Raw genomic sequence first — 72,089 nt, forward strand, 5'->3', positions numbered from 1 at the left:
TTTTAGGGTAATTATTTCATTTGAGAAGGTATCATGGGTTTTTTTATTAATCCTTCAATTGTCTGCCTACCAAAGGGCAATTATGAGCCTTGGCATCACGACATCCTGACAAATCTCAAGTGGCTAGATTTTTTGCCTTATTTTTTATGGACTCATACTTGGACCAATGGCTCAAGGAGGTAAATCAATATGGAATAATATCATAGACCATGTTGTACGAGTGATTTGTTCTAGTGTTGATTATGACACTATGTGTGCTATATTAGACCTTGAGGGTCCTCACACACTATGAAATCAACTTTGGGAGATCCATAGAGACTCTCATATCTCTCCATTCCTAGAGGATCCTACAACAAATTGTCTTCTTCCCCTTACACGTGCAGATTTCATACCCTTTGATAATGATACTTTAGAGGAGCTTGAGTATATCAAAGGTCTTGCATGCTTGGATGGATTAGACACCTATCTTCATGTTCCTACTCCTAATAGTGAGATATCTCATCTTCATATTGTGTTGCTCCATATTAGCTTGGCATTGGCTCATGTACATCCCTCATTGATTCAATGCAGCGGGACATTGTTCCTCCAAACACAACTACTTGGGGATTCTATCTTACATGCATATCATCCTTGTTTGTGGAGTCTCATATTATAGATTTGGATGATTGTTTTGAGGAAATTCATCTCCTCTTTGCCAATAGACACATCAGTGTTGTTAGCTTATGTTCATTGCCCATCGATCTTGTTCTTCATTAGTTTTTGTAGAGGCCTGATTTGTCACCTCCTACATTGATCGGGCATGCACCTGATTGGTTTGTGGCATCGTCATCTTTCATGGACATAGCATCATATGATTAGTTTCCAGAGGCACGCCATATTTTGATTTGGATTCCTACATAGTATAATTTATGGGAGTGGCTTCTCCCATCTCTAGTGGATGTGTTTCCTCCTAAGGGGGAAAATGTTATTTGCAAGTAGTGGATTGTGTTATGTCTTCAAGAATTCACCATTGGCACATGAGCCACTTCCTCATTGTGTGGATTCCTATCCTCATTTTCTCCCTCTTATGATTCTCTTATGGGGGGTATTCATTAAACAATTGCAACAAACATAGTTCTTGGGGGGTCACATTAAGTCCTCCTTTCCTTCTTTCTCTAGTATAGTTATTATATTTTCTCTCTTTTGGAGAGGATTTTTCTCCCTCTCAGTTTTTCTCCTTTTCTTTGATTGTGAGAGTTGCATTGCTTGGCATTGGTTTGTACTGTTGGCATTTGGCATAACTGATGTAGAATGAGATGATGCAGGTGATGCAGTTGAAGATGGATGACTGAACCGGTAGAGGATAGAAGATTGATATTTTGTGATTAAATGACTTGATCAGTTATTTATGTTGTCATTGATGGCAACTGATGTCAAATGATGTTTACTGATGTTCTTGATGTTTTATTTTGTCATCTAAGTGATTTGGTTTACCGGAAGACAAGGTTTACTAGCAAAGAATAGAAGATTGTGAATTAGGACTTTAACTGGTAAAGTAAAGATGTTGTGGTTGAATTGAACGATCAACGATGATTGGTGTTTTGTGGTTTGGAATGTGAGCTTGTATCATCAAACGAAGTATATGACTGGAACCAAAAATTGTGATGACTACCAGAAGTCTTGTTTCTAATTTCTGATGAAGTTTTGGTAAGGTTTTAGTAGGGTTTAAGGACCGGTGAAGAAATCTTCAAACCGGTAATGATTTTTGATATGGCGGTGATCAGTGACGAGTCTACATGAAGGTGGTAACACAACACAACCCGCATGAAATGTTTAATTGTTGTTTTGGTGCGATTCAAGGAAGAATTTTTGGGGAAAAAATGAAACTCTTAGTGGAGTGTTTTGAGGTTTTGACTTTGATACAGATCGGGTTTGTGTGATGGGTTTCGATCAGCCAACGATTGATATTGCATTGTAATTTGATGTTATGATCTATATATTGATATGAGATGATCTCTTATGATTTGTATTGTAATTTCATGATGTAATTAGGGTTTAGTGGTCAGCCTAGTTGAGATGGCTATTTAGGATGGCACAGTTGATGTTTATTGTGTCGGTGGTCTTAAGAGAATGTGTTGATCCATCCAAGAGTAGTGTGAGATATTCCTAAGAGTTGCAAAGTGTTGAGCATAAGTGGATTCGATCTAGCAAGCTAAGAAGTGCAAGTAACAGATCACATTTTCATTGTTGTTCTCTAAGAGTTGCACAAGGTTAAATCCCTTAACTGGGTAGGTCCTAATAGGCCTTAATAATTTAAGTCCCCTAATAGGGAAACTCTCAAAAAGAGTGGTAAATCCTCTCACGAGATTGATCCTAACAGATCATCAAGCTCCTAACTGGGTCACTAGGCAAATCCCTTAACCGGGTGACTCTTAACATGATGTATTGTAAGCTCCTAACTGGGTTAAGCTCCCAATAGGGCGTACTTCAAAAGAGTACAAATATTTGTGGGTACCAACTCCCACCATGGCTTTTCCCTATTTGGGTTTCCACGTCAAAAATTATGGTGTTCATGTATGGAATGATTTTCATGTGATGTTCATGTTTATGTTACATTTCATGCACTATTTCTTAGTACATCATGATGTTTTATCAAAGGTTTATCAAAGGTTACCGGTACTGATAAAAGTTGGTAGAGAAAGTGTTTGATCTGATAGATGGGGATAATGAGTTCGTAAATGATCAATTTATATGACTACTTAAGTGGTGAAAGAATTGATAGATGTGATAAATGATTTGATTAATGTGTTAGCAAATTTGATAAAGAGGTTGTTAGATCTAATAAAAGAAGTTGAGATATTTGATGTACATGAGTATTAACTAGATCCTCATAGGATTAACATGTACATGAGTACCTAATCAAGCCCAATTGTTAGGAATCATTCATGCTTACATTTTGCATTCATCTTTATCTAATTATTAATTAATTACGTCCTTTAATTATTTTAATCACTTAAGCTAAACTTAGGTTCTTTTTAGCTTTTACTTTATTAGGCTAATATTAGCTTCACTTTTTGTTTAGTTTTAGTTGAGCTTTATTTAGCTCATGCTTTTTCTTTAGTTCTCCTAAGTTTAGTTTAGGACATCCTCGTGCTCTCTATACGAGCACATCATTATGCATTATAATTTCAATTTATAATATTTTTTGAGGAATATGTCATACTTTTCTTTCTACTTTCATTTGTGGAAGGTGTTCTAGTTTTCTATTAACTATAAAAATAATAACAACATGCACACTCGACTTCAAGATTGATATGCATTAAAATTGATAAATATATTGATACCACTTATATGGTCAATTTACATTCCTTCCACATAGAAGACCATAGAATAAAAAAATTATAGAAGATGACTCAAATATCTTGAATTATACATGTTACAACTTGATACGATGATATCATAATAAGTGAAGATATGAAACCTTCTTCCATCTTATGCATGATCCAATTCCACTCAAATAGATCTCATAGTCCCCCATAGTGGTACCATGCCACTCAATCATGTGGTACCCATAGGTCCACCCTACCATGCTAGGAGATAATCACATGGGCAACAAACACACTCACAACAAACAAGAGAATAAGGATTACACACACCAAAAAATTTTACATACAAATGGGCACGAGAAAACAAAGAACTAGGGTCTCATCTACTCACATACATGGATAGAGACAATCTCACATCAAATACAACTTCTATTAGAAACAAGGATGAGGATCCTAGAAGAAGTTAAGGAGTCTCATCACACTAGCCTATAATACTATCTAAGAGTAGTTTGACATGATACCTAATAGCTCAAAGAGAATAGTATAATCTTTTAAATCATATTTATCCTGTATAAGTGCTCTGGGTATGTTGTAGCATTCCATCCCAGTTCACTTTACTGCCTCATTAATTTATTTGATTATCATTTGATTATAATTATCTACCCATTGTATCCCCCATAGATCACTTTGGATTCTAGAAGATGTTGAGAGCCACTCCTTTTGGACCCTATACCTAAATCCTATATTCTCATGCTTCAAATAGTCATTTAGACATTACACAGAAAAGCAAATAACAAAACACCAATTCCTCATTTGATGAATGCTTAAAATTTAAATTTTTAATAATAAAAATTTTCAACAAACTAAATAACTTTTTTAACTCACGCACAACATTTCATGGGTAATAAATTTCCAAATTTCTTAGTTTCTTGAAGTTTTACCATAACTATGGAATTAAAATAAATATTTCTAGAATTTCAAACAACATAGTTAACCCAATACTAATGCAAAAAATTCATTCATCAATTGCAACCATATGCTATCAATAGTGTGGGTTTGGCACACATGAGATGAGAAAGCATGAAAAAAAAGATAGAGGCATGAAGTAAAATCTATTTAGAGCTGTAAAGCGGAAAATCAAACCCTAGTTGCTCTCCCCTCTTCCAACTCCAAGGAGAGAGAAGGGAGGTTACTAGGATTGACGGTTTTCACTTAGGGGAGACTTTACATTCAAAAGAGGGGTTGAAACCCACAAGATCCAATCCCACACAATGCAAGATCGGATTCTAAATGAGTTTCAAGGGTTAAGACAACAAGGCTACCCTCTTTTGTAAAGAATGTAGATAGAAGAATTAAGCTAGGAATGCATGAAAAGTGAGAAAGATTCGCTTATAAACAGAGATAGCGATATAGGATGAAGCTGCGGACCTGGAATTAGCAGTAAAATGTCGAGACGGCGCTGTCCTGCAAATTTGAGCAAAAGTTGACGGGACGATGGCGCCCAGCGTGCACACGGTCCTCTGAAAAATTAGCGAAACGAAGGGGGATCGGTTCGTCTCTGCACAAGGATTCCAGATCTTCAATTTCAGCCGCGTACCTACAACCTACACACAGAAAAGCGAAGACGATTGGGGGGTTAGGGATTAGGGGTTTGCCCTTAGGTCAAACCCCGGTTTTGGAATTAACCAAGAAATGAGAAATGCTGTAAATGTAAATGTTTGTAATGTAAAACAAGTACTAGTACCTTGTTGTCAGAATGTTTGTATTCTTACATGCGAAGGTGTAGATGTTGTTGTATGTTGTATGTTGTATGTGATCTCCTCTTCAATGGTTGAATCCTTGTCTTGAATGCAACACTTAGCCTTGAATGGAGACTTAGAATGATCAATTGCTTGAAGGAATGCTTGAATGCTTGAATGCTTGAATGTTTGAATGTTTGAGTATCGCTTCCACCTTTTTTTTCCGTCTTACCAAAATGGGAGAGGAAATGTAGTTTATATACTTGTCAATTAGGGTTGATAGACTGATTTTTCCGACCTTAGGCCGACCAGGAAACAATATTTCCCGAATTGCAAACAAAAAGACCCGAAGCCCCAAAAGAGACCAGGCCCAAAATAGGGCCAAGGACCAGGGCGCTGGGCGCTCTGGTCCCACCTCTCGGGACAGTAGGGTGCAAGGAGGGATCAAGCAGGGTGCTGGAAAAATGCAGTTTTTGATGTCATGGACAAGTTTCGGGGTCTCCATTCAGGTTGCGTGTTGCGTCGCCATCATGAAGACCCAAATGCAGTCGAAATTGCAAGTGTCACAATTTTAGGACGCTACAAGAGCTCACGACATATCATTTTCCTTCAAATAACTCCAAAATATAGAGAAATCCAAATGAATGTTAGTCACACTATCATCCTTTGTAATCCAAATTCTCCCAACCCCATTGCACAACAACACAATAATTTTTCATAAATAAAACCTTTTTTAACTAAGCACACCGTAAACATAAGATTACTAGAATATAAAATCAATGAATCTACTAGAACAAGAATGCCTTATGTCTTATGTTTACAGTGCAGTTTTTATTTCCTTTCTCATTTCTATTATATAGATTTATTTGCTTCAATATTTATATTGTTGTTATCTGCTTAGTAGTTGAATTTCAAAATATTTATTTGCATATTTTTAATTTTAACACACCAATAACACAACAATCTAATTATAATTCCCCCTTACCACTATCCTTTATAAGTGTTCTAGATATGTTGTAGCATTTCATCCTAATTCATCTTATTACCTCATCAATTTCTTTAATTATCATTCGATTATAATTCTCTACCCACTGTATCCCCATATATCACTTTAGATTCTAGAAGATGTTTAGAGCCACTCCTTTTGGACCCTATACCTTAATCCTATATTCAAGTGATTCAAATAGTCATTTAGGCATTACACAAAAAAACATATAACAAAACACATAACAAAAAAAAACATATAACAAAACACCAATTTCTCATTTGATGAATGCTTAAATACAAAAATTTTAATAAATGAATTTTTTCAACAAACTTTTTTTAACTCACACATGCACCATTTCATGGATAATAAATTTCCAAATTTCTTAGTTTCTTTAAGTTTTACCATAACCATAGAATTAAAATAAATATTTCTAGAATTTCAAACAACATAGCTAACCCAATACTAATGCAAAAAATTCATTCATCAACTCCAAACATATGCTACTAATAGTGTGGGCTTGACACACATGAGATGAGAAAGCATGAAATAAAAGATAAAGGCATGAAGTACAATTTGTTTAGAGCTTACGACATACGAATTTCTTTCAAATAACTCCAAAATATAGAGCAATCCAAATGAATATCAGTCATACTATTATCCTTTGTAATCCAAATTCTTCCAACCCCATTGCACAACAACTCAATAATTTTTCATTAACAAAAACTCTTTTTACTAAGCGCAATGTAAACATAAGATTACTATATAAAATCAATGAATCTACTAGAACAAGAATATCTTGTGTTTATAGTGCGCTTTTTATTTACTTTCTCATTTATATTATGCAAATTTATTTGCTTCAATATTTATATTGTTGTTTCTATTATATAGTTGAATTTCAAAACATTTATTTACATTTTTTAATTTAAACACACCAATAATAATACAATGTAGTTATAATAAAAAGAATTTTTTAAATAAAATATCTTATTGTAATCATATGATTTCCACAATCTATAACGTTATTGTGTTTAGTTTCTAGTGTTGACTGTGTGTGTTTACTTCCTCAAGCTAAACACAATAAACACACACAATTAACACTAGAAGCCAAGCACAATAAAAATATTTCATTGTTATTAATATTCCATAATTGTATTATGATATAACTTTTTCCACATACTATGTATAATCTTATTTACGTATATACAGTAAAGCATGTACTACTTTTTATGTTGTATATATTTTATATATGCATATTGACCTTATTTTTACTTGTATTTGTCTTAGATATTATATGTTTAGATAGTATCATTGATATTTTTGTATTTTCACATTCTTATGTTTATGATATGATACTTATTTTCTTCACTCTTATGCATTATATATTTTTATTTGCTTTGAAATTTGGTGGTTTCATAATGTTTGGTCTAATTGAATTTCAAAACTTACCTTTGCATTATTTAAAATTCTAATGTTTGCAATATTATTGGTTCCTACATCCATGTTGAGTTGTCTTTTTATTTTTTATTTGTCATTTGTTTTAATTTAGGATTTATCTAGGTTTCTAGTGGCCTTTTTTCACCCTTCTATTTTATTTTCCTTGTTATTTAATTTTTGAACATCCTTGTGGTTGGTTTGCATTTAAATCTTTCTTTTTTGGATAGTTTCTCTTCTCTCTCTTCTAAGTTCTAGAATCCTTCCCTTGCCCATATTTAACTTCTCCTATCTACAATTATTCTCACATTCTCTCTCTCTAGATATCTCATCCTGATGATGGATCATGAAGGATGATCTGAAACGTTGATGATGAAAAAGATTACACAATTTAATCCAAAATTTTAGCAATAGACATTATGGACTGTGGAAACTACATGACACTAATGAAAAGATGGTGATGAATTAGATGGTAGTGAATTAAGCCATTAATAATGATAAATTAGTTATTTTCCTACACTCAACCATGAAAATACAATGGATGAGATTGAATACATTATTGGAACAATTTGCATTCAAAAAAGAAGTGCTCCGCAAAGTAATTTATCTCATTGTTTGTTCTTATTCAATTCTCCCTATGATTTTTGAGATTTTTGTATTGCGTTGGTTTATTTTTTACTCATAAAAATATTTGATATTGCAAATAAGTGTTCATGTTTAATTTGTGCATATATAAGGGCATGCAAAATCAGTTTAGTGTTTACGACACCACAAAATCTACTGTAGTAGATGATGTGTTGTGAATAGTGGATGGATTAGATGGTTGACGAACATAGAAGAGGGGGACATACTAATAGGTGCATGTGGTTAAAGATGAAGTTAAGGTTAGTAGGACAATATAGGAAATGAAAGGAGGGTAAGGATGTGAGGAGACAAGTAGAATTTGTAGGCTTAAATGATATATTGGGAGTTGGAAATAGTAAACAATAAATGTGAAATAAGAAAGAATAAAATTTAAAGTTTGTTGACTATGTATTTTGATCGCTCAAGACAGGTATTAATATTTGCCCCTTAAAATGATATGATTTGTGTTTGACTTTACACATCAACATTATGCATGTATGAAGGATGGTGCATGTGTGAGACTATGAAAAATGAGAAGAGAACCACTTGCAAGTAATGTTGATAGGCAATGGCTAGTTTATCCATTAAAATAATCAATCAAATGATTCACCTCTTTAGTGTAAAAGAAAGATTGTCTTTGTGTTCTAGCTAATACTACTAATCTATGTAAACCGTAAAACTCATTTACAAATTACTTTTGTTAAGGACTATTGTCTATATCATATTAAAAAAATATATACTTAATTACAATTACACATGGCTATCTATGTACCCTGAAGTGTGGTTGCTAGTTTATAAGCCCTTTAACATTTTCAATATTTTTTAAAGCATGGAGTGCACACAGTTCATCTCGTGTAGTAGTTATTTGAGTCTCTAGGGAATTCTATTTTTATATGGTTTCAAATATTTGTTACTATAAACTATTAAATTCCTCATGTGTAATGGTCTAGGAAGTTAATTGCCCTTTTTATCAGTGCGTTGAAAATTCATGACATATTTTTTGGGGCTGCATTTTTGTCAAGAAACAATGGATTGCAATTTTTAGAGACTTTCCTTGGTATTTTTTATTATGATTTGAATTAGAAAGAAGATATTTTTACTCTATGAGTGTAGAATAATGTGATTGTTGATTATGTACATTTTAATACATATATAAAAAACTAGATGTCTAGTTGTTCTTTTTAGCTCAATTTTCATTAAAAATATATTATTCTAAAACTCTACCGTAACATCTTTTTGCAAATTGCTTTTGTTTCGCAGCTTCAAAATTTGTCAAAGAGGAATATAAAGACTATAATTCAACTTCAACAAGTTAAAAGCAAATATTACAACTTTAAAACAATAATATTTTATGTCAATCTCAAAAATTGTTTCCATTCATAAAACAAACCTTTATAACTTATTACTTTCAACCTATTCAATAAAACTAACTTCAACAAATTAAAAATAAATATTATAACTTGAAAACAACAATATTTTATGTCAATCTCAAAAATCGTTTCAATTCATAAAATAAACTTTTATAACTCATTTCTTTCAACCTATTATAACTGTTGATTTAACATTTGTGTTGCCTTGTAAATATTCTCTTCTTGGTGACCAGTCGGTGGCAGTTCATTCGTTGTAAACTACATTTTTAAATATTAAAATAAAAAAATGTCCAGACTCCCGATATCCATCCATTTCTAGACAGAGACTCGACCAATAATTATACACCATAAATTATCACGTGGTGTAACTGAACTGCTCTGGTCTGGTCTGCTTGAGTAAACGACCATTCTCCTCATCAGGCCGCTCCAATACAGAAGGTTGGGAGAGCATTGAATTGGATTTAATGCCCAAAATCTATCTATTGCTTAATGTCCATGATACCCACCTCCTTCTTTGTCATGGGGATCGCCTCCTTCTTCTTCAAGGTCATACACATACTGCTCTTAACAAATCTGTCAATGGCTGTTCCTGCCAGTGTTAACAGAGCCGCTGCCCTTGAAATAAACAAGGCAGGCCCTTACATAGGCCTAATCATGGCCGATCAAACGGAGGAACAGACGCTTCTTGCTGCAGGGGTTTTCCTGCCCTGTGCTATAAATCCATGGCTCGATTTCTCCGGTTGCTCTGCTACACTACATTCTCTTAAGTTTTGCATTTACAATTTGTCAAAGACACAGATAATAAAATTTAAAGCCTTTCCGATTCCCAGGTCGGAGGTTCAACATTGGAAGCATCAATGGCCAGAAAATTATATACGTCAGATGTGGTCAGCGCAGGGTAATTAATTGATCTTCACTTGCTCCATTGACACCAAAGATTTGTGTGGGTATTGTGTAGTTTTTCTCAGTTGGGCTGAAGAAAACGTGGGTTGTTTTCCTGTTTCTTTTTGCTTTGGATTTGGTGCAGTTGAATGCAGGTGTGACCACTCAAATGCTGATAGACCTGTTCGACATAGCTGGTGTTGTGCACTATGGAACAGCAGGCAATGCAAATAATTCTCTTTCTATTGGAGATGTCAGCGTTCCCAAGTATATTGCCTACACAGGCTCGTGGAAGTGGACGGTATGAAATCATGTATTCATAACTTAGCCCAATTGTTTTTACCCTGTTAACAATGAATGCTCTAAAATTTGGGTACCTAATTCATAATTTAACCTAAATGTTTCTTGCTCAATTGTGAAACATAATAGATTGTGAAAAACTGATATCTATCAGTTAACCCAATTATTTTTACTCTGTAATGAATGCACTCTAAAATTTGAGTACCTAATAAACTACAATTGATGATTGAACAGAGAATGCCCATATACAGACAGCTGTTTATATCTAAATCTGGGCATAATTCCTATATAGATTATAAAAAGTTGGTTTATATATACCAGATAATATATTCCTTCCCTTTCTAGTTGCCTAACACATGGCTTGTCTTTCTAGAGTTATTAATCTGGGAGTCATTACTTTTATTTGGACAGAAATTTGGCACCAAAATGGTAGGAGACCAGCTTGGGTATCTGCATTTTGGAAACTATGATGTACCTGTGGGAAACAAAACAAATCTGCTGAGCAATATAGTTTTTCAGCCTGAAGAGTTTTTCTCCGAAAACAGTGAAATGCAGGAAATCTTTTGGCTGGAAGCAACCCGAAAATGGTTCTACACTGCCAGCAAACTTGAGGCATTTCCCATGGCTAAGCCCTCTGCCTTGAATTTTGCTTATTACCTTTTTATTCTGTTAATTGTGAGCCTGCATCTGATCCTTTTCAAGCCTAGCAGCTATTATAATTGATGTTGATTAATGCTCAACTACAGGGACTAAAACTGGAGGGATGTGTTAACAGTACATTCTGCCTTCCTGAACCCCCAAAAGTAGTGGTGGGACTGAATGCTTCCAGTGCAGATATCTTTGTTGATAATGCCGCATTTAGAGGTTTCTTGTTCAATCACTTTCAAGTGGCCTCTGTAGATGAAGAGAGTGCAGCCATAGCAATGGTGGGTATATGTTTTTTTTCTCTTGGGAGTCGCTCTGTGTTTAACAAAATTTAGCATATGAAATTTCTTGGTGCCCTGTAAGGATCTTAGGGATTATATAGAAAATGGAAGTTGAGAGAGTTAAAGTCATGTCAAGATCTTAGCAGGCTAATGTTACTCTCTAAAACTGTATTGGCTTGCAGATCTGCCAATCAAGCAATTTGCCAGTAATTGTGTTCAGAGGCTTATCTGATTTGGCTGGAGGTGACAAGGAAAACGTTTCATCTATGTTCAGTTCTTTGGCTGCTAAAAATGCCCTAACAGCTGCAATTGCTTTCTTATCCCTGTTACAACATGCCACAGAAGGTGGAGGAGTTCCAAATGCATTGCAACTTGTTGACACCTGATAAGATTACCTATATCAACCATATTATTGATCTGTTTCTTCAGAAAAAACTACATGCCCTCAATAAAAATAAATTAAAAAAATTTGGGACCTCTTGATAGTGTAGAAGATGTTCACATAATTGATAGTTGTGTTAGGAAAGAGGATGGTCTTAAAGAACACTAAAGGCGTGATTGTTATTGTTCAATGTCAATTGATGATCGACTCTTGTGAGAGATATGTTTTTTATGATCTTCTAATCCTTTTCAACAATGTTTGATGATGTCAAAGTGTCTTAAGATGACTGTTTTAAAGACACAATCTTGCATGCATAATTTGATTGTTTTGGCATGTATGTGGACAAGTAATGCCTATATCCCAAAAATGTGAACACTGAATTATGAGAAGTCAATTTCGACAAGCTTGGGATCTATATCTAGGAAAAAAAGGTGCTGGAAATCAAATGAGTATTTTGAACTAATATATTTGGTATATAAATCAACCAAATTAAATGATATTGTAAAGATATACATCAAATCTATTTATATAGAATAGAATAAAATAAACATAAAAATTTAAAAAAATAAATATTCGTTTTTTTTTTCAAACCTATTAGTGAAAGGAAATGGAGCCATGCGCAGAGGGTTGTTGTGCTTGGGCTAGGGCTTCCGTGTGCGGAGGGTTGTTGTGCTTGGGCTAAAGCATCGAAGCCCTAGCTCGTGAGAAGAGTGTTCGTGTTGGTGCGTCGGTGGGAGGGAGGTGAGTGTTAGTGCAGGGAGGGGCTGATCTCAGGGTTGCGGGTGTTGGTGGAGGTTCAGTGGTTGCGTGGGGTGGGTTGGTGCTGCATGCAGCAAGAGCTTGGGGCTTCCTGTGGATTCGTAGTCTGCCTATGGGGAAGGAAAGTGGGGGTCCGATCTGTAATGCCCCGCCAGAAACCCTAAAGGAAAACAACACAACTAGACAACTAAAGGGTGAAATATTTTTTTTTAAAAAGATAAGTGCATTAATTATAACAATTGCACGTTTAATAACACAGCAGAAGTCTAACACATGATTTCATAGCATATGTCCAACACATGATTTCACAACTGACATCTAACACATGATTTAACTGCCCACCCCCTAATCAATTATTAGGTTATCACTTCTTAACTGACTTTCGAGGGGCTATCCTGCCATCCTCTTTGGGCACGGTCCCCGCTCGAAAGCCACTCTCTCTCATAGGACACCAACAAGAAAGGTTTTTCTCTATGAGAACACTATGGTGAAACTGACGGCCATAACTAATCCTGACCCAAAGCAGGTGAAAGGTACACTATCAATAAACCAGGATTGACCATATGGAATAAAATACACAATGGCTCACATCGACAGGTTTACTCAACAACTTATGACCAAGGGGCAATCTTTTCTTTAAACAGCCAAGGCATAAATAACTTGCAATTAAAGTTACTTCAGAGAATATGAAAACACAACTATATAACAAAGGAATTTTCATATTGTCATTTGTACAGAAAGCTAAACTTTACCACATTAAATAATTTTCCCCTAGTCATATGTTTAAGAATAATTTCCAAATACCCCAATTAAATGATTTCCATAACATAGATTAAATTCCAAATTAGAAATATATATAATAATATAATATAATTACATGAGTACATATTTTTCGATTATTACCATATAATTATATCATAATTAAAATATACATACTAAAATGAAGATTTAATTTTCTAAATAAAAATCTACATACCAAAATGAAGATTTACTTTCCAATAAATAAAAATCTACATGGTAAATGGAGATTTAATTTTCAATAACTAACATTTAAAAATTACACAATATCATATTCTGAACAAAGCATAGCAATGCTTTATAAATAAATATATTTATATATATCTATTTATTTTATTTTAAACTAAAAAAAATTAAACATTAAAAAAAACCATAGGCCAACCGCAAGGTAGCCTGCCTGCTACCATACGGCAGCAAGTGTTGCCTTACGGTAGCAACTGCTGCCTTGTGGTAGCACTGCTACCATATGGTAGCAGTCGCTACCTTATGGTAGCGTTGTTACCATAGGTAGCGTTGCTACCTTACAGTAGCAGTCGCTACCTTAGGGTAGCTCTGCTACTATTGGGTAGCAAGCTGTCCCCTCCCCCAGACAAATTAAAAATATTGATTTAAAAAAAACCCATTTCAATAGCATAAACAAATTAAATTAAATTTAACACCCAGGATAAATTAAATTTAATTTACAACTAAATAAAACAGAGATAAATAAAATTTAATATACAACTACATTTAAAATAACAAAGATAATTAAAATCCCTAGCTCAATTTCTGAGACAAAACAAAGAAGGAGAAAACACCATAGCTAGACAATTTCATTCGAAAAACTAAAATAATTGGAAACTAATTTTCTGGCAAACCCCAATTTCATCCAAAATTTGAAACTTTCATGAACAAAATTTAATCGAATAGAAGCACAAGGGAAACTTTGGCAAAATTTTGCCAGCATAACTTCCCCAAATTTCCCAACTTTAAACTACAATAACTAGGAAATCAAATTCTTTTCATAAACAAAAAAGAAAGGATAGATTTTAACCAAGAAACATGAAATAAAACAGGAAGGGTTTGGAGTTGCATTTTTATTTAAAATCAAAATGGACTGCAACTTCAATAAACCTCATTACAAATACTCCAACAACACTGCACGCATTTAATCATCTATTTTTTTTTTAAACAAACAACATCCTGAAGAAGGGGAAGAAATATATTGATTTTCTTAAAACAAACAAAGAAGAGGTTGTCCAACCTGTAGAGCTTTCCAGGAAGAAATTTGTTGGAGAGCTTCTATTCTACAACAGACTTTCAACCCGAAACCAAAACCTCCTTTCAAAACAATCTCCAGAATTTGCCTTTTCCAGAACATGCATTCCAGAAATCTTAAAAGAATTATCTTCCACACACAGCCGCCTCCTTCCCGTGAACCCCCGAAATGAAAAATAAAATTTTAATTTAACCTAAACTTTTTTTAGGTTTTCCCAAAAAATATTTTCCTCTCCCCAAAATAATAATAATTCTTTTGCAAACTAAAAATCATTTCAATTTATTTTCTAATTTTCCAAAAAGGCAAGTAAAATGCATTATTCTAAAAAAAACAACACTTTCCCTTTTCTTTTATTCTTTTCTCATGCCCAATTAAATAACTTTCTAAAAACAATATTTAGGAAAGTAATTTAACTTATTTTATTTATTTCCAATTTATTTTTAATTGTAACTGAGGTACAATTAGAGTCAACCACTATCTCCTCCACTCCCATCGGACAAGTAAGACACGCTTAGACCTGTGGAGCCAGGTGGAGACGATACCATGTACCTACCCGGTACTTATACCTGCAATGACCTACATCATCGAACCACATATGCATATATACAAATATAGAATACACAACATGCACACCAATGAAGGAGAATCGCGACGTTCCATGTCTCATAGGAGTGAGTGAAGGAAAATCGTCCCCTTGCATCCAATACACTCGCAGACACGCAACATATAATTACACATTGCATAGATAAAATAAAGTGTCAGTGCATAGCAATAATCCATAAAATACCACAAATCACCAGTACTGAAATACTATAAATAAATCATGCATCTCATATCCAGATAAAACATGAAATAATGTCATATGAGTCTAAATAACACATAATGGTAATGTATCCATTGAAAGTAAACATTAGTAAAATATGAGTCTAATAAGTTCAATCAAGGAGGGGTACTACACGATTTGCCATGTGGTGGAGCTTGGAAGGGGGGGTGTTTGGTACCTTGCAGGGGTGTGTAAAGCCCTTGCTCATTTCTTTTCATGGGTGTGGGATTTTCGCGAGGTGCTATGTCTAGTATTGGTGGAGAGGCCTCGAAGACATCTCCCGACATGGATTTCCGTGTTACGGTGGGTCTAAAATCCCCATCTCAAAGTGTCAAGACCTTTGATAATAACATTTTTGCCTCAGATTCGAGGTTTGGTAGTGCTAGTGGCTCTCGTATTACGAAGATTAATGGTTGTCTGGAGAGGTGCAGTGAGAGGCCGAGGTTGGTTATTCCTCCGGAGATGATAGCTTAAGATGTTGAATACTTTTCAAAACACTCATTGTATTGCAATTTTTTGGGGATGAGGGTTTCTCTGCAGTTTTTGGAGAACTAGGCTCAGAGGACTTGGGCACCGGAAGGGGAAATGGAGATTATGTTGTTGGCAAACAACTACTTCATGGTTACATTCAACTGCATGGAGGATCGCAATAGGGTCTTTGAAGGAGAGCCGTATTTTTACAACTAGGTGGGGTTGTTCATCAAACCTTGGCATGCGGGGTTTAACCCTTTGGAGGAGCTCCCCAATAGGGTCCCAGTGTGGGTTCGTTTACCACATTTTTTATGGAATGTTGTCAGGAAGATGTGTTGTGGATGCTCGCTTCAGTGCTTGGGAGGCCAGTTGGATCCTCAACGCAAACCTTGGGGAGAAAGGTAATGACTTTCGTCTATATCTGTGTTGAAATTGATCTTAGTAAGCCCCTACCAGATGCTATAGATATGTGTGCGGGTTCTTATTCTTGGGTTTAGCAGTTGGATTATGAGACTTTACCATTTCGGTGTCGTTTGTGTCATGAGTATGGTCATTTGCAGTGCAAGTATCCTAGGTATAAACCGGTGGTGCGCCAACCTCAACAGTTCACCTGTAACATAGATGGGGCTAACAAAGGAAAAGTTGCCATGTCTGATGAAGTTGTGGGTGTTGATGGTTTTGTCCCAGTTAAGACAAAGAACAGGAATCGAGGACAAAAGAGGCCCCTACAGGAGAGATAGGAGAAGGATACCTTTAACAGATTTGAAGCCTTGGACAACCTTACCCAACAGGAGGTGAACCCAGGGTTAATTGCTTTGGATCAGGGTGCATCAGGGTTGGTCCCTGATAGTGTGAATTGGAACTCTACCCAGGCTCTGGAAGTAGTTGGGAGTCAACAAATGGAGATGGATTAGCCAGTAGTGGCTCAGTTGGGCCCCATTTCTAGTGCTGAAGTGAAGTTGGTTGGGGGGGATGGTTCTCCTGGAGTTGCAATTTGTTGAGTTCCAGCTTAAACGGTGGAACCGCCAGTGTTTCGAGAATATTTTTCATGGTAAGAAAGTTGCTCAAATAGTGTTGAATGGCATCATCAGTGAAATTAGAGAGCATGGTTTGTCTGAAGCCTTGCTTAGGGAGGAAGACAACGTTGTCAAGGCTTTAGAGGAATGGGAGCTTAGGGAGGAAATACTGCTTCAAGTAGGGGACAAGAATACTGCTTTCTTCTTCAATTCAATGAAAGCAAGAAGAGATGGCAATTCCATTCCCATTCTGGTCAATGATAGAGTTGAGCAGTTTTTATCCTTGCAGGAGATTTCTAGGGAGTCTTTATAGTATTTTTGGTCCCTCTTCAGCGAGGATTCTCAGGGGGAATTGGATGAGGAGAATCAGGTTCTTGCTTGCATTCCTTCTCTAGTTACTAAGGAGATGAATGAGCAGCTTATGGGTCCTATTTTGCTAGAAGAACTTGAGAGGATTGTTTTTCACATGAGGAAGGGAAAAGCTCTTGGAGCGGATGGGTTTCCGGTTGAATTCTTTCAAGATTTTTGGGATATTATCAAATTGGACTTATTGGAAGTGGTCCAAGAGTCCCAAAGGAATAAGCAGATGCTTCGGGCTTTGAATGCGACTTTCATTGCACTAATCCCCAAGTGTGATGGGGTTGACCGGTTAGGCCAGTTCCACCCTATCTCTTTGTAATGTGATTTATAAGATCATCTCTAAGCTTATATCGGATAGGTTGAAGAATTGTCTTGGAGATGTCATCTCTGAGGAGCAAAGCGGGTTCGTGGAAGGTCACCAAATCTTGGATGGTGTGGTCATTGCTACAGAGACCATTCATTCTATGGCAACCTCCAAGGAAAAAGCTATGTTTATTAAGTTGGATATGGCTAAGGCTTACGATAGAGTTCGTTGGTCCTTTCTCCACAAGATCCTTAGGGCTTTTGGCTTTGTTGATGAATGGACCCAATGGGTTATGAGTTGTGTTACATCTACCTCCTTCTATGTACTAATTAATGGAGATCATACTGAGTTGTTTGGTGCTTCTAGGGGTCTTCGCCAAGGGGACCCCCTCTCCCCATACTTATCCATTCTTTTGGCTGAGGGTCTGGGGAGGCTGATTAAGCATAATGTGGGTTTGGGTATTATTCAGGGTTGGAGTTGGGGTAATGACTTGCAGTCATAGTCTCATTGTAGTTTGTTGATGACACGACCCTAATGGGATTAGCTCAGATCAAAGAAGCTACTAATTTGCGTAAAGTTTTGCATGTTTATCTCGCAGCTTCGGACCAGTTGATCAATGAGGATAAATCTTCTATCCTCTTCTTCAACACACCTGGAACTATTCAGAGGAGGATTGCTCATATCTTGAGATTCCAAGTTGGCTCTCTGCCCTTGACTTATCAGGGTATTCCTATTTCTCCTGGTAACCCTCCCAAGGATTCATGGTAGGGTATCTTGGATAAATTTCACATGAAGGTTGAACACTAGACACACAGATGGTTATCCTTTGTTGGGAGGGTACAACTAATCCAGTCGGTGGTTCAGGCTCTTCTGATTTATCAATGTATGCTACAAGTGGCCCCCAAGTGATTCTTGAAGGGATTGGACTCTCTGGCAAGGCAATTCTTATGGGCAGACAATTTGTCCTCATATAAATGGTGTCTTGTCAATTGGGACTTGGTGTGTAGCCCGAAACAGTCGAGTGGGCTTGGTTTAAGGCAGTCTATTTTATTTGGGGAGGCTTTGGCGGCTAAATTGTACTAGAGGTGGTGTGTTGAACAGGATCGAGATCGGGCTAGGATTTTGGCCTACAAATATATGTAGAGGATCTCGAAGGAGGAAATCCCAAGATACCCACTTGAGGAAAAAGGCTCAACGATTTAGATCACTCTCAAGAAGGGGGCTTCTCTTATTAAGGAATGACTCTTTTGGATATGTAGGAGGAGGGGAGAGGTCCTTTTTCTGGTACGACTCTTGGGATGGATACCCCCCATCCTTGATCAATTTCCTAACCTTGGGAATCTTTTCTAGAGGTTTCTGGAGTTAGGGTGGTCTAGGATGAGTGACTTCAAGGTTGTTCATAGGAGTGGGCGGCTGGAGTTGGAGCGGTGGAAGGCTCCTAATGAGTGGCCGATTGTTGGGATGGATAAAGAGTGTGCTAAGTTGCATGGCATTTTCGCGAGTAGACATTGTAGTTCCCTCGGGGGTAGGGATGGACTAGCTTGGTCTTTACTGTGGCTAGTGGGTACCAGGAGTTGTTGTCCCATAGATTGGAGGGGAGGGAGGTGCACTGGTGGAAACATGTGTGGAATAATTTTTCTTGGCCGAAATTTAACTATTTCTCTTGGACTTTGGCTTTGAATATATGCCTAACTTGGGACAATATTCGCAAGCGGGGATTCTTGGGACCTTCCATCTGTGTTGTGTGTGGTCATGGGGAGGAAGATTCCTCACACCTGTTCTTCAAATGCCCTTTCTCACTTCTTATTTGGCATTACTAGTGGGGGTGTGGAAGCATCCTTGTGTTCACGTGGATTCTCTGGTAGAGTTTTGGAGCAGTTTGGGCATACCTCCTCTTGTCCTCCTTTCTTCAAACTGTCTGGCATATTGGGCCCATTTTCATATTGTGGCGGATCTGGCTTGAGAGAAATAGGAGGATCTTTAGGGAGGTCAGACTGTTAGTTCTGCAAGTGTCTAATAGAATCATTGTTATGATTCGGGAGACAGTGGAAGCTAAATGTGAGGTGAATTTTCCTCTAGATAGAGATGAGGTGGATATCATGAGTAGGTTGGGTTTGCAGGAGTTGTCTCCCACCTCATCTTGTGTCAGGAGATTTAGACATGCTATGAAGAAGGTTCAAAGGGTGGGAAGGTGGATGCCCCCTCAAGATGTGTTTATCAAGATTAATACCAATGGCTGCTCTAGGGGTAATTCGGGTCCTGCTGGGGTTAGTGGTGTTGGTAGGAATCGTATGGGGGAGGTGGTTTTCTTCTTTTCAGTGCATAAAGGATGACAATCTAATAACTTTATGGAGGGATTAGCAATTTTTTATGCCCTGGAGCATGCCTTGGAGTTGGGATGGCGGAAGGTTATCTGCGAATCAAATTCACAAATTATTGTTAACATGTGTATTGAGCAGAAGGTGAAAGGGATTCATTGACAGCTGGCAGGGATTGTTCACCAGATTCTTCAAATTAGTACTATGATGGAGCAGGTGTCTTTCATCCACATCCCTCGTGAATGGAATAGAGCAGCTGATTGTTTAGCTAAGTGGGCCTCGAAACATGGTAATGATTGGAAAGTTGAAGGTTGGGAGCATCTCTCCCCGGATTACTGTCAGTAATTGCAGAAGATCTTTGTTGAGGACATGGATAGTTATGAAGCTGTATGATCTTTGGTTGGGCTTGTGGTTCCTTTCTGGGGATTTGGGGCTCTGGTTCTCTTTGTAATTCTTGTTTCTGATTTTCAATAAAGTTTTTACCCCTTATTCAAAAAAACCTATTAGTGAAAACAAAATCCCTTATTATCAAGTCTTCAATATAATTTCTTTTAAGCCAGACATATGAATAGAGTTCAAACTAATATTGTAAAAGGAAAAAATTAGGCCTCGGTGAAGAGGAGGGTAAGCCTTCTCTCTAAAGCAGTTTTCTAGAGAATAGAGAGAAAAAAAGGGAAACTAATAGCATTATTATGTCTTAGATGATTGATAAAGGATAATGGTAACTATGAATGATACAAAATCAACCCTCTAATGTGAAATACCTAATGAGATAGGAACTAAGAGGCACTGATTAATCTACCATAGAATTTTAGGACAAGCCTATAGAATAATGGGCATTAATGCACCCTCGTCCATAAAATTTTAAGGCTTGACAAGAACTTGCTAGAATAACCTCCTCCCACCCATCTATACCCATTCATGTCTCTTCATCCTCAAGGAATGACACAATAAACTTTTAAAAGATGGTTTGCCTATCTCTTTACACCTCTCCCCTTCATAGCTAAAACCAATAGCCTTCACAATAGGCCCCTCCAAAACCACAATCTTGACTCTACCAACCTTAAGATGACTGTGTTTCCAATAATTGACAAATCAAGCAATTAACTTATCATCATGCCCTCTCATGGCCCAAAAAAAGAGGTTAAACCACCTTTCTCAAAGATTGCCCACACTTAAACATACTTCCTCAAAGAATCATAGGAGACAAGTTCCATGCATATTCTTTAGCCATCCATACTAGTAATCCACATAGACAAGTTGAGCTCCACATAGACAAGTTGAGCTCACGAATAGGAAATGTGATCTTACGACATAAATTAAAAGAGGCAAAAAAACTTAGCTCATCAACATACGACAAAATGCAATAACATATGCAACAAAAGGAAACACAAGGGCAAGTAATAACATCATTTCCAAGAAGACTTGTCATAAGAATAGATTGCCACCTTGTGACATGAGAGCCAACATTAAGATCATAATGATTTGATGCCTTTCTAAAAAATGTCATTTTTTACATGAAATTTAGAATACCCTTTCAAAAATCTCCTTCATCTTTCAATTCCATAACCATCATAATCATTATAGTACATTTTAAAATTAATATCACTCACATGAGAAAAGATAATCTCATTATCCTAATTCCCCTTGTGATGACTAAAGAATAAGCAAATACAAGAGACACTTTTCATGACTAATGGTTTGTAATATTTTCCCCCAAATCATTAAAATATAAACTCACCATATAGGGGAAGAGCACTAGTAGTTGAGCATGTACTAACTGTTGTGAGGGTTGTTGATACTTTTTGCCCCAATAATAATACAAATAAAAACTATTGTTTGAAACATAAAATATCAATTTTTGTGTGTTTATGCACCAATAGTTGTGACTTTAAAGTTGCTATTGTTAGGAAATGTACCAATAGTTGAAAAAAGTAACCAATTAGGTGATGCCACATCAATTGCACAAGTATTGGGGCCTCTTTTGCATAGCTTTTGGTCTCACTTTTTTTTTTGGTTGTTTTGGACACCTTGGCAAAAAGCATGTTGATGTGGCGTGGCACCATGTACTAACATTAGTTATAAGCAGGGGACATGCCAAGTAAGCTACTATAAAAAATTGGGAGTGATTTGAAATTTACACGTAGGATTTTGAGAATCGTGAAGTAAATGTGCACGACTACTAGGTCCTCTCCCTTATTTAACATTCATGATTAACAAAGGTGGTATATCAAAAAGTCTTCCCTCAATGTACTTCTCATCACTCAAGTATAGATATTGAGATCATCCTTACAAATGATCGAATCTTTATTATAAAATAAGTTCTGAAAGATAACTTAAAATCCTATCCCCTCCAATTAAAGCTCATTTTACCTCTCAAATTATTCAAAGCACAAAATTTCAATTATTAGAATAATAATTCTTACCACCTTGCTTCGCTATCATGTTGAGAAGAAAAGTTAAAATGTCCCCAATCAAGGGTTAGCAAAACACTCCACAATTTTGTTACCTTTTCTAAAGGAATGTTTTACAATAACTTGAGAAAATTTTAAATGAAGATTTGATGTCTTCAATATAATTTCTTATTTGAATCCTTAAGAGGAACGTTCTTAATCAAATAGACTATCATCTTAGAATCCCATTCAATTTCCACTATTTGATAACCAAGAAAAATGATTCTTCCAATTCTCCACCAAACAATTTATAAATGAAGATGCTAGTTAAAAGTTAACATCTATAAGAACAAATCCACAAATGGTGCACTAGTTCAAATTTTTTATATTTTTTCAAATGACAAAAAGTGGATGTTCAAAACAATTCTTAAAACAAAAATGCTAAATTTGATATACAACCAGTTTGATCATGCCTGCTTTCTATTTCAGATTGCAAATTCATGATACAAGATACACTTGCACTCCACAATACAATATTATCTATAATTAGTTTTGTTTGCCTTTCTTTTAGCATTTTTTTCTTTCATTGAACATGTTCTCTTAGAAGACAATTTTGTAAGACAAAGTTTCAACCTTAAAGAAATATATAGCGACTTTCTACAAACAAGTCGAAACAAGCTCTAGTAATTAAGTAAAGGCTTTTAAAGCATCACTAAAAGGAAAAGCTAAGCGGTGGCTTAAGTCGTCACCAAAAAGATGACGTTACATTGCAATTAAAAACCCTAGTTAAAATGACCACTTCAAACCACCTCCCCTATGATTTTTATCATTTTCAGTTAAAAATAAAGAAACATGATAAGTACATATTTTGTGGATCTTTTTCATCCTACAAACAACTTTATTTTATTAAAATCTATATCAAACTTATATTTAACCTTTATTTTTACAATTTATATTAATTAGGAAATCTACCAATTATATATATATATAATTTTTAAATATCTTTTATTAAACATTATAATTATTTTTGCATTAATTTTATATCATTTCAATCATTAACAAAATATTTATTTGTATAAACAGACCAACTCCCCTATTAATGATACCAGATTTCCACAATCCATAATAATAAGCTGTAGTATTTCTGGAGCTTACAACTCCCCAATATTTTTGTATTCATTATAATAATATCAAACTTCATACATAAAATAAACAATTATATTTTATTAAAATTTATATCAACTTTTTTTAATTGGTTTTTTTCTTAGCTTGGCCAACTGTTGAGGCCCTACTTATCTCTTTTTGTTTCATATCTGAACTGTACTTTTTTGCTATCATCCGATGTATGTGATGTCACTTGAATGCTATAGCTGAGGTATTGTCCCCAGGAACTCTGATGTAAACTCTCTTTTACCACCGATTTTCAATATAAAAAAAAAATTATATCAACAATTCATTTTACATTACATTATAGCTATTAGTAATTATAAAAGTAAAAGGTTTTTTTCCTCACGATTGAATTGTAGTTTATCTACTTTCGAACTCCATGATAATATTGTTTTTTGAACATAGCTTTAATGTTAACCTTACAAAATTTAACGATGCAAAGTTACAACTAATGTTATGTACTATCAAAAATATAAAATCTTTCAATATAAGTTGGAAATATACACGATAAGCTTGTGTAAAAACAATTTAATATTTCTGTGTACGTAAACTGGATCAAGTAAATTCTAATAGGATAACAAAATAATAATAATATTGATTTATCTCCTACTGCCCCATAGAATCGGTCTCTGGTCATGTAGCTAAATCTAAAAAGTAGATAAATTTCATTCAGCTTTGGAAAACTATCAAAATATCACAACATACCAAACATAGATGAGTCAAAAGGGAAATATTAAAAATCATTCATAATCCAATATAATAGAGCACTATTACACAGCTCAATAAAATCAAGGCTCCAAAATAGATTCGACTAAGATATCACTTAGAACTTCGGCACCACAGGAATCAACATTATCAGTATGTAATATTACGAAAAGGAAGTAACTCTAATGTCCATACTTCTGAAATTCCCATTCACTATTATCTGCAGACATAGATGATACACAAATCAGAACTGAAATAAGTAAAACAAAAAAAAGAGTATGTTAAACGCAGGAAATGGAATCACCTGACTTGCAACTTGAGGCTGTCAGAGCCATATGAACTCTAATGTCCATACTTCTGAAACTCCCATTCACTATTATCTGCAGACATAGATGATACACAAATCAGAACTGTAAAAAGTAAAACAAATAAAAAAGTATGTTTAACCACTTAAGGCAAATCTTTTAACATCAATAGAAGAAAAATAAATTGAAATTCACACCTAAAGGGCAGACTTGACGTGTCTTCAGCCACCTACTTATGCAGTGAAAGTGGAAGGCGTGGTTGCATACTCCTGTTTTACAAATAGAAGGAAGTCAATGTCGTAGCATGTAGAACCAATCTAATCAAAAAGATTTATTTTTATAAACAAGCAATGAAGCCTAATTAAATTAATTGCCCTCACTCAAAGGTTGGCACAGAAATGAAAAATGCATAACAAACTTAGATATGATAAATAAGTGCCTCGAAATAAAATTCACTTCATGAATTTATAGAATAAATAATGTCACCAGTAAAGTAGATCTGAGTCCTGACATTAAATTTTTTGAAACAAAACACAAAAATATAATCATATCGAGGCATTATGAATGCTATGTCCCTTTTGATGATGTATAGCCTATGGCTAAGCAGAGATTAAAAAAAAAAAAAAAATTAGTATTAAGCTGCATATTTGTCGGTATCTAAGGATGATGACAAATCCAGAAATGCAATTACTACAAAACATATTTCCAGATCATTATTTCATTGAGTAGTCAGAAATGTGGGAAAATTTGCAATAATTCTCTTTTTATGTAGATTTAAAAAAGACTGATGACGCCACAACTGCTCCTATCAAGAGCTCCAACACTCCCTTAAAAGTAGGAGAAAATGCCGGTTACTAAATTTGGAAAAGGAAAATTGAACAGTCAAGGAGACAATCTAGGGTTTCCAGAAAAATTGTAAGAGTGCTCACTTCTTTGAGGCTAGCATGCTTCCACACTCCTAGCAAGGGCATGGCTAATTAATCAATACCCTTATTAGAGAGCTGTTTATAAACTGCCACAATCGCAACTTACTGCTGCTTTCACCTAAAATAATCAGCTTTATTTTCTACAACTTGAATTTCTCTAAATGCTACAGTCCATTCAGGTGTTTTTTAAAATTATTTACTTCACAGATTTTACAATCATCATAATCTCCTACTCGATTTATTGGTCTTTAAATACAAGAACAGATTATGCATATGAAGCTAAAGATAATTGCAAGGTCCCATCTCTACATGACCATTTTAAGAAATTGTGTTTCAGAGCAAAGACTATATTTTGAGAAACTGTATATTTTCATATTTCAGTTCTTTAACATACCCCATGCAACAGTACATTCTTCGCTGGTTGCACTAGCTTGATTTGCCTGACACTCAATACCTATATACATAACACAACAGATACAAGGAATGTTACCAAATCATCCAAAAAAAAATTTATTACCAAAATGTTCCAACTAACAGTTGATAACAGTCATCAATCTGACAGCAAAGCTCAATTGTAGTACTAAACAACGCTTCTAGGATTATATATTCTAAAATTGTGTAATGAAGAGTGCAATAAGAAAACAGTCACCGAGAAGAAAACTTACAGAGGTCCATAATGTGGTTTCTGCAAATGGCACAATTGTCAACAACAATATCTGCATACACATTAAATATTTGCTTAGAACAAAACAATGGGCTCTAACTAGGAAAAAATAATAAACATCGATCATATTGAACTGTCTACAACGAGCACTAAAGATCAAGTAAATATTGCAAGACTGCAGAATTTTCTACAAACAAGTATTCAGTTAAGTTACATTATTTTGCCATTTACAAGAAATAAAGCTCCATAATTCATAATTCTTAGTCTATCTTCTTTTTGAGAGGGCAATCTTTGTTTAATCGTATCCAACAGAAAAAAATAATTAAAAAAAAAAAACAGAAAATGGTGAGATTGAGGTGAAGTAATCTTTGAGCATCGACTGAGTTAACCTTAAAATAGTTGAATTCCAGTGGGAAATTGTCTGTATGTTTCCAGCAAACTCAAACTTAGGGACGCATTTAACAATCATTTTTTTGGACCTATGAAGAGTAGTGCAAAAGGTTTTGCCATTTTTCAATACAAACATTGCAAGTGTAGAGGCAATGCCTATGAACCAACATAAAACCTGCTGTAGCTGTTCAAAACATGAAAAATTCTGAAACTGACAATAAAACTAAAAAAACTGTAGGTGTAGGATTGTGATGCTATAAAGTTGGAACTGATATACCAAATCCTGTCATACAAGTGAAATCTGTAAACAACTAGAAAACACAAACTGAACTTCTGAAAAACACTTTAACCTGTGATTGTGATATTTCTCAAATATAGAGGAAAATAATACAGAAGAGAAATAGATTTGCTTTACAGAGAGAATATCGATGCCAACTCAGGCAGAATCCAGGGCAGTATAGGCAGTGCCTTTCCAAAAACAATCTTCATGTTGGAACATGTGTAACCTTGACTTTCACTTGTGTAGTGTTGTGGCTTGAAGACCATCTTTAATAATGTGAAATATTAGCATTTTCCACACAGTATCAGAGCAGGTGTTAAAATCTCCTAAATGTATATTTTCAACAGATAGGGCCAGCCCCGACTGCCCTTACACCAGATGTAACATTTTCAATAATGTGACTTACTGAACATTTGGCCAGGATTCTTGAATCCACTTAGAGATCTAAATCCATTATAGAATTTTAAGGAGAGACACTTCTTTTATGTTTTGAAAATATTTTGCCCCTCAGCCCGTCATAATCAGTGGTCAAAGCCTGCCCAAAGTGGTTACAGTAGTTGAAGTTTAGCTATAAAGGGAAGGAGAAGTTCTTCATAGCCTATCCAATAGAGGTCCCATGGTTGTTTCAGCTACGAGGAAGGAGGGGACTTTCCATTTCAGACATGGGTCCAAGGATGAAAGGTCTTCTATCATGTGGATGTTCAGTCCATTTTTGAAAAACATAGCAAGGTATTCAACAAAATCCCATCATCACTACTCCATATTGTCACCCCAGAAGATTAAGGAGTTTTGGACATGGGACACATACAACCTAGGTGCTTGGCATATTGGAACAACATTCATTCTACACCAAATGTGAGTTTGGATTGACAAAGATTTTGTGTTTGGGCATAAGATTAGTGTACGAGTTAGCAAGAGCAAGGAAAAGATCAAGGCCATACGAGAGTGGCCTGAGCCTAAAACATTGTCAAACTTGAGAGGATTTGTGGGGCTTTGCAGCTACTATCAAAGGTTTGTGAAGGGATTCCAACAACTTGCAATCCCCTTGACAGATTTGATGAAGAAAGGGGTTTTCTCTTGAAGTTTCTCTGTACAAAGAACTTTTGATAAGCTCTAGGAGTTAATGAGTTCATGTACTATCAAAAGTTTGTGAAGGGGTTCCCACAACTTGCAATCCCCTTGACGGAATTGACAAAAAATGAGGCTCTCTTGTAGTCCATCTGCACAAAGAACTTTTGATGAGCTCTAAAAAGTAATGAGTTCATGTCTTGTTTTGGCTATTCCAAATTTCTCACTTCCTTTGTTTTAGAATGTGATACTTCAAGAGAGGAGATTGGAGCAGTTTTCATGCAGAATAGACACCCCATAGCATTTGAAAGTAGGAAGCTCAAGGATATAGAGAGGAGCTTCTCTGTTTATGACAAGAAAATGTTGGCCATCATGTAAGCGCTATCACATTCAAACAAAATTTGGTTTGTGGGATGTTTGGATTGAATTGATCTTAACAGCTTGAAGTTATTCCTCAATTGAAAGGATTTGAATGATAGACAGCAAAAATGGGTAAGTTACAAGCCTATGATTTCAACATTGAATATGTTAAGCGAAATAATAATGTGGTGGCTAATGCACTCTCTAGGAAGAACTATTTCTCCTCTATGACTGATATATCTGCTGATTGGAAGGTTTCTATAAGAGTTGAGTATGCCAAAAACACCTTTGCTATTGACATCTTGGAAAACAAGTTCAACGATGACAAGTACAAAGTGGTGGATGAACTCATTCTCTATAAGAATTGAGTGTACGTTGTGCCAAAATCAAAGGTGAAGGGGAAAATATTGAAGGCATGTCGTGAGACACCACTTGCTGGTCACCCAAGGTACTTCAAGACATACAAGTAGGTAAGCAAGCAATTCTCATGGAAGGGACTCAAAGATGATGTTTTGAAGCATGGTAGAGAGTGTACGGTCCACCAACGAAACAAAACAGAACACATATTTCCAGCTGGTTTGTTGCAGCTCCTACCCATTCCAAGTCAAAAATGGGAGAGGATATCTACAGATTTCACCCCCGAACTCCCAAAGTTGCAGGGTATGGATTGTATCTATGTGGTTGTTAATAGACTCACTATATATGTTCATTCCCATGCTATATTTTCGAAGTATAGTGCTCCACAAGTGGCTGATCTATTCTTTAGAGAGATTTTCAAACTTCATGGACTGCTAAGGAATATTGTAAGTGACAAGGAAAGCAGGTTTATCGACTTGTTTTGGCAAGAACTCTCTCAATTCATAGGTACAAGATTTACTCTCAACACTAGCTGTCATCCTCAAACAGTAGACAAATGGAAATTGTAAACCAATAGAAGTATATTTGAGGAACTATGGCACAAGACAGCAAACAGCTTGGTCCAAATGGCTCCCATTGGGGGGTATTGTTACAATTCCAATCACCATATGTCAATAGGTATGACTCCTTTCAAGGCTTTCTACAGTTATGATACTATTTCATTCATGAGTCACTAGAGCTAGATATTTGGTTTAACAAAGATCAGATATTGTGCATGCATTCAGGATTATATATGGTAATCCCAAAACCAGCAAACGATGTATGCTAATCATCACTGAACAAAGAGGGATTTTGAGGTGAGAGACATTTTCTTGAGGTTACAATCCTAGACAGCCTTTCCTCAAAGGAAGTGGTGCTGAGATGTTGAAGCCATGCTTTTACAGACCTTACAAGTTTGTAAGTAGGATAGGTTGTATATGAGCTTGAACTTCCAAAGAACAGAAAAATACACAACATTTTTGAGGTACCATGCCTTAGGAAGGCCCTTGGACAATGGGTTATCCCTTCATTACAAGTGTCACCACTAGACGACAAAGGAAAATTCATTCTGAAACAAAAGGCTATCATTGACACGAGGGAAAAGAGGTTTCAAAATAAGGTCATCCCAGAATATTTGGTAAGTGGAAGAACCTGCCCCTTAAAGACACCAAGTTGAAAGGAACTGAAATCTTTGACCATCCAAACTTGAGATTGCTTGAGGGCAAGCGATATTTGAGACAGGACCATCATGTCTCCTAAATTTTGAGCGCTGAAAATATCTCTTTTAATAAGTATTTTTAAACACTAAAGAATAATAATATAGTATTTGAATATTCATAATATAAATTTAACATTATTAAATTAAATATATAATAATCCTTCTGCTCGGTGTCAGAAAAATAATGAGAAAAAAATTAATTCAATTTCAAACTAGACGTCTACTTGAATTTAAATGCAAATAGGTATTTAGGGATCTCTAAGGCACTTCTCAAGGGATCAAATATCTAGTATTTTCCTGAGTTTATTGTTTGCATTATCGGATTTTTTCTGGGACAAAAAACTCAGCAAGAAGTACCCAGGTAGGACGAAACACCTTCTGGAGACAGAATTTTTGCATCAAACTGAATCAGCAAAGGACATAATTAATGTTGTTATTATTATTTCCAGTCTGCAAGGCCATTGAGAATCATTGAAGGGTATTAAAGAGTCACAGCACTCAAGCAAATTGAAGCACAGCAGGTCGGAGACAACATAGCACAAAACTCATGCCACTCACAAGGCATGGGCACCCCTATTCCACCTTATCACACACCACCAGGGCAAAATAATGAGAGAAAAATAAATTCAATTTCAAACTAGACGTCTACTTGAATTTAAATGCAAATAGGTATTTAGGGATCTCTAAGGCACTCCTTAAGGGATCAAATATCTAGTATTTTCCTGAGTTTACTGTTTGCAATATTGGATTTTTTCTGGGACAAAAACTCAGCAGGAAGTACCCAGGTAGGACAAAACACCTTCTGGAGACAGAATTTTTGCATCAAACTGAATCAGCAAAGGATATAATTAATGTTGTTATTATTAGTTACAGACTGCAAGCACATTGAGAATCATTGAAGGGTATTAAGGAGTCACAGCACTCAAGCAAATTGAAACACAGCAGGTCGGAGGCAACATAGCACAAAACTCACGCCACTCACAAGGCATGGGCACCCCTACTCCACCTTATCACACACCACCAGGGCAGCAGATCCACTCCCAACTAGAAACTGTACAGCAATTGCAATACTATCCTGCAAATTGGCATTCATATTTTCTGGCATGTTTCACCTGTAAGGCATCACTGTATCTGCAACACTTCCCGGTTGCATAGGATGAACTCTGTTATATTTGCAACAATATGCATTGAAAATTTATGAATGTTGACGCCATAGATTAAAAATTCTATATGCCGACAGACTATTGTTTCAGACGATTTAATTCAAAGTATATTGCCTCTCTATGTCTTAACTGTGGAACTGTGGATGAATGCATATTACTGTTGAGACAAAAATTACTACAGTTGTTTCTTTCATTTCAGTAGTCAGTATAATTGAAAAATATTAGTGCTGGATCATAACATATCAAAGATTGAGTGGCACCAACTACAAATCCATGTGTCACATGAGCACTGCCAACTTGGTTAGAGGATTTCCTTCCACTGATGTGGAGACACTGAAGGATACATCCAATAAGGCACCATCAAGGAACCTTTCAAAGAACAAAACTCTTTGAGCTTCTCAGCCTCTAGTCACACATAGCAACGTTTACAGGCCTATGTGAGAGCCATTGCCTTCAGGAGACGACTACTTCCTTGCCTTTATGCTTGACTATTCTCAATTCCTTTAAACCTACTGCACCAAAAGCAAGGATGAAGCATTCTCCATATTCAAGGCCTTCAAAATTCTTATGGAAAATAGGAAGATCAAATGCCTTAAATCAAATTGGAAAGATGAGTCTATTATCAAAGAGTTTCAACAATCAACATCACATTGGCAGCATATAGTTCATGCTACTCAACATAATGAAGTTGCTGACAAAAAGTATCATACCGTTATGGAAATGACCAGAGGTATGCTTCATGTTGAGCATGCAGCTCTTAAGTTTTGGGAAAAAAATCATGGTTTATGCCATCCACATCATCAACCAAACAACACGACTATAGAGCCCTCAGAGGGTGTCCTCCATATGAAGGTTTGATGCAGGAAAATCTAGACATTTCTCATACCTTGCGTTAGGCTAGTTGAAAGTCTTACACAGAAGGGTTACATCCATATTGATATAATATATTAATAGTCACAGCCATTGAACTCCCATTTTACTATAATAAATTAATAATTATTGTTTACTTTATTAAAAATATCAAGTAAATGGACCTAAAAATATAGGTTGAAGGTTCAGTTCTGCATTAATTTGTCCTTGAAGTTGCATAGATTTTCTTACAAGCATATGTCAGGAATCCTAGAAAAATGTTTACCAAAATCAAGCTAAATTCTGCTTATTTATATTGCCAACAATGATCTGGCTTAACAGTTAACTTTTGCATTCAAATATTTTCATATGTTGGAAGTAATTTCATTATCTCTGTCAGTCCATCCGTTTCCATCATAAATGTCTTCATTCTCAATGTCTGTCCCTCGGTTTCCTTCATAACTGTCTTCCTCCTCCTCAGCAATTTACAGGCATTATCCCTTGTTGAAGACACTAATGATACACACGTTGTAGAAAATGCAAAAATGCCCAAAGATGGTTCATCGAACAAACTTCAGTTGTTTGCTTGGTTCATAAAGTCTGCAAATGGCATTATGGGAAAATCATTTGAACTGTTGTAAATAGACTGATGCAAAGACTATCATTATTAGACATTTTCATCAACCAAACTTCAGTTATTTGCTTGGATCATAGAGGCTGCTGTTGTTTGTAATTAGGGCTGGCCGATTCCAATTGCCTTGGGCAACATTGGACTCCGCCCCCCCCCCCTTTATAGGGCCAGGCCCAATACCTCTCGGCCCTCAACTAAAGAAACCTCCACGCTTCACTCAACTCACACGCCTCCTTGATAGGGTCAGCTTCATCAATTAAAAGGAAATTAATACTTAATTGTTTAATGGTAAGGAGGCCGACATGGTTGAGAAGTTATATGTCCCCTATAAATGCAGCACATACTTCTCATTATCAAATCAAGTTTTTAGCTGATGACATTATATTTTGTAAAGAGCGAATTGATACAAAGGCATTTGGGAATAGCAAACAGTAGACAGCAAACTCCACAAGAGGCAGCAGACCGAGAGGAAGAAGATCCAAATTGGAGAGCGAACTAGATCAATCAGTTGCAGATCCCAAACAGTAGACAGTGAACTAGGAGGAAGATCCAAATTGGAGAGCGAACTAGATCAAACAGTAGCAGATCCCAAACAGTAGACAGCGAACTCCACAAGAGGCAGCAATCCATCTCCAAAGCATAGAAGACTTCTTTAATGAACTGTGATTAGATGAGGAGGACTGCAAGCTGATTGAAGAGTATTACATCTCTTTCACATAGTGACTGCAACTCCAGATAAGTGTGTAATGTTCAGTTGTATTCTAAATCATAAATCAGATCTGAGGATCCTTTGGCTGGGTTATTCCTCTTAGGAGGTTTTCCTAGGGTAAATGTGCATTGTCCTTACCATTTCATTTCTCTTATTATGCTTAAAAGTACAGAAAACTATAAATTAATTAACCTAATTTTAAATTTCTGAGCTTTATTCAATCTGAAAGTACCAAAATAACATGGTATCTGAGTTAGATCAATCTTCAGATTTAAAATTCAGTACTCCTTTATTTCAGTTTGCTGTAGCTTTTGTAAATCAGGTCAATGGGGCTGAAAGTTGAAGATAGGCTTGATGGGAATCTAAATTTTACTGCATGGAAAGTTACAATCAAGTTGGCTCTTGAGGAAGAAGACCTTCTTCAATTCATAGAAGAAAAGGAGCAAATTGAGCCTTCGGATGCAGCTGAGTTGAAACAATTCAAAAAGGATGCTATCAAGGCCAGGAAGATTCTTATTGATTCAATCAAAGACCACCTCATCACCTCTATCGCCTCATTCACCATTGCTAGGGAAATGTTCAACCATCTACAAGGTACATATGAAGTTAATAATCTTAGTAGGGCAATTACATTAAGACAACAACTACTTAATATAAAAATGGCTAAGGAAGATTCTATGATTTCCTATTTCATGAAAATTTCAGAACTAAAGATTCAGCTAGGTTTAATTGGTCATAACATGGAAGACAAAGACCTTGTCATGGTTGCCCTTAATGGTCTACCTCTCTCATGAGAGTCATTTATCCAAACCATAAGTGGTCGGTCTGAGTTACCTTCTCTTGATCGCCTTAAGAATGATTGCATCCAAGAAGAGTCTCGCCTCATATCAAGAGGTCAATCCAAGAGCCCCCATGTAGATGACCATCACATGCTTGCAGCTCAATGCAAGAAAAGGGGAAATTGGAAGCAGCCTTATCCTAAAAGAAATAGGGAATCTAGATCTTTTAGTTCCCAACACCCTTGGAAGAAACCAAGAGATACTTCGCGTGTGCGATGTTTTAGATGTGACAAATTCGGTCACTATGCTAAGGAATGTCAGTTTAACCCTAACCAAAGTGAAGCAAACCTAAATGAAGTCTCAGAACAAAATGATGACTTCTTATTCATCTCCGCTCTATCTAGCAGTGTTCCCTCAGATAGCAATACATGGTTGATTGACAGTGGTGCCTCCAGACACATCACAGGTTACTGTGATCATCTTTCAGGCCTAGTAGAAAAGGATACCAGCCTTCACGTGGTAATTGGTGATGACGCACGTTATTCGATAAGAGGTTCTGGCTCTACTTCTCTAAAATTAGATTCTGGTATTTCCTTGCATCTCAGTGATATATTGTTTGTTCCTGGAATTAAAAGAAACCTAATTTCCATTTCTGCTCTAGAAGATAAAGGTTATCAAATTGCATTTTTTGAAGGAAAAGTTCTTGCTTGGTCTAAGAAAGATAGTTTTAAATCTGCTCGTATAATTGGACATAGATATGATAGTGTTTATAAGCTCTCTACTAACCCTATTCAAGCACTCATTAATGAGGCTCCGGAATCCTGTGAGTTATGGCATAGAAGACTTGGACATCTACATTATCAAGCCCTTCCATCTCTTGAAAGGATAGTTAAAGGTATGCCTAAACTCAGTCAAATTCATGATAACACTTGTAAAGGTTGTGCTACTGGTAAAAATGTTAAAAGTCCATTTCATAAAAGTGAAAATAGAGCTAAAGATAAACTAGAACTTGTTCACTCTGATTTATGTGGTCCTATGTCTGTAGCATCTCCTAGTGGATTCCTTTATTAAGTTATCTTCATAGATGATTTCTCTAGGAAAACTTGGATCTACTTCTTGAAATCTAAAGAATCTGATTAAGTCTTAAGTAAATTTAAGGAGTTTAAAGCATTAACTGAAAACTTCTCTGGTTAAAGAATCAAATGTTTAAGATCTGACAATGGAGGTGAGTACACCTCCGGTAGCTTTCATGATTTTTGTGTTGAGTCAGGAATTAAGAGAGTGTTTTGTGTTCCATACAATCCTCAACAAAATGGTGTTGTTGAAAAGAAAGAATAGGACCATTGTGGAGGCTGCAAAGGCTATGATCCACGATCAAGACTTGCAGACCTTCCTATGGGCTGAGGCTTCTAGAACAGCAGTATACATCCAGAACAGATGTCCTCATCGTGCTCTAAAGAACATGACCCCGGAAGAAGCCTTCACAGGATCCAAACCAGACATTAGTCACCTCAGAATCTTTGGAAGTCCAGTCTATGTTCATGTGCCCAAGGAAAAACGATCAAAGTTGGAACCCTCCGGAAAGAAAGGCATGCTAGTCGGATACAGTGAGTCCTCCAAGGCATTCAGGATTTACATCCCAGGTCAAAGGTACATTGAGGTAAGTAGGGATGTTAAATTTGAAGAAGACGTTGCTTTTAAGAAATTGAAAGGTTCTTGTGTTATTGATGAATCTAATGATAATCAAAATATAGACGTTGATACTAACCCTGAGATTCAGAGGGAGCAAGTTGAACCTCCACCTCAAAACAATCATGATGATCCTCCAGAACCCATGAATCCCACTGATATTCCTAGTGACATTGTCGTTACCAAAAAGAGGCCTCTGGGTAAGAAACACCATTCAAGAAGCTGAGAGATTTGCTGCTCCAAGTGGCACCTTCCGTGAAACTAAGAGACCTCAGGTATTTTCCAACTACGTTTCTTTAATGTGTAATCTCATTGAAACTGAACCTTGCAATGTTGAAGAAGCCTTAAGTCATCATGCCTGGAAGCTTGCTATGGATGAAGAATATCAGTCAATCATCAAGAATGATGTGTGGGACCTTGTGCCCAGACCCAAAGGTAAATCTGTTGTTTCATCTAAATGGTTATTTAAAATTAAACATAATGCTGATGGTAGTATTGAAAAATATAAGGCAAGATTTGTAGCGCGTGGCTTTTTCCAAAAGGAAGGCATAGACTATGAAGAAACATTTGCTCCTGTTGCTAGATATACTTCCATTAGAACAATAATTGCTATTGCTGCCTCTAAGGGTTGGAAACTACATCAGATGGATGTTAAGACTGTCTTTCTCAATGGTGTCATTGAGGAAGAAGTCTATATTGAGCAACCTGAGGGATATGAGATTCAGGATAAATTAACCCATGTGTGCAGGTTAAAGAAAGTGTGTATGGTCTTAAACAAGCTCCTCGTGCTTGGTATGAAAGAATTGATAAATACTTGCTAAGTCTAGGTTTTTGTAAAAATGATGCTGACCCTAACATTTACTTTAAAGTAGCCAATGATGAAATGCTAATTCTAGTTCTTTATGTGGATGACTTATTTCTTACTGGTAAAGATGAACTTATTATTAAATGCAAGAAAGAACTAGCTTCAGAATTTGACATGAAAGATTTAGGTCTAATGCATTATTTCCTAGGTCTAGAAGTATGGCAAAGATCTAACGAAATCTTTCTAAGTCAAGGGAAGTATACTATTGACATTTTGAAAAGATTTAGAATGATGGATTGTAAACCAATGTCTACTCCTATGGAATCTAACTTAAAGAAGTTAAGTGTTTCTGCAGCTAACTCTGAATTTGCAGATCCATCCGAGTACCGACAGTTGATTGGATCACTGATGTATCTAGTTAACACTAGACCAGACATATGTTTTGCTGTAAATGCTCTCAGCCAGTTCATGAGCTTGCCCAAGCATGTTCACCTTGTTGCAGCCAAGCATATCCTAAGATACTTGTGAGGCACAGTTGGTTTTGGGCTGAAGTATCCACTTAACACTCCAATAACCTTGGAAGGTTATTCTGATGCAGACTGGGCTGGAAGCGTCAAAGACAGGAAAAGCACCTCTGGTATTTGCTTTAGCTTGGGTTCTGCAGTGATCTCTTGGGCTTGCAGAAAACAATCCTCAGTGGCATTGAGTACTGCTGAAGCTGAGTATATTGCAGCAAGTGCAGCATCCAGAGAAGTAGTATGGCTTCGTAAGCTTCTTGCTGGGTTGTTTGGTCAGCCATGGGATCCTACAGTTATTCACTGTGATAATCAGAGTTGTATTAAAATGTCTATAGTGTTTCATGACAAGTCAAAACATGTGGAAACCCATTATCATTTTATTCGGGACATGGTGCAAAGAGGAGCTATTCAGCTAAAGTATGTCAGCACTGATGAGCAGGTTGCAGATATCCTCACCAAGCCTCTATCCAAAGTGAAGTTTGTGTACTTCAGGGATAGACTTGGTATTGTGGAAAATGAAACTCCGATTGAGAGGGAGTCTCAATTTCAGTGATACTTGGTATTGTAAACTTCTCAAGGAGAAGTGTAATTATTAACCATCCTCTGCGGGCAATGTAAGATGGTATTGTAAATATTAAACCACCTTCTGTGGGCAATGTAAGGTGGTATTGTAAACTTCTCAGGGAGAAGTATAATATTAACCATCCTCTGCGGGCAATGTAAGATGGTATTGTAAAAGGAAGTGTAAATTGTTAAACCATCCTCTGCGGGCAATGTAAGATGGTATTGTAACCTTGACCATCCTCTGCGAGCAATGTAAGATGGTAGTAAAGGATCCTCTCCACACTCTCTGAGCAATGTAAGGTGGATCCAGTCTATGCTTGTGTGCAAGCTGGAAGATTATGATTATGATTCTATTCCCTAATTAAGAGGGAGTGTTGTTTGTAATTAGGGCTGGCGGATTCCAATTGCCTTGGGCAACATTGGAATCCGCCCCCCCACCCCCCCCTTTATAGGGCCAAGCCCAATACCTCTCGGCCCTCAACTAAAGAAACCTCCACGCTTCACTCAACTCACACGCCTCCTTGATAGGGTCGGCTCCATCAATTAAAAGGAAATTAATACTTAATTGTTTAATGGTAAGGAGGCCGACATGGTTGAGAAGTTATATGTCCCCTATAAATGCAGCACATACTTCTCATTATCAAATCAAGTTTTTAGCTGATGACATTATATTCTGTAAAGAGCGAATTGATACAAAGGCATTTGGGAATAGCAAACAGTAGACAGCGAACTCCACAAGAGGCAGCAGACTGAGAGGAAGAAGATCCAAATTGGAGAGCGAACTAGATCAATCAGTTGCAGATCCCAAACAGTAGACAGCGAACTAGGAAGAAGATCCAAATTGGAGAGCGAACTAGATCAAACAGTAGCAGATCCCAAACAGTAGACAGCGAACTCCACAAGAGGCAGCAATCCATCTCCAAAGCATAGAAGACTTCTTTAATGAACTGTGATTAGATGAGGAGGATTGCAAGCTGATTGAAGAGTATTACATCTCTTTCACATAGTGACTGCAACTCCAGATAAGTGTGTAATGTTCAGTTGTATTCTAAATCATAAATCAGATCTGAGGATCCTTTGGCTGGGTTTTTCCTCTTAGGAGGTTTCCCAGGGTAACTGTGCATTGTCCTTACCATTTCATTTCTCTTATTATGCTTAAAAGTACAGAAAACTATAAATTAATTAACCTAATTTTAAATTTCTGAGTTTTATTCAATCTGAAAGTACCAAAATAACAGCTGCAAATGGCACTATGGAAAAGTCATTTGAACTGTTGTAATTAGGCTGATGCAAAGAACTATCATGGATTCGGCTGATGCAAAGATTATCATTATTAAAACTTTTTCCAAGGATTAGGCTGATGCAACATGTATTCAGTAAGTAACCTGTTAATACACTAAGTAATAAGAGGAAATTACTTTGAATTGGACAGCATCCTTTAGGGATGCAAATTGGTTGTCAATGTCATTTGTAGGGGTTTCCAACTAAAAAATTCTGATGCTCAATTTTAAAATCTTCCTACAACTAAACCTCTTACTTTTGTCCAGTTTACATTCTTATGTCAATTGTGCATATAAGGTCCGTGCATGTATTTTTTAACTTTATTTTGGTCTCATTTTAGAATGATTTGTAATGAAAAGACCATTAATTAAGGGGTGTATTTTTGTTTCACAAAACAAAGAGACTTTGTCTTCATATTTATTTAGAAAGTGTAATGATCCAATATCTCACGTGGTACTCCTTCTGAGAGGGAAAATTAACTTTCATTTCCAATACCCCCAAACTCAAGTTCAACCCGTGACTTCAGGAGAAAAACTTTGGTCTGCTTGAGAATGAAGGATATTGATGGGTACATGTTATTAAGAAACATTGAGATCTCAAAAACAATGACAAAGCATTTATAAAGACTTTGTAAGCAGTGTGCAGTTAAAAGAGTTTTGTCTTTGTTGTAACCTTTGTGAGCTTTCATTTAAGGTTTCTTATGATTAATCTCTGTAAAGAATTCCCTTGTTATCGATTGCTTCTCTAGGCTCATTGTTAAATAATGTTTTGTAACCCTTCTTTGATGCCTTTTGGAGATCCTTGAATGCTATCTATTCTTGAATCATGGTATTGTTGTAATGTCAATGTTTGAAGGAGAGGGTTACAGTGATATCTCACATTCCCTGGCAATTGCTGAGATCAAGACAGTGACATATCAGTCACAGAATGTGTGAGAGAGTGCTCCAGCTATAGAACAGTCACTGTTAGACCAAAGCATTCAAGATTTCAGAAGACAGTTAAAAGAACAATGAGAGCAGCCAAAGTGCAAAGCACGGGTCAAAATAGTGTGCATGTGGTGAAGATGATAGTTGTATGATTGTCAAGACTAGAAGCCAAGATCAAGTGCAGCCACACAGAGCCTTCAAAGATAGAGGAAATCAGACCAGTATGAAGATATCAGCAAAGTGCAGTCTTATATAAATGAAGGACAAATTTATTGAAGTTTCTATGAGCTTATACTAGTTTGCAGGCTCTTATAAAGGCTCGGTCAAAGACCATTACAAAATCAAGTGCAGTCAGGAAGAAACCTTAAGAGTAGCTAAGGGTTTGTTTGGCCTTCACAGAGGTAGCAGACCACTGCCCCTTGGACAATCACAGATCCATCACCATGATCACCTAGGTGCAGCATCAAAAAGCAGTGACAGAAATGGATGTTCTTAGTAACTGAATAGTCAAGTGGTGGTTGCAAAGTATGGGTAAATCATAACAGTAAAGAGGTAAACATGAAAAGATACAGTGATACATTGATTCCACTCATCAATCCAGTAGATAGTCTTTGAGGTACATGATAATCTACAACCATAAAAGGATATGGAACAAAATCTTGGACAAAGCAACCATAGTGCCTTCAAAACAGTGGAATTAGTGGTAAAAGGAAAGAACTTTATGATGACAATATGATATTACAAGCTAAATGCAGAGTCATCATAGTCTTCATTGAAAAGACCACAGCAGCTACAGTCTCAGTGTATAAGGAAGAGAGCTTGCAGCCATCAATGTAAGCCATGCTATCAAGTCAGACCCTATATTACACTAATATAGTAGTCATAAAAGTGAAAAGAAGATTGACAGTAGCATGGCACAATAATGAAGCTTTTATCAAAGTTAATTGATAGTACAAGACAGTTAAGGAGATGCAATCTATGAAAAATCAGATTTGGAGCAGTGAAATCATAGTAGCAGCATACAAGCAATGACAGTTCATTAGTTTGGACAGTAAGCATGGCACATATAGTGATCATACTGGTTTAAGATAGAGCTTTGAAACTCATGATAATTAGAGAAAGGCCCTGAAAGAACAGAGTGCAGTGACAGTCATAGAATTAGATCACTGTGAAAGGCTACATTCTCAGCCATCACAGGGTTAGATAAGATTGGAACAAAATGAAGGGGCAGTCATAGTGTTAAGTGTTTGATTTGAGAACAAAATCACTGAGCATTATTTTCCTTAAATTCATGAAGAACAGTCCATATAGGACAATCAAGAAAGAACACAGAAACTATAGCAGCCCTTGAAAGGCTTAAAGCTATCAAAATAATAGAGTTGCTATGAGGGTTTGATAGCCCTATAGGAGTATGAGAAGTTAGGTTGAGTGTAGTGATTTCAAATTTTCAAGTTTTGAATTTTCAAATTCAAACAAATCATCAATGTAAACCTGAGTTCAAACTCAAATCTGAGAAGAAAGAGCGTCCAAAGACAAAATCCCACTTTTTGAGGAGGATTTGGATGCCATAACAGCAGCTCTAACCCTGATTTGAAGGCCCCCAAGGATTAGTCATTACCCAAGGGGAGTTTCGAGACAGTTGACAGCCAGTTAACTTCAGTTCCAGCTCATTTGAAATCAAATGAGCTCGCCCAGCAAGGTCTAATTTCAAAATCACCATCAGTCAAGTGCCTGATTTTAAAGAGAAGAAGCAGTCAACTCAGTCATGGAGTCAAAGATGTTGTTTATAACTAGGGAAGATGGGTTCAGATTGCCTTAAGGCAACATCCGAACCCATTTAGGACTGGGTAAATCATTTATTGCATATAGTTGCTGTTTGTTTTCAGATTAAAATGTCAGGGTTGAGGGCTGAAGATAGACTTGATGAAGCCCTTGATTTTGCTGCTTGGAAAGTCCGTATCCTACTGATCCTTGAAGAGAATGATCTGCTGAAATTCATAGAAGAAGAAAGGCTGTCCCCTCCGGAAGATGCTGAAGAGCTGAAGCGGTTCAAGAAAGACTCCCTCAAGGCTAGGAAGATCATAATTGAATCCGTCAAGAATCATCTTGTCACTGTCATATCAAAATTTGCGTCTGCCAAGGAAATGATCAAACACTTGGAAGGGATGTATGTAGTCAACAACCTCAGCAGGGCTCTTGCTCTAAGGCAGCAGCTTCTTCACATGAAAATGAAAGAAGAAGACTCAATCATAGCCTACTTCATGAAGATCAATGAACTAAAGGACAAGCTAAGTACTCTTGATTGCCAAATTTCGGATAAAGATCTTGTTATGATTGCATTAAATGGTCTACCTGATGAATGGGAACCATTCATTCGTAGCATTGGTGGAAGAGTTGATCGTCCCAACTTTGAGTGTCTTCAATCTGATTGCATTGAAGAGGAATCTCAAATTGAGGTAAGAGGAAAACTCAAGAACTCTCGCAAAGATGATAATCATGTTCTCTTAGCTAAATCTAGGAAAGGTGGACATTGGAAGAAAGAAAAGAGAAGCAAAGATTTTAGATCCTCCTCCTATGATCCAAGGAAGAAGTCAAGAGATTCCTCTCACATTCGTTGCTTCAGATGCGATAAGTGTGGTCACTATGCCAGAGATTGTCAAAATGATCCCAAGGAAAGGGAAGTCAATTTAAATGAAGTTGCCGATCAAAGTGAGGATTATCTTCTTATCTGTGCTCTATTCAGCAATGTTCCTACGGACAGTAATACTTGGATAATTGACATTGGTACCTCCAGACACATCTCAGGTTTTCATGAGCATCTTTTAGATCTGATTGAAAAAGACACCAACCTTCATGTGGTAATCGGTGATGATGCTCGATACTCGGTAAAAGGTTCTGGTACTACCTCTTTAAAACTAGATTCTGGTATTTTCTTACAACTCTGTGATATTCTTTTTGTACCTGGTATTAAAAGAAATCTTATTTCCATTTCTGCCTTAAAAGATAAGGGTTTGCAAATAGCATTTTCTGAAGGAAAAGTACTTGCTTGGTCTCAGAAATCTAATTTCAAAACTACTCATGTTATTGGAAATAGACATGATAGTTTATATACGCTTGCAGCTAATCCAATTCAAGCTCTCATCCATGAGGCCCCTGAATCATGCGAGCTATGGCATAGAAGACTTGGACATCTACACTTTCAAGCTCTTCCCACTCTCGGTAAAATGGTTAAAGGTATGTCTAAAGTTAGTTTATCTCATGATGATGCTTGTAAAGGTTGTGCAATGGGTATGAATGTAAATAATCATTTTCATAAAAGCGATAGTAGGTCTAAAGAAAATTTAGAACTTATTCATTCAGATTTATGTGGTCCTATGTTTGTAGCATCTCCTAGCAGTTTCATGTATTATGTTATCTTCATAGATGATTTCTCTAGGAAAACATGGATTTACTTTCTTGAATCTAAAGAGTTTGAAGAAGTCCTAAACAGATTTAAAGAATTTAAAGCCTTAGTTGAAAACACTACAGGAAATCGAATTAAATGTTTAAGGTCTAACAATGGAGGTGAGTACACCTCAAGTAGCTTCTATGACTTCTGTGTTAAGGCGGGAATTAAGAGGGAGTTTTGTGTTCCCTACAATCCTCAACAAAATGGACTTGCTGAAAGAAAGAACAGGACCATTGTTGAAGCTGCAAGAGCCATGATTCATGATCAAGACCTGCAACCTTTTCTATGGGCGGAAGCATCCAAAACAGCAGTTTACATTCAGAATAGATGTCCTCATCGTGCTCTAAAGGATGTAACTCCTGAAGAAGCCTTTACAGGAATCAAACCTGACATCAGCCATCTAAGGATATTCGGGAGCCCGGTGTATGTTCATGTGCCTAAAGAAAAACAAACCAAGTTGGATCCCTCTGGAAAGAAAGGCATCTTAGTGGGATACAGTGAATCTTCCAAAGCCTTCAAGATCTACATTTCAGGTCAAAGGTATGTTGAGGTAAGTAGAGATGTAACTTTTGAAGAAGATATTGCTTTCAAAAGATCTAAACATTCATTATCTGACAATAATGATATGGTGATTGAAAATCAAGATTCAATAGTTGATGCTAACCCTGAGATACAGGAGGAGTCCACTGACCTTCCGGATCAGGAAGTTCAGAATGACCCAACAAAACCCATGGACTCTACCGATATACCTCAGGATATTGTGGTCTACAAGAAGAGACCACTTTGGGTTAGAAACACGATTCAAGATGCTGAAGGATTTGCTGCTCCCAGAGGAACCTTTAGAGATAGCAAGAGATTCCAAAATCATGCCAACTACATTTTTGTGATGTGTAATATCATTGAATCTGAACCTCACAATGTCGAAGAAGCTATGTCCCATCATGCTTGGAAATCAGCCATGGATGAAGAGTATAGATCTATTATCAAGAATGATGTCTGGGACATTGTACCCAGACCCAAAGGTAAGTCAGTTGTTTCTTCTAAATGGTTGTTTAAAATTAAGCATAATGATGATGGTAGTATTGAAAAGTACAAAGCTAGGTTTGTAGCTCGTGGTTTTTCTCAAAAGGAAGGAATAGATTATGAAGAAACTTTTGCTCCTATTGCTAGATATTCTTCTATTAGATCTATAATAGCTATTGCTGCAGCCAAAGGTTGGGAACTGCATCAAATGGACGTTAAGACAGCCTTCCTCAATGGTGTCATTGAGGAGGAAGTCTATATTGAGCAACCAGAAGGTTATGTAATCCATAGAAGTAATCCATAAAAGAGATTCTCATGTTTGCAGGTTGAAGAAAGCCTTATATGGGCTCAAACAGGCTCCTCGTGCTTGGTATGAAAGAATTGATAAGTACTTACTAAGCTTAGGATTTCGTAAAAATGATGTTGATGCTAACATTTACTTAAAGATTTATAATGATGATATGCTTATTTTGGTTTTGTATGTTGATGATTTATTTCTCACTGGTGAAAATAAACTAATCATAAGATGTAAGAAAGAATTAGCCTCAGAATTTGAAATGAAGGATTTAGGACTAATGCATTACTTCCTAGGGTTAGAAGTATGGCAAAAATCCAATGAAATTTTCTAAGTCAAGGAAAATATACTATTGATATTCTGAAAAGATTTAGAATGATGGATTGTAAACACATGCATACTCCTATGGAATCTAACTTAAAGAAGTTAAGTGTTTCTGCAGCTAACTCTGATTTTGCAGATCCATCTAAGTACAGGCAGTTGATTTGATCCTTGATGTATCTAGTCAATACAAGGCTAGATATTTGTTATGCTGTGAATGCCCTCAGTCAGTTCATGAGCTTGCCTAAACTTGTTCACCTAGTGGCTGCCAAGCACATTCTAAGATACCTGTGTGGCACTATTGGTTATGGGCTGAAGTATTCACTTAATACCTCAATCTTCTTGGAAGGCTATTCAGATTCAGATTGGGCAGGAAGTGTCAAGGACAGGAAAAGTACTTCGGGTATCTGCTTCAATTTGGGCTCTGCAGTGATCTCTTGGGCATGTAGAAAGCAATCTTTCGTAGCATTAAGCACTGCAAAAGCTGAGTACATTGCAGCATCTGTTGCATCCAGAGAAGCAATGTGGCTTCGCAAACTCCTTGTTGGATTATTTGGTCAAGCTAGCGGTCCTACCACCATTCATTGTGATAATCAAGTGGTATAAAGATGTCAGTAAATCTTGTGTTCCATGACCAGTCCAAACATGTGGAAACGCACTATCACTTCATTCGAGATATGGTGCAAAGAGGCACCATTCAACCAAAGTATATTAGCACAAATGAACAGGTTGCAGATATCCTTACCAAACCCCTATCCAGAGTGAAGTTCGAATACTTCAAAGACAGACATGGTATTGTGGAAAATGAAACTCTGATTGAGAGGGAGCTCCAATCTCAGTGACTCTATCTGTTGCACTTTGATCATTCTTTGCTTGTGTGCAAGAATGAAAAGTATTCAATCTATGCTTGTGTGCTAGATGGAAAATTGTAATTATGTAAAGACCCACTTGTGTATTACACTTTCTTTGCTTGTGTGCTAGAACCATCCTATGCTTGTGTGCTAGGTGGAAGATGTAATTCTATGCTTGTGTGCTAGATCCATTCTATGCTTGTGTGCTAGATCCATTCTATGCTTGTGTGCTAAATGGAACTCTAAAGGTTCAGATTATGTATTCTCTTCTTCCCTAGTTAAGAGGGAGTGTTGTTTATAACTAGGGGAGATGGGTTCGGATTGCCTTAAGGCAACATCCGAACCCATTTAAGACTGGGTCCTATCTTAAAGGGGTAGCATGCCCCCAAGACAAGTCTGGCCCCATCCTCTACGCTACACTAAAAGCCCCACGCCACAATAAAGTAAATTGGCGCCAAAAGGATTAAGGCCAACCTAGGATATATGGGTTAAAGACCCATATAAATAAAGATAAATTGCAAACACAATAATTCACTACATCATTCATGCAATCAGCGAACTAGCTCTGCAACTAAAGGTGTGAAATTACTAAAGAGGATTGTGCGAACTTGTCCAAGAGGATATAGGGCTTTTTTTGGTGCTGACTTGAAGTATTTAGAAGGGCAGATCTGATATACAAAAGGATCAGATCTGGAGAAGCAAGCTAAGTATTGTATTTGTGCAATTAAGAGAGAATATATAATCTGACCTATGGGTCTTTAATGCTGGGTTTTTCCTCCTTGGAGGTTTTCCCAAGGTATTTGTGTTTGTCTCTTGTTTACTTGTTTCATTCTTGAGTTTACTTGATTATGGTTTACTAAAATGTTACAAATCTGATTAATAAACTAGGGCATAATTAAATGTTACAATCTGATTACTGAACTAGGGCACAAAGTTAACAAAAGATAGCCAACAATTCAAAAATTCAAATATTTTAGACCCTCTTTTGACTAAAGTCAGATTTCCTCTCTCTTTTTCTCTAGTTCTCAGTCTGGTCTTTTTGCTGTAGCAGCAAAACATGTACTGCTGTAACTCATTTCTTATGAGTAATCTTAGTAATTTTGTGAGCATTTTCTGATTTGTAATGCAGATGACTTCTCATATTCAATAAAGAAGCTGAGTTATTTTCCAATTCTCTTGTTGTCCAGTCATTGAATGTGAATAATGTGATAAAAATAATGTGATTTAGTCTAAAAATCCTTTATTTTTGTATAGTTCCTTCAATGTTTGGTGCAAGAGCAGCATGTATGGTGCAGGTCTTTGAATGTGTTTTCATGTTTTGATGTATGAAAGTTGTAAAACAATAGTGTGTTCCTATAAACAGTCATCAAGAATCAGAAAACCTTTCATATGAAACATTTTTGTAAGCATGTGTAGTTGGATTGTGAACAGATTTAGTCTCACAGTTGAGTGTTTTGTGAGTTTGACAACATATCAAATAATTTTAGTCATTGGTGCATCACCCATTAGTGGCATTAGTTTCATTTCCAAGTTCATCTTTCTTATCCTTTTTGCCCTGCAAAAGTTAGTAGGTTTTTAGGTGATCAAAAGGGGAGCCAGCCTATAATCTGGAGGTCTACTCTCGCCAAAGGATACCCACAGCCTGAGAGTAGTCCCATGTTGCATGGGATTGCAGAGTTTTCGACTTTGCATCGGGTGCAAATCCCCGTGACAACACTTACTCTTTCCCATATTGATCCATGAGAATGGGGATTACCAAAGGGACAATTGAAGAAAAGGACAATATGCCAACATTCAAGACTGGAATATATATTAGAAAGATCATTTGGAGGGGGAAAAAAGACAGTATTCAAAGGGATCACTGAATGCATAGTTTTGGCTAAAAAAAGCATAGCATCTCACAATTTAGACTTGAAATTTAGAGTTGGCACAGCTCAGCAAATTAAAAATATGTAAATAAGTAAATAACTTTAAATTGGATGCAAATAACGTCAAGTAGAATGAATTTAGATAATAATGCTGAAAAATTATTCAAAATTTCTAATCCACGGCACGGAAAAAGTTTTTGAAAAAAATTGCAATTGACTAGTTTAGGGTACAGACCAAAAAACCGCCCGCTAGAAACCCGGTAAAATATTCAGCCAGTAGCCAGTTTTAGAACTATGGCTCGAAGGAAAGACACCATGCCAGTATTAAAGAACAAAATGAGCTCATAATACAGTTTGACAGTGTAAGGATAAAACAAAATCATGTATATGGATAAATATTGTTGAATAAACCTTGGTTGCAAGCAACTTTTTTAGAAAGAATAAAGGCTATTTGAATTTCAAAATTGTGTTCCTTGTATTTTGTAGGTTATCTTCTTATATGTTCTTGGAAAGGACTTTATAATCGAGTAAACAGTAGACTACTTTCCATATTTGAACATAGCCACACAAACAACTTATCCTGCAAAATGCAAAACATAGCCATTCCATAATTTAACTCCTGAGCAAAATTAGTAGGGCGACAGGCATTATTATATACTGAATACCCTCTAATTCTGTTATACTTTCATATCTGCCCTCCATTTGACATAAACCAATATTGAGAAAAGAACACCGTAAGAGTCTGCAATAAGCATTTCACTAGTCCAATCTAGCATACAATCTGCACAAAAGGGCATACGTGTAGATTATTTATTGTTGAATGAGATGAGGCCAAGTGTTAGGATTATCGAGCATTTCATGACAATGCTCTCAATTAAACTCCCGAATAACACAATATAATGTAGAAATAGATAAAATAAAGAATACAGATAAGGTTAGGTAGTGAAAGAATCTTGGCTTTTATAATGCTACCCGTGGTTCAAATCAAAGAGAACATGATAAAATGTAGAAATTGGATACAAGACAGCATCGGGAGGACAAAGATGGGGATAAATGGTCAAAAAAATATAGTGGCTTTCGTAACACTGTCCTGAGTTCAATTCCTAGGGACAAGGATAAAGTGCTGAAATTGGACAGAATATACAATCCAGAGAGCAGGGATAGGGTTAAAGATTTCACCATGGCTTTCGTATTACTACCCTGGATTTAAATCCTAGGGTCCACGATAAAGTGTTGAATTTTGATCAAATACACCATCCAGAGGACAGGGATGGGGATAACTAACAATACGGCATCCAGGAGGAGTAGGGTTTGAATCGCGTACCCCATGCCCAAAGGGCGACGGCGTTCCATTTCTTGATTTCAAAGCGCTTGGGCTTCTTGGAGGCGCTGGAGCCCTCCCCAGAAGGCACTGCCGGTGTCATATCGACATCTTGCGAAGCCATTTCTGCCAGATATGCCTGCGTCAAAATCACCCTCTCTTTCCTGCAATCTACTATTCCTTCCCTCTTACTATACTCTGCGATTCCTTTCCGTCTCTTTAAATGATTACAAAGATAGTCGATTCAGTTTTGTTTTTTTTCAAAACAGAAAGGTCGGCTCCCTGTGTTACTTCTAGAGTTGTGCGTTTGAACTAACCCTACCGAGAAGATCTTAGAAATAAGCGAGTGCTACACATTGTGTTGACATCATATAGAATTATATTGTTTGAAGGCTTGATATATAAGAAAAAAACTGTCTTAAGTTGCCAAATACTGTTTGTAGACATTATTTTTTCAAATATAGTTAATTAACACAAAGACAACAAGCAAGTTGTAGATGTCCAAGTCAAAAATGTGAGTTCATTTTTGCACATAAGTTTGGTTTGCACATATAGAAGTGAACCAAATAATTTAACAATTAGATATCTAATAATACAATAGTCTTTATAATTTATATATTTAGTGAACTTGTAGTAGAATGTATTCTTATATTTTTCCATAGTTTTGTAATTATTTTTGATATTCCTATTAGTTATGAATAGTGAAATGATTTGAAAGAAAATGTATTAAAAGAAGAAGATTTCCTAGTTGTTAAGGGGTGGTGCTATGTTATGTGATTCATTATTTTTGCATGAAGTGGGTCTTCAAATGGAATAACGTGAGAACATGTTTAAGTTGAGCGATATTCTATTATAAAAGTAAGCTATATGATATAAATGTGAAAAAAAAATGCATATAGATTAGAAGTTACTTGAGGGTTCTACCATGCGACATCACATTGTCGCTTCATGTAATAGTGAAATAAAAAACAAAGAGTATATAAATGTTTTAAAATTTGAAAAACAAGCAATATATTTTGGTTTGAAAATTGTTACCTACAATTTTATCATTTTGAAAAAATGAATCATGAACCAAAATAAGGCCTATCAATGAGCAAAATTTGTACCAATAATTGATTTGTGACCCCGTATTCACTCTTATAAAGCTTAAATAAAAGGACCAACATCACTTGTTATTTATATAATGTTGATATTTAAGAAAGAAAATATGAGTCTAATCCTTTTCTATAATAAAATATTAAAACCTTCTGTGTAGCCAACACTTGATCAATTATCAATTAAGAATAATAAATTATGTGTATGGTATTGAAATTAATCCTTGAATTGAAGTTAGAAACATTTTTTTCTCAATTGGTGTGGATGTTGATGGTGAAGTTATGTCAATTTTTAAAAAATTGCCATTGTATAAATTTTCTTTTGTCAAAGATTGGGTGGAAGCATAAAGGTATGTTTCACTTTTTTGCTTCAGTAGAACACTTATATCAATATTTTGTCCAATTTTTCATAGTTTGTCATGTATAGCAAGAAAATCATTAAGAACTTGAAGATAATGTGAATAAGTGATTTTTGAAATTTAATGTATTGATTCTAAATTTTTTTTAAAAAAATTAAAAATTCTTTTTTAAATATTTGTTAATAACTCGTTTCTTATACTTAATAGTATTGTTAATGTTTTTGATATTAGAAGCAGGCAAAAAAAGGGGGCTGACCCAGGAGAGAACAAGGAAACAGTGGCAAGCCAACTGTCAGCAGAACATCAGCAAAATTACAACCCTCTTACTTACCTCTATCAAACACAATGATCATTCTACGTAAGTTCAGTAGATATAAAAAAGTCATAATAAACATAATAAACCTTTGCCACGCTGGGCAATAGGTGGATAAGTTCATATCTAAACTGGAAATAAAACTATTAGCCCGTAGGCAACTAGGACCAAAAAAAAAACCAGCCTTCTGAGACATAAAAACAACTATTTTAGTTTTCCATGGCTTCTCTTGGGGAGAAGCTTCCTAGCCCATTCCTTGGTGAGGAATTTAAAAAGGGTTGTGTAGTCCTCATCTTCCTTGTTTTTGCCTTTGATATAATTTTCCTTCAGGAGACACAGAGTGGTCATCGAGCAGCGCATCACGTTCAGAGCAAACTTGGAGATGTCCTGTAGCTTGTTTTCCATAGCCTCCATCCTGCTAGTGATTTCCTGCACATTATCAAACAAAACCTCCACTTTCTTGACCAACTCAACAAGGTTGTTTTCTTCTTCCTCCTTTATGCTGCTCACCTCCTCCACCACCATCATTTTCTCAAACCTGAGGGTCGGGGAGGGAGAATTTGTTTGGGATTTGGGGTCGGTCTCCTGACTCATAGAATTTTTAGAGCTTTTAGAAGCATGAGTGGAGCTGACAGAGTGGGGGGTCGAGGTAGATTGGAACAGGGCCACATTCTGCGAAGGGATTGAATTCCTAGTTCCATGGGAAGAGGAGGTGTCTCTTAGCGATTTTTCAGGGGGTTTGGAGGCCAGTCTCACAGAACAGCAAGGGGTGTTGGCCTCATCAATAATTTCTATATCAAAATCAATTTCCTAGATTCTAACTTTCTTGGGGGTTCTAACATCCTTAGAAGGGCATTTTTTATTTTTCTTGCTGCAGGAGCCAATTTTAGGAAGCCGAGGGGGGCTAACATCAGGTTTAATGATAGCAATAGCAAGGGGCGGTTATCAGCCACATGCTGGACGGAGATAGTTCAGGGCAAGCAAAGGGCCAGGTGGAAGTTGTAGAGGCAAAGGATGAGGCCTTGGTGCAGAATGGGGAAGTCTTTTCCTTTTTCTTGGCCTCAACAATATCCTTAATGTTAGAATCCAACTAATGAAGCAAGAAAAATGAAATGGAGATGAAATCCTTGTTTCTAAGGTGGTTAAGGAATGAGAGGTGGTAATAGTAAAAGATTTCATACCTTCCCTCCAAAGTGAAGTATTTCATAACAATATAGAAGACCTCATCCCACGAAGGCGGAAGCTCCTCCCGGTTGAAATCGCCCGCCCTTTTCACTAGTTTTTCGCCTTCACAAAAGAACTTGTTCTAGCTGGTGGTATCCGAAATGTGACTCTATTTCTTCCATTTCCTCCCCTCCATGGACAGACTCGTCGCTTGAGTAATAACTTCTTCATTTATTTTGAAGGAGATACCCCCCATGGTAACCCTTATATCCTCCCAGGAAGTCACGAATTGCTTAGATAATCTCTCATCATTCCCCTTCATGCTTTCCATAAATTTGTCGATCCCGCCTTTTCAAAAGACAAACCACACCGTTGGCTTTGCTTTGAGATCATCAGTTTTGTCGAGTTCTAGTCTTAGCCTGTCACCCCCCATGGTCGTTTCCTCCAGCTTAATAGAGTAGAGGAGAAACAGGGTAGCAGAAACACAAAACCGAACTAGAGCAAGAGCAGAGTTGTGAAAAAAACTAACCCAGTCTTGAGATAAAATCACGCGATAACCGATGTAATTATTGCAACTTATGCCTAAGTAGATATCATAATCTTGAAATTTACTATACTCGTGTGGCCCCTCAATCCAACCATTGTGATTAGACTTATCCCAGTTGTCGCCTTTATTGCTACCAATATACTCCATCCGGATGATAATTAAAAAATAGCCTTTCCCGATATCATTGCTATCCTCATTAATAAATCTCTTTTGAAAGTGATGACAAGGCCATCCATGACTACGTGGCAGGCCGAGCCCATGATGGACGGGATTCCCTTCTAAATTTAAAATTTGAAAATTGGCACGCTTCATCTGGTAATGGTTATACGGGTTCATAATTGGACTTGGTTTTATTCGGCCTCCAAGATCACCTTGGTGGTAACTGGCAACAGATTAGGGTTCCTCCAACATCGTAAGTTGTTTTGTAGCCTTCCCACCATCGCCATGGAATCCACAGCCGCATTCCCTTCTCTAAAGATATGTTGGATGGTGAAGCCTTCAAGGTTAGCCATAAGCATCCTGACATCCCTCAAAATAGGATCAACTTTCCACCCAATATTAGATCTACCACTAACCGCTTCCACAATGATCTGCGAGTCATCTTCAATTTCCATATTTTTAATGCCAATGGAAGTGGCAAATCTCAGACCCCATAGGAGAGCCATTCCCTCCGCCTGGGTGATAGTATGGTTCTTTAGGTTGCCGCATAGGCTACCACAGTATTCCCCAAGTGGTCACGGATGATTCCACCTCTAGCTTGGCAGACATTTTGAGCAGACCCATCAAAGTTTAGTTTGTGCCAATGGGGTTTTGGGGCTAACCATTTAGTCTTTTTCCTTTTGATTTTAGCACTGTTGTTGAAGACTTCGAACTCCAGGGGGGGCTTCCAGACTTTAGCAATTTTTTTCTCCATCGAATTAGGAGGATTGGGGGGGGTTTTCCACTTAGTCATCGATATGTTATCAAGAATCATTTTGAGGCAATTGTGGAAGACACTATCCGAGGGGGCTTTAGCATCTCTGAAAATTGTGTTGTTTCTTTCCTTCCATATCCCCTAGCAGATGTGCGGTGGGATCTGCCTCCATAGTTGGAGGATCAAGGGGTGGTGGAAGGGGGGAGTCCAACTAGTAACAAACTGATTAATGCTAATCTGAAAGGCCCATTGTAGGCTACATTTTTCTAGGGTCCTAGACCATAAGTGTCCAAAAAAGGGGTAGTGGATGAACAGGTGGTCAATTGTTTCCTCTTCGGCTTTACAAAGAATGCATCTATTGGAAAGTTGGAAGCCCCTCCTTTTAAGATTGTCCTGAGTTAAGATTTTTCAATGCATTAGGGACCACCAAAAGAAATTGACTTTGGGGATCAGTTGAGAGTTCCATATCTTCCTCCAACACTCAACATCGCCAACGGGTCTCAAGAGTTGTCTATAAGAAGACTTGATCGAGAAAGGCCCAACCGGGTCCCTTTCCAAATGAATTTGTCTTCCTGAAGAGCAAGGAGAATTCTACATTCAAGCATAATATCTTGTAGCTCTCGAACCATGGGTAACATGTTGGGCCGATTAGGGAAAATCTGGACAATGTTTTTCCATCTTCTACTACTCGGCTCCATATAATCATCAATGTAATCCCCTGGGTGTTCCTTTAGGTGATACATAATTTGGTGGAAACAAGTGTTTGCCAGAGGTTTATCTTCCACCCAAAAGTCCTCCCAGAATCTAATCTTTCTACCATTTCCAATCTGCCATTTCAGTCCTTCTCTAATAACAAGTCTAATTTTTCAGAATGTTATTCCATAGTTTAGATCCCTGGGGGAGGTCTCTCATAGTCAAGTTACAATAGAATTGCTCCCTTTCCAGATACTTAGCCTTGATAATGTTACACCAGTCCACCTCACCTTTAGCTAGGGTCCATCCCACTTTAGCAATTAACGCCTTATTCAGGGCATTTATCTTTCTGATACCAAGTCCTCTCATGGATTTGGGTAAGCCAACAGTGTCCCAATTTACCAGAGCAAGGCATCTTTTTTCCTCCACACCCGTCCACGGGAAGGTTTTTTGGATTTTCTCAAGTTTTTCACCCATAGCGCCAGATATTTTGAACAAGGAAAGGAAGTAAACCGGGATGCCCTGGAAGGAAGCAACCAAGAGTTGAAGTTTGCCCACACTACTAAGGAATTTCCCTTTCCAACCAACAAGTTTCTTCTATATTCGTTCAAGAATAGTATTTCAGAAAGCGGGAGTGACCTCTTTAACCATGAGGGGGAGACCTAGGTAAGTCCCCGGAAGAACAACAATCTTGCACCCTAAAATAGAGAGGATTTTAAGCTGAAGGTCATTAGGGGTGTTGAAGAAAAAGAGATTACTCTTATCATAATTGATACATTGCCCAGATGCCTTGGCATAATCCGCCAGTAAGTTTTTCCATACTTTGGCCTCCATAACAGAAGACATCCCAAACAGAAAAGTGTCATCAACAAATTGTTGGATAACTGGGGGGGGGGATCATGGAAGTAGCTTTGAATCCCTGCAGTCTGCCATTGATCAACATATCAACCACATTTCTACTCAAAACTTCAGCAATCATGATGAAAAGATAAGGTGACAAAGGGTCTCCTTGTTGGATACCTTTTTCAGCCTTAAAACAGCCCCTAGGGGTCCCATTGATTAAGACTGAGAACTGAACCGTAGTAACACATTCTCGAATCATATCTACCACTTTCTGGTTGAAGCCTAGTTTTGATAGAGTTTTAAATAAAAAACACTAGTTTACCTTATCATAGGCTTTTGAAATGTCGAGCTTGAAAGCCATACATGGGATTCTGCTCCTGTCCATGGAGTGGATTATTTCATGAGTGGCAATGGTAGCGTCCAGAATTTGGCGACTAGGAACAAAGCCTTTTTGGGCAGGACTGATAAAATTTTCCAGAAGGGGCTTGATTCTATTCACTAGGACCTTGGAAATTATTTTATAGATAGAATTGCAGAGACTTATGGGTCAGAAGTCCTTCATTCAATTGGGGTTTGATGACTTAGGGACAAGAACAATGTAAGAGCTATTCATTTTTTGAATAATTTACCAATCTTGAAGAAATATTTCACTACTTTAGTAACATCATAATTAACAATGTCCCAATAATCCTGGAAAAACGTCGAGGGGAAGCCATCCGGGCTCGGGGTCTTGAAAACCCCCATCGCAAAGACTGCCAAACAAACCTCCTCCGAGGAGATAGGACCAAGTAGCTGACATTTATCCTCCTCTCCAATAGCATTAGGGAGCTTACTCAAAAGACTATCCTGGAGAGATCCATTGTTCCTTCCAGACTGTGTACATACTTATGAAGAATTCAGTGGCATTTTGGCCAATTGGGGAATCACCAGTGATTTCCTAATCTGAGTCATCCCTTAGACTTTTGATAAAGTTTCGCCTTTTATGAATGTTCATCGAGCGATGGAAGAAGGTCGAATTTTTGTCACCCTCTTTCAGCCACTGAATCCTGGATCTTTGTTTCCAATAGATTTCCTCTTTAGAGAGGGTTTCCTTTCAGTTCTTACGACAATCCTCTTCCTCAACTTGCATAGAGTGGGAGGGGTCCCCTGTTGCCATACTGCTCTGGAGTTGTTCCAGTCTGGAGCATAAATCCTTTTTTTTCTTGAAGATGTCACCAAAAGTTGCCTTATTCCAACCTTTGACTTCTCCGCGGATGAGTTTCAATTTCTCCGCAATTATGAACATAGCAGTCCCTTGAATCGGGGTAGCCCACCAACCCTTGATCAAGTTTTTGAAATCAGGGTGGGAGGTCCACATAATCTCATAGTGGAAAGGGGGGGACCCAGGTAGGGTCTATCCTTCCAATGGAGCAGAAGGGGGTTATGATCAGAAGTAGTCCTTGGGAGGGTCTTAAGGTAGGAGTTGTGACCAATATCCCAGTTGGTAGAGATGAGGAATCTATCCAGTCTGACTTGAATTAGGTGATTGCCTTTGCTATTATTTAACTAGGTGTAAGGGACACCTTGAAGATCAAGATCGAAGAGGCTAGTAACATTAATGAGGTTGGTGAGATCCCCCATGCTATATGTAAAATCAACTAGCCCACCACATTTTTCAGAGGGGTAGATAGGGGTATTAAAGTCTCCAGCCAACATGTATTGAGATTTCTGGTCTGTCAAGATGAGTTCAGAAATTTCCTCCCACACCAGATGCCTTCCCATTTTAGAGTTGGGGGCATATATATTGAACAGATGCCAAAAGTGCACATCATGTTGAAAGGTGACCGCTAAGAAATTTTGATTGCTAACATAAATCTTTCCTTGGATTTTTAGGGGGTCTCAAAGGGTAGCAATTCCCCCAGAAGCCCCCAAAGCATCCACATACAAAAAGGCAGCCCCAGGCCAAAGTTTATCAACAATGGTTGCAAAAGTTTGGTAAGACATTTTAACCTCCTAAAGAAGAGAAATATCAAGTTTCATTTCTAAGATATATTGTTTAATAGCAAATTGCTTCTGGGGACTATTGAGACCCCTTATGTTCCAGGAGAGGAACTTCGTTTCTTATTTCTGTTGATTCCATCAAGGGTCAGCTATCTGCCCCTTGCAATGTCCCTTGCCATCACTTTATGTCTTAGCACCCTCTTTGACGGTCTTCTGACTTTATTTTCAGTACCCCCCACATCTGCTTTCTTAGCCTTGGGTTTCTTCTTTTGGGTCATCCATTCCTCATTGTCTGCCATAGGAGATTCGGGTGGTGATAACTTCACAAGAGGAGTCAGTATGGGGGATTTTTCTGTTTGAACAGGCATCTCTGCCTTGCTAGGGGAACAAGGGGGGGTTGTGATTGACAATTTTTTCACACCTAGGGGGGTCATGGATCCATCAGGGTTGAAAGGTTGAGGGGATAGAAATCGCCAGAGGCTTGGGGGAGAGGTAGATATTACCTGCAACTACAGAGGGGGATGGACAGGGAACAGAGGATAGTCAGAGGCTAGACACCGGAGGGATTTCACCCTCTTCTAGGGGAACAACTAGACTAATTTTCTTTGCAGGATCAACCGGGGTTTTTAAGATTTCAAGGATCTTGTCAGTGTGGGGGTAGTCATCAGGGAATTCGTTTGCATTAGGCACTCCCGAGGGGGCTGATGAAGAGGGAGCACTTGGACTAATGGGTTCACCATTAATAGCCTTTTCCTTCAGCTTTGGTTTTGCAGACTCCTGGGTTTTACACTCAGCATAAGTGTGCCCTTGTTCAGCACACTTCTTGCAAAAAAGGGTAGCATTTTCATAGACGATGGCCTGGGACCATTTTCCCCACTTCGAGTTTAGAGAAACAAAATTAGGGAGAGCTTTGTTAATCTCAACATTGACACATAAACGTGCATACACCAACCTAGATTTAGCTAGAGTGGCCGAGTCAACTGTAACATAGCTGTCGAATGAGTTCCCAATCCAGCGGAAGATCTATTCATCCCAGAATTCTAGTGGTAGGCCGGGTAGTCTAACCCAAACAGGAGCCATGCGGTTGAGTTCAGTTGAGGGGTCAAACCCAGACTTCCATTTAGCCAGAGTTAGGAAATGCTTAGGAGCCTGAGAGGACAAAGATCAGGTTTTCAGTGAACTTGAAAAGGAAGAGACCACTAGGCATTGCCGAGATGTCGACACTACCTTTTAGTTTCCATCTTTATTTGGCTCATCTCCTAATCATGTCAATAGATGGCCTAAAGGAGAAGAAGTGTCCAACTATCGCTAGGTGAAGAGATGAGAGGATTTTGTCCATGAGACTGTCCGGGAGCTTGATCTTCGTTCCTTCATCAGTTTGGATAAAGTTAGCCAAAGTCGCTTCCAAAGTCGTATTAGTGGACCCAAGAAGAGCGTTTTTCCAGTTGGATTTGGAATCTTTCTTACTAAGCTCCGCATTCTTGTGTCTGACAGCCAATTCCGGTCCGGGGAGGGGTATGTTCTTCACTCCATCATTCAGGCCAAATTCCGTCGGTACCATTGATGAAGAGGGGGAAGGAATATCAAACTTGGCCATTTTTTTTGTATGACCTATAGACAGTGCAGTCCCAGCAATAGAACCAACAGCATGTGAACCGATTGTGGTATCGGGTTGGGGGTCGGGTTGCAGGGAGGGAGGGACCTCCCCGGAGGGGGTGGTCATGCAGAAGGATCATATTCAAATGCAGGGTAAGGCGGGAAAGTTGCAGAGCGGGGTCAATCTTATTTTGTATTTGTTTATTATTGTTAATGTTATTTCTAATAGTAAACATAATTTTTATAGAAATAGATCAATTCTTAATTTCGTAAATACGCCATTAACACTAATATCTAAGATATAAATGTTTTAAAAAATACATATTTTATTTACTAATATTTTAATTTAGAATAATTATAATTTAGAGTGATATTTTTACGGATAACATAATTAATATGTATATGTGTCGAAACAAAATAAATATGAAGGAAAAACATATTTTTTAGATTTTTTTCTACATCATGCATATTGAACAAGAACTTTTGTTTTTGGTAAGTGTAGCGTCCTAAAATTGCGACACTTGCAATTTCGACTGCATTTGGGTCTTCACGATGGTGATGCAACACGAAACCTGAATGGAGACCCCGAAACTTGTTCATGACATCAAAAACTGCATTTCTCAGCACCCTGGCCTGATCCTCCTTGCACCCTGCTATCCCTGGAGGTGGGACCATGGCGCCCAGCGCCCTGGTCCCTGGCCCTATTTTGGGCCCGGTCTCTTATGAGGCTTCGGGTCTTTATGTTTGCAAATTGGAAAATAACATTTCCTAGTCGGCCTAAGGTCGGGAAAATCAGTCTATCAGCCCTAATTGACAAGTATATAAACTACATTTCCCCTCTCAAAAGGAGGAGGACATATGTGAGCAAGGTGCGAAAGCGACATTCAAGCATTCAAGCATTCAAACATTCTTTCAAGCAATTGATCATTCTAAGTCTCCATTCAAGGCAAAGTGTTGCATTCAAGACAAGGATTCAACCATTGAAGAGGAGATCACATACAACATACAACATACTACAACATTTACACCTTCGCATGTAAGAATACAAACATTCTTACAACAAGATATCAGTACTTGTTTACATTACAAACATTTACATTTACAGCATTCTCATTTCTTGGTTAATTCCAAAACAGGGGTTTGACCTAAAGGCAAACCCCTCATCCCTAACCCCCCAATTGTCCTCTCTTTTCTGTGTGTAGGTTGTAGGTACTCGGCTGTAATTGAAGATCTGGAATCCTTGTGCAGAGACGAACAGATCCACCTTCGTTTTGCGGATTTTTCGGAGGACCGTGTGCACGCTGGGCGCCCTCGTCTCGTCAACTTTCGCTCAAATTTGCAAAACAGCACCGTCTCGACATTTTACTACTAATTCCAGGTCCGTAGCTTCATCCCATATCCCTATCTCTGTTTATAAGCGAATCTTTCCTACTTTACATGCATTCCTAGTTCAATCTTTCTATCTACATTCTTTACAAAAGAGGGTATCCTTGATGTCTTAACCCTTGAAACTCATTTAGAATCCAATCTTGCATTGCGTGGGATTGGATCTTGTGGGTTTCAACCCCTCTTTTGAATGTAAAGTCTCCCCTAAGTGAAAACCATCAACCCTAGTGACTCTCCCTTCTCTCTCCTTGGAGTTGGGGAGGGGCGAACGACTAGGGTTCAATTTTTCCGCTTTACATTTTGGTGAACCCGACGTGAACATCCTCATTCTGATTATTCATGGTTAGATCTGAAAATTTTGTTTCCATTTCCATGTTTGATCTTTTGCAAATTTTAGAGGCTAATTGCATAAAAACCCTAAAATTTTCTTTTTAGTAATTAAACTTGTGGAATGTTTAATTGTTAATGCTTGTTTCAGATCTACCCTTCTATTGCAGATTGTCAATTCATATTTGTGCTTTAATTCTGAAAATTAAGTGGTTAAATGTCAAAACCCTAATTTTTAAGACCTTCTTGATTCAACCTTTGACTGATAATTTCACTAATCAAAACACTTCCAAATCGGCTGTAACTTTGGATTCCGCAATAAAATCACAATATCTTTCATCCCTGAAAATTTGGAAAAAAGTTGCGAGGACCGTGTGCACCCCGAGCGCCATCGTCCTTGACATTTTTTCCGAAATTTCGGGAGCTAGATCTTACTGTATTTTTCTGCTAAAATCCAGAATTTTGGCTGATTTTATCAATTTTAACACTTTCAAAATTAAAGTCAAAGTTGGTCTAGTGATTGCTTGGATTAAGGCTTCTAATCATTCAAAAATTGTTGAAATTGAAATCTGTATCAAAATTGTGTTTCTTACAGTCCTAAATCTGAAAAGTATGTTGGCATTCATTCAAAATTTCAGTGCTTTATTCAAATTTGTGCAGTTTGTGACTTTCGAAATTAAGTGTTTAATTGCAACAACTTTGATTTCCACTTTCAAATTCGAATTTTGCATGAAATCGAGTCAACTTTTAAATTTCGAAACTTGCATTGCTTTCAGCATTCCCTCTAAAATCATAAAATTCAAAATTTCAGTTTCCCTCTCTTTTTCAAAATTCAAATTTTACATTTTTCAACAATCTTGGTAGGGTTCAATTTTGAGATTGCAACTTTAATTTGGCCTATCTACAGATCATAAAATCACTCAATTTTTTCAGATTAGCTTTAAAATCATCATAACTTTCATCCCTGAAAATTTTGAAAAAAGTTGCGAGGACCGTGTGCACTCCGTTTGCCACGGTCCCGGACATTTTTTCTGAAATTTTGGGAGATTGTCCTGATTGTATTTAACAGCTTAAATCTAGGAGATTGGCTGATTTTATTGAAATTTGCTACCTATAAAATCCAAAATCTTCTCTCTCTCTTTAGTGCATGAGTTTTACAACAATAAGCCCTACTTACACTATTCCCGTTAGATGAAGCCTTAGAATTAAGTCCTTCCAAGGTGTAATTACCGAGGAGATGGAACCTAATTTGAATGGCCTTTTTAACGAGGACATGGGTAATTCCTCTAATCCTCTTAATGATGAAGAAGCTCTCCATGAGGTTTCTGTAGAACAACTTTCAAAGTTGGATAACCAATTTGATGATTTTCAACAATGAATGTCTCAAGAATACCCCGATAGCGAAGCTCTTTCATTAATTAAGGGTCTAAAACGTATGGTTCAAAGTGATAAGAATGGAATTGATATTTTGTGTGGTATTGCACACATTGTGGATTTGAATGTGATGCCTATGAAGAGTTGTGCCGAAACTTTTACACAACCTCCTACTCAAGTTAATCATTCTATTCCTCTGACAACTCCTATTGCTAGTATACCTACTTTTACATCAAACATAATGACTACTTCAATACAAGACATTCCACCTATGATCACCAGTCATGGGGGCAATCCTTCTTCTTCAATCAACCCTCTTCCTTCATTCAATCCAACTTCTTCATTCATTCCTTCAATGAGTGTTCCTATTATATCTCCACAAATGAACATGACGCAAGGGGGCAATTCGTTTTCCATTCCTCCTTGTAGTGTTCCTCCTTTCCAATCATCTCCTATGACTAACTATCATAGTGTCCCACCACCTTACTCTCTACCTTCTTTCAATAACATAACACCTCCATCACAATCTAACACATCTCATATGAACTCTTCGACTGAAGTGACCATTAACAATCTTGCACAAACTGTCTCTTCTTTACAGCAACAAATTGCCTCTATGAATCAATCTAAGTTTAGTGTGCCCACATTTGATGTTGCGAGCCCACTTTCTCTGGACATTGTTCGAGCTACCCCCCCTAAACATGTCGAAATTCCGCATTTGGAGCTTTATAATGGTAAGGGTGATCCTCTAACACATGTTAAGACCTTTCAAACAATATGTACCGATTTTGCTTATGACCAAAGGTTGCTTGCAAAACTGTTTACTAGAACATTACGAGATAAAGCCCTACAATGGTATTGCTCGTTGCCTTCTTATTCTATTTCTTCTTTCGAACAACTTGCAAATGCTTTCATTCAACAATTTCAAAACAATATAAGTCCTAAGGTTACTTTGATTGATTTAATGCATTGTAAACAAGGTGTTAAAGAAAAAGTGACTGATTTCATTGGTAGATATAAGCATTTGTATGCTCAAATTTCTTTTCCAGTGCCTGACAATGATATTCAAAGAATCTTTATTTCTAATTTACAAAAAGATATTAGAGAAAAACTCCTGTTTTCTGAGTTTACTTCTTTCCAACAGTTGTGCGCAACTCTTCACCATTATCAACTGACTGTGAGTCAAATGGAACAAGCAAATCCTATGGCTCCGAGTGATTAGGGTGATACTAGTCAACAACCATTTGGGAAGTTTAAACCGAACAGAGAGTCCATTAAATTCAATGAAAACATCATCAACAACAATGTGAATGCAGCATCAGGTGTGCCTCCTATTTCTAAGTTTTTCAAGAAAGAAAAAAAGTTTACTCCTTTGAATGAATCATTGCATAGTATTATGAATAAGTTATTGGAACAAAATGTGCTTACTCTTCCTCCTATAAGGCAAATAGATCCTGCAAAGATTAATTCGCCCTATTTTGATAACAATTCTTTTTGTCAATTTCATCGTCATCCTGGGCATGATACTGAAAAATGTTTTGCTTTAAAGGGTAAAATTCAAGATTTGATTGATAATAATACTATCTCTGTTTCTGGTGTGAATGATAAAGGCAACACATCTGTAGCTCCTCCTAACCAAAATCTTAAGATTTTTACTGATCCATTGCCTTCTCATACCTCTAATGCGATTGATACTACTAATTCCTCTGTCTCACCTGATGATCTTGTGTCTATGACTCCTAATGTGATTAACTTTGTGGAGCAGCAGAAAATCCCTAAAGAACCTTCCATCACATTTGATTCCAGTGAAACTATTAGGGCACCTGATGGTCCTTTATATATAGTTGCAAAAGTCAAGAATACACCTTGCCGTGGAGTGCTTATTGATCCTTCTTGTATGGTTAATGTCATTACTGAAGAATTTCTTTTTACTCTGCAATTGAATCAAGTAATCTATGATGAAACAAATGTGGTTGTGAAACTATTTGATGCATTTTCTTCTCCTGCAATTGGTTCTATTACATTACTTATCGAGGTCCATAACAAATCCCTTGATGTGGACTTTGCTATTATTCCATCATCCGAACAATTTCGTGTGAAGCTAGGCTATCCTTGGCTATCTTCCATGAAAGCTATTGCTTCTCCTATTCACAAGTGTTTGAAAATTCCCCATAATGGTGAAGTTGTTACTGTCAATCATAGTCTCTATAAACCAACTGAAAGAACTTCTAGTGTTCCTATTGATTACTTTTGGCCTAAACAATTTCAATCTCTTCCACCGCGAAGTGATCATCTTTTCAAATCTTATCAAAAGTGGAAAAAAGATATGATCCTATCTCTAAGTGAACCTAGAACACCCAAACTTGACATTCCTAACATTCTTGAGAAGGAGGTTCTTCCTTTGAAAGATAAAACTAATGTCTTTCCTCAAGAAGATTCCCAACCCATTCCTATGAATGTGACTATGCCTATGACTAATAAACTTCCTAAAAGTAGACCTATCCCTCCTCATCATGATGGACTTGGTCTCCTTCCTAAACCAAATATTCCTCCCTTATATGGAGCAGTTCCTCCTCCTTCCTCTTATGGAGAGAAGAGACCTTCCTCTTCTCCTATTGTTCAACCTAAGAGACCACAACCTAAACACCCAAGTGATAAGGATGAGAACATTTCTCCTCCTCAATCTTCTCAACTTCCTACTAAGACTAGATGAAATCGTTCTGCACGTGAACGCCGACGAAAGCGTCGTCTCAGAGCTCAGGCAGCTGCTTCTCAAACTTTGCAATCCCCAAAAACACCTTCAACCAGTATTATTCCATTTTCTCCTCAGCCGAAAATTGAGCCAAAATCTCCTAAACATAAGATGCATGATGGTCTTGATCCTGTGCGAGTTAAAGATCCTATTTTTATAAATCTCGATGATGATATGGATGAAAATGTTATTCATGATGAAAATGTTACTCCTGTTCATTCTGATAGTGAATACGAATATGTTGATGTTGATAACCATCTATCTAACGAATTTTCTAAAGCACTTATCCTAGCTCCTAGACAAGAACAACGTGGCTCGGAACATGAACATAGCCCTTGTTTGGATCTTGTGATAGCTCCATCTGCTATGTTGGATGTTCCTCCTCTAGCGTGTTTCCTACCTTCCCGAAATATTGATCAGCAAGATCGGGGGGTAGATGACGTGCTAGACTAGTTCATTAGCATAGCAGACTCTCTCCTCCTCTCTTTTGTTACTTCTTCTATGTGTTACACTCATTCTTCTATTTGTTGTCCTTAGTGTTGTCTACTTGAGGACGATGCAAAACATTGAGATCTCTTTTGGTCTCTCTCATGTTGACTCAAAAGACACATGTGTTCCCTTCTTCTAGGTGACCTTCCTTGATTGGGGAATGAAGAACAATTATGCATACATACATATGATATACATGAATTATCATACAGCATACTGACCCCGAGGAAAGCGAAGTCACCTTGTGCTTTGTGTTTTGTGTCTATTATCCTTGGGCTTATCTCACACTTGGGGGCTAAATCCTTGTGATAATGTGCTCCTTTCTCATTTCTTATATGTATCACTACCTTAAAGCAATCACCCCCGGTGAGGCGTGTGTGATCGCTTTAACGTAGGGGGGCATACATCCCGTCCATATCTTTTCAAGATACTTGAAAATTTCTTGACAAATTTAGCTTTGCCTTGAAATTTTTTGATATCTTTCTTGCATGACTCATAGTGAGGGAACCTTACTACTAACAGTCATGGTTCTCCCTCGTGACCTTCCCTTTTACCTTGTCAATCGAAGTTGTAAGATCCTTAGTCCACTGGGGGCTTGGTGTATCTTGCCTCCTTGACGTGGTGAAAGTTTTTCAATGTTGTTTCCTTGTACTTTACCGGAAGTATGAGCGTACGCTTATACTCCCGCTAAAGTGGGGGCTAAATGTAGCGTCCTAAAATTGCGACACTTGCAATTTCGACTGCATTTGGGTCTTCATGATGGCGATGCAACACGGAACCTGAATGGAGACCCCGAAACTTGTTCATGACATCAAAAACTGCATTTCTCAGCACCCTGGCCTGATCCTCCTTGCACCCTGCTATCCCTGGAGGTGGGACCATGGTGCCCAGCGCCCTGGTCCCTGGCCCTATTTTGGGCCCGGTCTCTTATGGGGCTTCGAGTCTTTATGTTTGCAAATTGGAAAATAACATTTCCTGGTCGGCCTAAGGTCGGGAAAATCAGTCTATCAGCCCTAATTGACAAGTATATAAACTACATTTCCCCTCTCAAAAGGAGGAGGACATATGTGAGCAAGGCGCGAAAGCGACATTCAAGCATTCAAGCATTCAAACATTCTTTCAAGCAATTGATCATTCTAAGTCTCCATTCAAGGCAAAGTGTTGCATTCAAGACAAGGATTCAACCATTGAAGAGGAGATCACATACAACATACAACATACTACAACATTTACACCTTCGCATGTAAGAATACAAACATTCTTACAACAAGGTATCAGTACTTGTTTACATTACAAACATTTACATTTACAACATTCTCATTTCTTGGTTAATTCCAAAACCGGGGTTTGACCTAAAGGCAAACCCCTCATCCCTAACCCCCCAATCGTCCTCTCTTTTCTGTGTGTAGGTTGCAGGTACGCGGCTGTAATTGAAGATCTGGAATCCTTGTGTAGAGACGAACAGATCCACCTTTGTTTCGCGGATTTTTTGGAGGACCGTGTGCACGCCGGGCGCCCTCGTCCCGTCAACTTTCGCTCAAATTTGCAGAACAACGCCGTCTCGACATTTTACTGCTAATTCCAGGTCCGCAGCTTCATCCCATATCCCTATCTCTGTTTATAAATGAATCTTTCCTACTTTACATGCATTCCTAGTTCAATCTTTCTATCTACATTCTTTACAAAAGAGGGTATCCTTGATGTCTTAACCCTTGAAACTCATTTAGAATCCAATCTTGCATTGCGTGGGATTGGATCTTGTGGGTTTCAACCCCTCTTTTGAATGTAAAGTCTCCCCTAAGTGAAAACCATCAACCCTAGTGACTCTCCCTTCTCTCTCCTTGGAGTTGGGGAGGGGAGAACGACTAGGGTTCGATTTTTCTGCTTTACAGTAAGAAACCAATGTTTACTAGAAAAATAAAAATTAAAGAATCAAATAAATGTATTATAAATTATACTTTTCAAAAAGTCACTCTAAAGGTTACAATCATGGCAAATATTATGAAAAATTCATTTGATTGTTGAAACCTTACTATAAATCAGCATTGCTTGTCCAAATCTAAGTGAAAAACAATTGATGGGCCACATAAGGACCAAATAAGATTCTTCATATAAATGTACACCTTAAATCAAAGCATTTTGGATGCACAAAGCTAAAATACAGGGAAAAAAATAGAAGAGAAGAGGAACTTTATTTGAACCCTACTTACACATGGTAGGCCTTATACTTCCATTCAAAGATGTTCATTATTTTTTGCCTTCTAGGACTCATTTTTGTGAATATCAAACAAGTGGGATAAAGCTCTATGCATCCAATAATTGAGCTACATGGAACTCACATATACATGGTTTTCTTATGTTTAATTTGTTATTATATATTATAATATCTAGTGGTTTTCGAATGGAAGACAATAGACCACATTTTGTGAAAACTGTATCAAAGTACCTCGCCAACATAGGGAAAAAAGTACAATTGATTTTTAAAAAATTTGAAGTGTGATAAAATACTAAAAAAGAAGAGGATTGATAGGTTATCAATGAAAATTAGATGGGAAAAAGAACAACTTTGGAGATTTATATCTTTCCTTTCACCAATCAAAAGGTTGCCAACACTAGTTGATCTACATCCAATTACCTCTAATGGGCAATTTCAAAATGCAAGCAAATGAACAACAATCTCAAGCTTATTATTCAAATGGTAGGTGCACCAATATGAGGGACAAAAAACTGGCCAAAAGGAAGATTGTAAAGATATATGTGTATACTTTTATAAAATGTGTAGAAGATATATGTCAATATTATACAACACTATTCATAATGTCATACATAATTCTATGTGTGTTATAATGTGTTCATGTCATAGCACGAGTATATTTTTATAGCTAAAATTTTAAAGTTTCAAAAACTATGCATTAGGCTTGGATTTATACGTCTAAGGTTTGAACTCCATTTTAAGTAATAAAAATCCATGGTTTTAACACAAAATTGTTTACTCAAGCTACATTAGGCTTGGATTTCCAAGTCAAAGGGTTTGAACTCTAATTTGAGTAATAAAAATCCATGTTTTTAACATAAAATTGCACACTCAAACTTCATCATCATCAACTTTTTGTGTTACATAACAAAATTTCACTTAATTACCACTAAAATGTTAAAAAAAAAATCGCTTTCTATTCATATATATTTTTTAATATTTTTAATTTAAATTAATGTATTATTTTTATTTTTTGTTTAATAGTGTCTTCACATTCCTCAAAGATGTACGTATTTCTTTTTCTTCACGATTTTTAATTCATTTGTCTAACTTTGAAAAAAATATAGGATAGATATATGCTTCATTCTATACTCATTAAATATATATTTCTTCTTTTTTTTTTAAGTTATATGATGCACACACTCAATGATAATATGTTATATTTTAGTTATAAAACAATGAATACTTTTGTATGTGTTCAACATTTTACCCTCTCAATATTTAACCTTTTCAAAAAAAAATAGTTGTTTAGGAATTAGATTCAAAGAGATACAATTCCCATTTTTATCAAATCTTCATTTTTTTTAGAAACACCTTGAATTACTCATCAAAGTTTCAACTCGGAAAATGGGCCCTTCTTTTGACTCTCTTTTTGTCCCCAATTTTCATTTTCTTTCCCAAACCTAAATTCTTTATAGCATATGTCAACAAGAGGGAAAAAAATCATTATCTCAATTAGAGTAAGGCCCTACGCACTTGCTTACCTCATTTTGGCTAGCAACCACTCCTCAATTTTTTAAGGAGTTATTTGTGGAGTTGGTGGCCCCATGATTTTTTATTTTTATTTTTTTGCTTATTTTTAAGCAATCATCTTAAATTTTATATATTGAATTGTATAATTATTTTTTTAATTCCTTTGCTAAATTGTGAACATTATGATATGCATATTTTTGCGGTCATTAAACAACAATATTCAATGCCAAATAGAGTGCTCAAATATTATATGAGGTTCTAAACTTTTGAAGTTTTGATTTGATAAGACAGGATCTAGATGTAGCCCCAGACGTCTTGTTTCAGCCACGACTCCTGGTCCAGCCTTCACCCTAACCATATTTGAGTCAATTTGCATCAAATGACCTACATTGGCAAAGGGTTTCACTGTTTTCATTGAGGCATTGAGCAGCCACATTGGAAATATCACATGTAGGTGATAGAAGTTCGAAGAGGGTGCCATTACTCTCATTTTGGGGTTAGAATATGTCTCAGATCTCCATCATTAGAGTTGCGAACCCTTAATATTTTGTATCAGCTTGCATTTGAAACCATTTTGGGTTACGTACTTACAAGTAAATAGATAGAGCAAACAAATCAAGATATTGGACATAGGAGAACCAAAGAGGAGCGAGCTCTGCAACCTAGGGTTTAACGTGGACCATCTGACTGCGTTGGGCATTGGGGTCTTCTCCTACGTGTGGAGGAGGTGGTAAGGCCTCCTCCATGGTGGTAACATTTCTTGCCTTACTCCTTTTGATTTTGTGACCCCTTCTTTTTGCATTTACTCCACTTGGCTCTTTTCTTTTGATCGGATTGATTGTAGACATGTGAAGCAGGCCTCCACATTAAATGCCCGATGGGAGAGGACTCAAGTGGGATGGGCATTAATTCGGCCCAACCGATGACCTCTAAGTTAGTGGAAGAAGGTCTTATTGGCAAGTCTTATAGGGATGCCATTGTTGGAGACTCTATGCAGGTCCCCCTCGAAGCCAAGTTCGACATGGTAAGTGCTTCTTCTTTTGGGTGTGATCGCGGAGATGCAGGACAAGGTAAGTGACACGGAGCATCATGAAAAACCAACCAAGAACCCCAAATCAACCATGGAGTCTCAATCCTAGGGTGCTCAATGACCAAAATAATCATTAATCTGCAACCTTGATATGTTTGAGGCATCCAACAAGATTATTATCAACCAACCAATCCAATATCAAATCTTTCATATCATTTATAACCCTTTAAACATTATTCAAGACCCAAACAATGCATTATGTTGTCCTAGTTGATGACAGTCCGATAGACCCATACTCTATTATTAATAACTTTCAAACCTGACCATATTTATAACTGCACCATATTTTGGTGCGGTTATAGAAAACTAGGTTTTTAAAACCATATCCAAATTTGAGAACAATCCAACGGTGGTGTTAAGAGTTATGGTCTCTGCCCCGAGACTATTTTGACTGTTACAAAAAAAACAAGAAATTTGCATTCCCAATCTGCCTAGGGCATCAAATATCTCATAAAATACTTTAAAAATCACATTGAAACTGAATTCATTTGAAATATAATTCAAACCTATATAAAACACCAAAGTTATAACAATTTCCAATTGTGCATTCAAAATATTTTAGTGAAACTCTCCACAAACCCCAATTTGGAGGGTTTTTTTGACAGTTTTCACCAAATCTTGCATAACTTGCTTCAAAATGATTGAAATTAAATGAAACCATTTGGAATTTTTTTTTAACTCATTCCATTATCATATCCAATACATTTCCTAGGGAGACAAATTATTTTCCGTAAAGAAAAACGTGAATGATCAGACTGCAATACCCAGAAAACAATGTGGAGTGTGTAAAAACTTCAAATGTTATTCATTTCCTTCCTCCAATCACACACACCCCCATTGGATTCGACCAAATTATGGTTTCTATAACCTCGACACATCCATATGGAAGTTACAACTACCCAAGACCAATTACATCCTTGGTTTGCAATTTTATAATGCCATTTGTGCTTGACAACATTTTTGACACAATTGACAATTTTGACATTTTGAAAAATATGACTCCTAATCTTTGCCTGTGCATTTCAAATACATTTAGATGGACTCAAAACAAAATTTTACATCGTCTTTACCCTTCCATGGCTATTTTACACAAGGTTTACCTCCTTTACCATATTAGGACCCAAATACACATCTTTCGCAAATGTCTTACAATGCTTCACAAAATGACTCATTATGCCTTGAATTACATCCAAATGACCTTAAAGACAATCATAGACTCAAAAATTTATGAAATTACTCATGACATGACTGTTGAAAAGGTGCTCCTACACAAGTAAGGGCCCTTCCTCACCTCTTTATACCTTTTCTATTTCGCCTAATGACTCTATGACCAAGGCTCTTGAATTGGAAAATCTCAGACTTCAAGATATCGCTATTTTCTTTGTTGTTACTGATTTAGATAGATGTCCGGCTAGAAAGTTTTTAGATGATTAGATGAAAAATGTTTGGAATAAAAGATTAGGGTTTAAATTCTCCTTTTGTAGAATAATTCAAAAAGGTTTATTTATTATTATTTTCAATGATAATAAGTCACAGGTGGAGGTCTTCCAAAAATAATTTTGGGTTGTTGGTAAAACCACTTTCAAGGCCCTTAAATAGTCCTTTGATGCAATTAATGAAGATATTTTGGCTATCTCTTTCCCTTGTTGGCTCCTGATTAATAATTTGCCTCCCATCTTCTAGAACTTTATTCCCCAGATTCTAGAATCCGTCGGTAGATTGATTAGGGTTGATCACTCGTCGAATCTTGTCCCCCACCTAGATGCCAGAGTCTTAGTCACCGTTAACCTTGCCATTGATATCCTGGGATTTATTGAGATAAAAATCCTAGGCGACACATTCACATGTATTATCGAAACCCTAGGAGGCCTGAACTCTTTCTTTTTGTGTAGACGAGAAGGCCACATCAGAAGATTATGCCCTATCCTTTCGGCTAAGAAAAGAAATGGTGTAAACCCTTCTGAAACAGTTTCTAAGTCGAGTGATGTTGCTCCCCCCAATTTAGTCGCCAAGACCGAAGGAACCCCTCATATTTTGGATAAATTGGATTCTCTCAGAAAGGCCATTAATAGTGTTGTGGCTAGCTTTCCAAAAGAACAACTTGTGATTCCCCTTGTTATTGAAAAAGACTCTACCTTTGGCTCCTTTAATGACGACCCCCCCCCATTCGGTTGTTTCTGGTGTCATCTCCCAAATGGAGGGAGTCAAGGGCTCTGGCTTCCAGGTGGTTTCTAGAAAGAATAAGCGGGCTAAGCGGAAAAATGCCCAACAATTGGCATTGGAAAAAATTAGGGCTAGAGGGCAGCAAAAGCCATGCTCTGTTGAGGCCCCCATGGATGACGATGCTAGTAGGCCCTCGCTTGAGGTCTTATTAATGAATTATTCTGATAAGGATTCTCATGTTAAATCTATTATTAAGTCTTCTGAAGGGATTGATTGAGGAATCTGTGATTTTAGAAGAAGGGATGTAACCT

General features: G+C 37.1%; 2 protein-coding genes across 2 annotated transcripts; one reads left to right on the top strand and one right to left on the bottom strand.

Moving 5' to 3' along the window:
- Positions 1 to 9,780: 9,780 nt before the first annotated feature.
- Positions 9,781 to 12,167, top strand: LOC131061508 (bark storage protein A). The gene is made up of 6 exons (XM_057995229.2): positions 9,781 to 10,196; positions 10,288 to 10,355; positions 10,485 to 10,640; positions 11,051 to 11,251; positions 11,386 to 11,565; positions 11,748 to 12,167. Exons 1-6 carry the CDS (start codon positions 9,947 to 9,949, stop codon positions 11,949 to 11,951), a joined length of 1,059 nt encoding a protein of 352 aa, XP_057851212.2. The 5' UTR covers positions 9,781 to 9,946; the 3' UTR covers positions 11,952 to 12,167.
- Positions 12,168 to 24,256: 12,089 nt separating this feature from the next.
- Positions 24,257 to 49,349, bottom strand: LOC131061515 (uncharacterized). Its single transcript, XM_057995243.2, has 6 exons — positions 48,972 to 49,349; positions 26,216 to 26,266; positions 25,945 to 26,004; positions 24,822 to 24,893; positions 24,624 to 24,699; positions 24,257 to 24,539 (listed from the first exon to the last, which is right to left on the bottom strand). The coding sequence occupies exons 1-5, from the start codon at positions 49,090 to 49,092 to the stop codon at positions 24,662 to 24,664; spliced, it is 342 nt and encodes a 113-aa protein (XP_057851226.1). The 5' UTR covers positions 49,093 to 49,349; the 3' UTR covers positions 24,257 to 24,539; positions 24,624 to 24,661.
- Positions 49,350 to 72,089: the final 22,740 nt, after the last annotated feature.

Source organism: Cryptomeria japonica, chromosome 2, assembly GCF_030272615.1.
Source record: "Cryptomeria japonica chromosome 2, Sugi_1.0, whole genome shotgun sequence".
Lineage (NCBI taxonomy): Eukaryota > Viridiplantae > Streptophyta > Pinopsida > Cupressales > Cupressaceae > Cryptomeria > Cryptomeria japonica.

Excerpts from the sequence above, each read along its gene's own strand:
- LOC131061508 (XM_057995229.2), top strand. The coding sequence starts at position 9,947 with ATGTCCATGATACCCACCTCCTTCTTTGTCATGGGGATCGCCTCCTTC. Across the intron at positions 11,252-11,385 it reads ACACTGCCAGCAAACTTGAG|GGACTAAAACTGGAGGGATG; the intron begins GCATTTCCCATG and ends GCTCAACTACAG. Across the intron at positions 11,566-11,747 it reads AGAGTGCAGCCATAGCAATG|ATCTGCCAATCAAGCAATTT; the intron begins GTGGGTATATGT and ends ATTGGCTTGCAG.
- LOC131061515 (XM_057995243.2), bottom strand. The coding sequence starts at position 49,092 with ATGGCTTCGCAAGATGTCGATATGACACCGGCAGTGCCTTCTGGGGAG. Across the intron at positions 26,267-48,971 it reads CGTCGCCCTTTGGGCATGGG|ATATTGTTGTTGACAATTGT; the intron begins GTACGCGATTCA and ends ATGTGTATGCAG. Across the intron at positions 26,005-26,215 it reads AAACCACATTATGGACCTCT|GTATTGAGTGTCAGGCAAAT; the intron begins GTAAGTTTTCTT and ends TTATGTATATAG.